Source organism: Lytechinus variegatus, chromosome 16 (genome assembly GCF_018143015.1).
Source record: "Lytechinus variegatus isolate NC3 chromosome 16, Lvar_3.0, whole genome shotgun sequence".
Taxonomy (NCBI): Eukaryota; Metazoa; Echinodermata; class Echinoidea; order Temnopleuroida; family Toxopneustidae; genus Lytechinus; species Lytechinus variegatus.
Genome location: NC_054755.1, coordinates 8,818,199 through 8,890,287, shown reverse-complemented (window position 1 = coordinate 8,890,287; position 72,089 = coordinate 8,818,199). Strand labels below are relative to the sequence as shown.

Genomic DNA, 72,089 nt, shown 5'->3' with positions numbered 1-72,089 from the left:
CTACTACTACTATTACTACTACTGCTACTACTTCTACTACTACTACTACTACTACTACTACTACTACTACTTTGTTCTATTAATACCTATTCTAGTTATAAATAATATATGATAATTTGTAACAATAACAATGATATTGCTCCTGGTATACTATATACTAGATATACTCCTACTATACTATTATATAAGAAGAAGAACCTGAAGAAATTCTGAGATATATTTGGATGTTGTGGCACTCTTTCAAATTCTCACTTATTGCAACAAACCAAACAAATACATCAATGAGAAATGATTACCAGTTTCGTTCACTGTAAATGTATAACGCCATGTGAGAATTGAATAATCTCACTTATTTTAGTAGGATTGAAAACATTCAAAGATTTCTTCTTTAAAGATTTGCGATGGTGCCTTAAAGGATCATACCTTTAAAGGAGATTTATATCCGAGGCTGCATTACTCCTGGAATAGAATTGTTTGTCCTTGCCAGGGAATTGTAAACTCAACGCTGAGGCATACTAAGGATAGAGTCGTGATTGGAGAAGAAAGGATAGATAAGTCTAATCTAGAAGAATTTACTTCGAAGTCTGTGATTACACCACTGAAGAGTTACTAGTTTTTGTTTGTTTCAACAGAGAGTTGAACTTGTTTTCGAAATGAAAGATTGGCATCCAAAGAACATGATGAAATGGGGAATTAAGGATAACATAAACAAACGTAGAAACCATCAAGCAAATCGACAACATGAAAGCAAATTATTCACAATTACATTCAACATTCATTTTCAGTTATGATCAGGGATGCAATAATTTCGTTTATACTTAGAATATCAGCTATTTCTCTTACAAGAAAAAGACCGATGGGATATTCACAAATTTCCAACACGGAATCTCATAATAGCAAGTGAACCTTCAATTTTCAGCCCCAAAGTTTGTAACTTGACAATGTCGTATGTGGCCACCTGCTTATGTATAGGATTACAGTGTAAGTTACCAATAACTTGGATTTATAACATTTCTATATAACGTATTAAAATAAGAGCTGCTGTTTAGAAAGTGAAATTTTCCTCAAAATGGCAAATGTCACACAAACATCAAATACAGAACCCAGCGAGAGTCCTTACTCCATTATTCTTTCTGTCATCGTATAACGGAGATTATCGAAGATAGCATTGCTCTTTATATCTATTTTTGAAGAAAAATGGCACGTCATAAAAAATGATGAAAAAATAAAACAAAGATCGCCCCATAAGATGATAACTTCAATCATCTCCCCTAAAAAAACGGATTTAAAGAGGAGAAAAACAACTGGTAATAAAACAAAGAGGTTCGGGCTCTCCCCCAAAATAATACAAATAAAGAAGTATATTACTCCTTTGGTCATGAAAACATAAATGGACTTTTAAAAAACTTAATTCACATTTTTTGTTTCTTATCTAGAATTATTCCTGTTACTATGTCTGGTATAGGAATATTAATAGAAATTTTTACATGCCAATCAACACAACAGGAAATATAATTATAAAGGATATATTCGAGATAATGTTTACTGAGCTCTGAATTTTTAAAACAAGAAAATATAAAGTGATCAATAATTAAGAGATACATGTGGGCGATAAAGGAGATAAATAAATATTTTTTTCCTTCGAATTTACAGTCAACCACTTCAAAGTATGTTAGAAAAAATAAAAAGCGGATATTTAAAAAAATACTTGATGGTATAAGAGCAACAGAATGATAGTGGATAAATAAAAGACGAATTGCCGATTTGGGCAAAATAAAGGTTTAACAAAATATGCTTAAAATACGCATAAAAGGATAATTAAGAGATGGATCAGAAGAAAGGCGAAGGAGATATATACCGGACAAATAATAAGTGATACATGTCGAATCAAGGATCTAGCAGGATCCATGATCGAAGTAATGAAAAGAATGCAAGAGGGATTTGTAAGGTACTGCATATTTTTTCCACATCAATCCCGTGTGGATATGAGTTCAGCATGTCAGGTTCTGCAACTCTTGGCATGATCTTGGCCATATTTAATCGCTCCTACATTCTTTAACATTTCCCTCGTTTCATGAGCTAGGGGAGAGATGTATTTACCATGCGTGTTGTTGGATGGCGAAACGTCTGCATTTCGATCCCCCAGCTGGCTTGCTCGATCGGTTAAATGTCATCGCGGAATGTGAGAGATGGGGTCCAAAATGATTCCCGCCAAAACGGGAGTGACTTAATCCTTACCGTCAATATTGTTTGGTGGAGTGTCTGGTTTTATGACTTATATTTAATCTGTAACTCAGGCCTAAGAAGTTCTTTTGAGGGTCATCCTTCAATATGAGGGTCCTCATTTCATATATAGGAAAAACACATTGTAGACTGCGATAATATTGTACTAGTACGGGTTGCTAATTGATTATCACATCAGATATGTTTTTGTGATGCAGTTTCCTGGTCAAAATAAATATCATGTAAGCTTTCATCTTCTTTCCATGATATCTAAGAAAAATATTATTGTGAAAAGGTCCGCACAGATGATTGCTTTTAGGTGTCTTATATTCAAGCTATGTCCCAAATAGCATACATGCACTATGATCTTTGAGTTGACATGTGGTGCAACATTTTTAAATTTCTTTGGGAAGGTTTATGACCAATACTGAATGAAACAACTGACGTGACATAACGCACATACCAATTTTCGCGCGCACTCATCCGGAACACGCACATCCACAAAAAACTGACGTCATTACTCCCACACACGTATATCCTCATATGCATGTACACATCACACGCACCTGTCACACACACACCCTCATACACCAAACACACACACACACACGCACATCCTCACAGAAACATCCTCCCATTCAAAGACATAATCATGATACACACAGGCAAGCCTGCACACACAAATGGCTATTTATACATGAACATGATAGACTAATACATTCACATCTACCAGAGATACAACATCTAACACGTTACAATGCTACATGTAACAATAGCAACCTGCATTTGAAGAAATGCACTGTCTGTGACCTCTCCTCTCTAAGAATCATGCACAAGTTCAGCGACGACTCCAGTGTATTTTGTAGGATGCGAAGGCATGAAAAGGCGGCTGTAAAATTACTTGTTATTTTATGAACTGTATAACAGGGATATAAGAGTTAAATGTAAAAAAAAGATGCAATTCCTTTCCCCCCTTTTCTTCAAACATAGTGCTGACAACCAATAGCCCCTTATAGCACACCATGGTTCTCTAAACATTGATCGTCGTAGCAAATAAAGGAGCCACGGTATCTATACTTTGGTTGGTTTTAGGAAGTTTTTAATCAGTACTTTCACATCTAATGTAGATGAACAAGATAAAAGCCAATAGCATTAAATACATATCTTTGGCAAACAACCATCTCTCCAAAAAATGAAATGGGTTGAACGCTTCTTGGAGCGACTTAAGATTTATGCTGAAATGGTTTGAAACTTAATGTTATAGTAATTGTATTTGATTTTGTTTTGCATAATAAGTAATGAATTCGTATGTAAACTAGACTGTAATGATATCGTTTTATTATTTATCTTTTGATGGCTACACTCTAAAAAGAGAAATGTTAACTCAACATTTGAAAGGTTGGAGGAGTGATAACATTTTCTAAATGTTGCATTTACTCTCCAAAAATTTGGAATATTGATAAGCCTACCAGTGATATTTTCGTGTTTTAAACCAAATATTCTAATTATAGACATATAATTTCATACATGATTCACCCCTCATGTCTGGGATTAAAAGTGCGAGGCTACACACGAATGTCGTGGATTTGTAATTATGCATAGCCCCCTCCAAGATATGATGTGTTTACCTTCTCCAATTGTAATGTACAATCCTTGCTCCGTAAGACGCACTGACGTGCGGGAGACACATTGCACTCATCATTAGCCGAGACGCGGGAACGCGGCAGCCCGCATCGAAAAGATTGTCAATTGACGAGGATGCGTCACTCCGTGACACGATACCAAGCGATCAATGTCAAAAACTTGTATGGTCTTTACAGGGATGTATGTTACATGATGACATCATAGATGGTGATACACAAAACAGAATCGTGCATTTCCAAATAACCAGTGGCAATCAATTATGTGAGTTAATTTTGACGGGAGTTAATCAACAGGAATCCGACATTATTTTATTCTAGCCCTTAACGGTAACATGATAATAACACAGACAATGGAGGTAAACCAATAATGTCAAGTCCTACACTAACTAAATTCAATGACGTAAGTGATGAATTAGACGAAGCGTATTCATTTAAAACTGCTTTAAAATACAGGTTTGAAAGGAAACACACACAAAATAGATATTGGTGGTATATCAGGCAATGAACAATATCCGTACATTGAAGTCCAATCTATTATGCTTCATAGTAATTTCAGAAACTTTTTTTTCTTTTGCAATAATCGGATCGTTGTTTCATTTTTATCTGTCAATTCATATATCATTCTTCTGAAGACATATTAATGAAGTATAAAATTCTTTCCACCTTGTTAAAATATTTATTCATTAAAAAACGGTTTGTAGTGGCAAAGACAAATACAGTTAAGAAATCAAGACAATAAAAGTTACCCCAAATGACATATCCTATATCATTGTATAATCTCAGTCAGGCATGTATTCAATATTCTGAAGTTCGAGAATTTTTTTTTATTTCTTTAAGCTTAAAAATAATCATATTTAATAGATAACTGTATGGCAGTCTGGACTTCTATGCCCTGAATCTAAATTCTAAAACTTCCCTTTCCCCATCTCATGTGGTTAAACGTTCCTCTGGACTAATGGCGGAATCAACTATCGAATAGGCAGGTGGTTTTCGGTGTGCAATGAGCAATGCAAAAACCAGATACCATAAAAACGCCAGATGGCCACATAAGCATACATCGGCACGCAAGGGTTATGTAAAGGATACTCCGGGCATACCACCAGGGGGGGGGGGGTGGTTGCGGATCAACTCCGCTGGGTTTATTGCGCGCCTGTACGTTACATACTCTAAAATATATACAAACTGAACGTATTCTACAAACACAGACCTGATTGTGACAATAGTATCTGTTGGGAGAATGTGACGTCACCTTCACCTTCCAGAAGCACGTACTGGCATCGCTAAAGTACAATCAGCAAGGCCTACTATATATAGCATATGGCCTGTTGAGTTCATCGACAATCGTAATAGCTTTATTGATTTTTATTCATTTTAGGCTATAGTAGAATTAAAAGGTCTGTTGTTGGAAACTAGTATGTGGTCATTGCACAGTAATCATCCACAAACCCACTCGCACACCCAGTGGGCACATCAAGCGACGAAATAAAGGTATACCGGTACCGAATCAATTACAAGAATAAGAAATGAAAAAGAATGACTCAATTAAAGGATAATATTTTCTTCAATTTTTCATCTGTTACGATACTGCAACAAATAACAAGTACAGGAAATGATTAAGCATAAACAATCATAAATAAAACATAAATAAATATTGATCTTACGTCTCTTGAAATCAGTTCTGGCAAATTATAGTATCCAGATAAAAGTCCAAGTTCACAATGATGGCATGATGAAACCGATGTTAAAGCGCGATGAATAACAAGAGCCACTGTAATGAGTTAAAATGTCCGTGAAGATGATGTTGATGATGATTAACAGTCAAATTCAGCAATCCATGGGTTGAAAAGCGTTCACCAAACAGGTTTATGATCTCGATGAGAACTGAGAATTCCTCTCTCAAAATAACTGCAAACAGTTCATTGATGGTGTGTAAATAATTCCACAGAAGATAAAAATTCCAGGTAGAAATAAATTCTGCTCTGACATAAAGTCTGGCGTGAAACTCTTAGCTCTGATCTGGGGAGCGTTTCATCAACATTTTTTGTCCGACAAGATGTCAGATCTGACAATTTTCTTAATTTTGATTGGCTGAGAAGCACAGTTCCTATGGTAACTGTCGGATAAAGCAAGACTTGTCGGATAGAACGTCCGACAAGTCCTTTCATGAAACACTCCCCTGATATGTGATCTGGTGTGATATAGGCAGAATTTCCAACCCTATCAATACAATATTCTAACCTAGGAATTGGATACGAGTCAGTCTTATACAGTGCGTCCCAGAAAAAACGAAACCGAGATTTAGCGATCATTTATCATTACTTAATCATAAATAAAATAGACAAATGACCTACCAATTTAAAGCTTAGAATCTCTTCTTTCATCTGATATTACTTAGATTATTTATCATTCACGCATGAGTGAGCAAATGCAATTTGAAGAAAGGATATCAAAAACTCATTTGGCGGGGGGTATCTGGGTTTCAAAAAGAAAACCACATTTTTGAAAAGTTCAATATCTTCTCTTTAATTTGATACCTAAATTACAGAAAATGGTCACGAAATAACAAAGTTCTGATCATTTGAAATAAGGCTTGAATTTCAATAATTTCATAAAAATGAAGAGGTTCTCCAGGATGGCTTTCAAACTCTCTCGACACTCTGTTTTGTTGACGATCAGCCAAGCATTAAATCTTTTGTTCCCCATGCGAAAGCTTCTGTGGGAAACCGGTGAAAACACGTTTATCTCATGAAATTATGGAAATACAAGCCTTATTTCAAATGAACAGAACTTTTTTATTTCTTGACCATTTTTTGTAATTTTGGTACCAAATTAAAGAGCAGATATTGAACTTTTCAGAAATGTGGTTTTCTTTTTGACACCCAGATAACCCCCGCCAAATGAGATTTTGGTATCCTTTCTTCAAATTGTTTGCTCACTCATGCGTGAATAAGAAATAACCTAAGTAATATCAGATGAAAGAAGAGATTCTAAGCTTTAAATTGGTAGGTCATTTGTCTATTCTATTTATGACTAAGTTATGATAAATGATCGCTAAATCTCGGTTTCGTTTATTCTGAGACGCACTGTATATAACACATCCAAAATATTTAGGAAAAACAGAAAATAGATATGTTTGAAAAATGAAGAATATCACAATTAACGATGTCTTCGCCTGATTTACATTAAAAATAGAAGTATTTCGTTTATTGGTTAAAACAGCTGCAAATGGAAGCAAAAGGTGAATTAATCTTTTGAACAGAAGAGAGAATATGCAAATTAAATGGGATGTTACAGCGATATGTCTTTTCAGAATAGCCGTAAAAAATATCACATCTTTCACCAGCTATCCTTGACGCGTCCTTGTTTCCGAAGAAACACCTGATGGCGGTGTAACAGATAAACTCTTTCGTCTGAACTTTCATTTCAGTGATGAGCTTCATGTACTGTGCGTCGTAACGTCTACATTGGTATTTTTCTGAGATTCTTTTTAAAGATAAATAATATCTAACATTTTTCAGACAATATTTTGTGTCAAGACTTAACTCCTTGCAATTTCACCTTTTTTAAAATGGTGATATGGTTTTGCCGATGCATTCGCCAACAAAATAATCCCAAAAGGAAGCTTATCATTGCGGAATTGAATTCAGCATCTCTAACATTTCTAAGTCTTTGCATATTTTCAGTGCAAACCAGGATGGAGGTCAAATGCGTGTAAGTGCATGGAATGTATTAGTTAGGTATTGGAACGTCATACAAGTGCACTCGTCCTACTTTTCATATTTCTGTTCTCTCTTTCTCTCCTTCTCTTGGCCATCTCCGTGTTCACTCTTCTCTGTATTTCACTCTATTTCAACTGCTTCCCTTTATATTCTCTTTTCTGTACTTCTTCCTCTTCTATTCTCTTTCTACTTCTTTTTGTCATTTTTACATTTTACCTTTTTGTGCTGTTCATTTTCTTTGGATCTCTTTTCCAGATCTTGGTACGGTTTTATTGTTTTTTTATCCTTCTTCGGCACTTCTTCCGGCTGGACCTTCTTCGCCTATTCTCCTTCTTCTCCTATTTTTATAGTTCTCACCTTCGCCTTCCCCCTTTTTTTCCAGCGACTCCTTCTATACCATCCTAACCCCTCTCTTCAAATACTTGTCATTGTCTTTCATTCTCTTCCTTGTTGCTCTTCCTCTTCTTATGACCTCTTTCCCTTTATCTCATTCGCCCCTCCATCCTCTGCTCCTCAAACTTAAAATCATTCATTTTCTTGCCATTTTTTTTCTCTAGATGAAACCCAGCGCATGGATCCTTTGGCAGTGATGGTTTACATTCACGGTGACTCTTACGAGGAAGGTACGGCTAGTATGTACGACGGCAGCATCCTGGCTAGCTATGGCGGAGTCATCGTAGTAACAGTAAATTATCGCCTGGGAATTTTAGGTAAGATAAACTTTGCCGCCGAAGCGTGGCACCGGGGCATATCAACGTGGACGTATCAATTTAGAATGTTTAGTTTCAGAGCATCACTGAATGAAGGAAGCCTCTCAGCTCATTGAAAGACAATCTTTCAAAGGAATGTTTGATGGGTTGAAGAGAGAAATATTGAGCTCAAACATGAGAGCGGTGGATGAGAATGGCGCAACCGGGGGAGGGGGTAGTGTCACATGGGCAGGGGTGATTAAACATCGTAAATCAAGGGGATAAAGAAATGAAAAGAGAAAACAAACCAAAAGTGTGGATATGAGAGATAAAGGTACAGCATGAAAACTGGTATAATCTTCCTATTTCACTATCGAAATACTTTATATCAACACCCTCTCTGTTCATAACCCTATTCATACATAAAATAATGAGAGAGCAAAGATGTGATAGTCTTCGGGTTTTAGTGATAAATGCTCCAGTTTCAAACTTAAGTATGTTACTTAGATTAAATTTCACCAAAATCACCTAATTTTGTACTGATAAAACTTTTTTTTTGCTTGTCAAATTTTCCTGATTAAAATCACCTTATTTTTTGGACTTTCAAACTTTTTTTCTTGTCAAAATTTCAAAACAACTTTCATTGATGCATCTTTAGTGACACGTTTCAATAATCGTTTACTTGCGTCTTTACGATTCTCCACCTCCCCCCTTGAACCCAATACCTCAGGTTTTCTCAGCACCGGTGATTCAGCAGCGAGGGGGAACTACGGCCTCATGGACCAAATAGCAGCTCTCAAGTGGATCCATCAAAATGTCGCCATGTTTGGCGGGAATCCCGACCGAATCACCCTATTTGGAGCTGGAAGTGGAGCCGCCAGTTGCGGACTACTCGCCTTTTCAAATTACACCAAAGGTAAATCCCTAGTCACATCGGCAAAAGCGACCCAGACCGATCAACGCTTTTACAATAATTGGCATGATTGCCATCGGTAGGTTTGGATTCAATTTCATTGGTGCGACTGTATCATAATGATTAACATTTCCGTAGAGGGCGTCCCTCGATGTATGTCCACTTAATCCTACAATTTCAAAGGTGCTCTTCCCATTTTCTTGGGTGTGGGTGTGTGTGTTTTTGTAGGAGAGTGTGGGTGTGTCCATCTCCCCTTTTTTTAAAGTCGATCTTTCCTTTTTTTTAATTTCGCCCGCTCGGTCACACCAACGAAACCGACTCAAAACCGATCGATGGTATGTCATTGTTAATGACGTGAATGCTATAGTCAGTCTGCTGGAGTCGAGTTTGACGGGGTAACATAAATAAAGGTTGGTATCATTTTAATAGTGTCTATCTTTGGGTTGAACGAGAAAACTCTTGAATAATCAGGTTTCATGAAATACGCCTGATAGGATATGGGACATTTCACTTGAGAACACAAAAATCAAGCAATAAGTTTTTGTTTGTATCTTTTAGAGAATCTCTGAAATGCAGATCATTAATTCGAGAACGGACATCAGTTCCTTCTTATATGAATTGAGTTGAATTTATTACAGAACGTCACTAGCAATTGCCAACATTTTGTGCAAAACAAGAAAATATATGTATGGGGTCAAAATTTGGGGCCTTCATTCGTTTCATAAAGACGTCTTTTGGCCAAAAATACACAATGGCATCAGCCAATGAGAAGGATTTCAGTAGCTTTTAACTATTATTGTATCTTATTCTATTATAACAAGTTTTATGAAACAGGCCTCAGTTTCGTGCTATCTCGGTCTTACTATTGATGTATACATAGTGACACGTAATGGACCATCATACATCAAACAGCACTGCTTGAATGTTGGTTGACATCACTGAAATCCCATCCCCGTTCCCATGGGAACGTCACATCTTTGGCGCGGTGACTAAATTTACAAACTTCAAATACCCAGAGCATCGTACGGCTGCATTCATTTGCTTTGACGTCAAATTACAACTTACTGATAACACCTTCGATGTTAAAATGGATAATTATATCTTTAACAGTTCTGTTGCTGCAAGGAAGTGGAAGGTAACAAACTATTGGATAGCATCACTGAACGTATAGAGTATAAAACCATTCAATCTTGACTGACACGACTGACCTGCTAATTATATTACATTATTATTTTATATATGTTCCTGAAAGAAAAAAAACATGTCACATATTCCCCAAGTTTGTTTTCATATTAAAATGTAAAACGCTATTAATGGAATCGTATCCGTCGACTGGCTTGCAAAAGGGGTGTTAGGATTTTATGGGTAGGTGAATTTCCGTCCCAGTTTGTTACGAAGAAGGGCGTTAACTCTCTCGCGCGCCGAACATTTCACTGAGTACGTGCTTGACCCAACACCTGCCGCACTCACGCCAGTCAGTTTGTATTGCTTATGCGAGTACATATAGACTAATTTTCGATATCTCTTCGATTAACTTTCTCTATTACATAACGATCACAGGTCTCATAGCTGGCGTCATAGCAGAGAGTGGATCCTCCATCGCTTCTTGGGCGCTATCTCGAGAGCCAGCACGGTTCGCGAACCTGTTAGCTGAAAAGGTCGGCTGCGAGGCAGAAACCAACCTGCAAATGGTCGAATGTCTGCGAGGTCTTCCCTACGACGCCCTGATCAACGTAGACATCCAATCCCCACTCTACATGATCGCTTTTGCTCCGGTGGTCGACGAGGATGTCATCGCAGCCGACCCAACCATCATGTGGGGGCAGCTGATTGCGGGCGAGCGCGACATTGGACGAGATGACTTTTCATACCTGAGTGGGGTAGTGAGGAACGAGGGCTTCATGTATATTGAGCCCTATATAACGGGTGCGTACAAAAAAGACAACTGTTCCTTCAAATTGAATTATCAATGCATTATATTTATATGTATTCTGGAAGAGCATTTCGTCCTGCATCATTAGGTACCATTTTAGTGAGCTCTGTGCTTACGTTTGAATGATCAGGAGGCAATGTTTGTGAGAATGTAAAAATCGGGTTGCGCCAAAAGTACTGCTTATGATGTTATTGGATAGGGCTGAAAGGGGTAGAATACCTGAACAAGAACCAGACTTCAGACAGGATAGTTTTAGAGTCACACAACATTAAAAGGCTTTATTCTATAGATAACTCATAACCAAGACCATAGCTTTAGCAGCTTTCCCAAAAGTCGCACTCCCCTCCCTTACATGTATCAAGCAGTCCTCAGTAATATATATGAAAGCTTCTAGTGCAAACAATACTGTGTATGTCTGTAAACCCTTACACTCCCCCCCACTAAAATAACCCTATGGGTTTTTTTTTTTTTTTAACCACAATGAATCAAATGTAATACATACAATATCATGTCTTGTCATTAGTACATGCAACGATACTCCACTTATAAGTTCAATAAAACATTCATATACGAACTTGACGCTAGCAATTTAACAGACATCTTTACCCTTTGTTTCATCAGCGTAAAATACTCATTTGACTGAATAAACAAAGGACTAAATGCGATACATTAACATTTCTTATCAATAATTCATGTGACAAGATTCCCCCAATAAATCAGATATAACATGCATGTAAATGTACAGTAAGAAACTGCAAATAGCAATTTAACAAGTCTGGAGGTGTCATATCCTTATCCTTTTCACCGTCCAAAAGCTAACAAACATTAATAGGCAATAAAACACCTTAAAACATCCCAGCGCAGCTGAAGGATAAGAACAGCAAAAGCAAAAGAACCAATCAAAATTTATCCAAACTGGAAAATGTTGGCTGATAACAAAATATCAAGAACAAACAGTATCAATATAATTTTGTACATGGTAATATGTAGCTTCGCAGTGACACATTTGCATACTCAATTTTCAAAACTTTAGTATCTAAATTGTAATGAGGCATGCAGTTGGAAATATTTAAAGAGGTTTCAATGAAGTATTTTCGACTTAAAACAAATGATGTTCAGATGCTTACAATCACACTTTAGTTTCAACACATTTCTTTTGGTTGTTTGATGTTTTGATTTGTTGTATACATGTAACTGAGTATTCAAGAACGATATGGTTGGTACATGATGTAATCATACAGTTATATATGCATGCAAGTTTCAGTTAGTAAATTAGATCTAGTTCACATCAGAGTTTGTTGGTTTATATACTGCCTTTGTTACATAACTGAGTTCTCAGGAATTACTCGACCAATAGTTTTCACAATGTTCATAGTCCATTGCCGATGAAATCATGGGCAGAGTTTTAGCTGGTCGACATGGACAATGCGAATTTTTTTCTTGTTCTTTTCATTCACAATCTCAAAGTTTACAGGAGTCAGTTGCTTGGTCACTACATACATTTCCGACCAACGGGGAGCAAGCTTTGCAGTGAAGCACTTCTTTGCATCGGATATCGGGTAGGTCTTGACCCGCACATGATCTCCCTCCTTAATATTGTTCTCTCTTCTCCGTTTGTCATAGTGTTGCTTGGCTTTACCCTTCGCTAGTCCACTACGCTGTACAATGTCCTCCACACTGGGTTGGCTAACACCATCAGAAGGGTTAGTTTCAAGCTTGTTGCTGAGGGGAGTGTTTAGCCTTCTCCCAAACATGAGGAGTGCTGGTTCTGTCCCAAGGGTATCATGAGTAGAAGTGTTCAAAGCGAAGCCAAATTCTGCTAGGTGTACATCCCATGAGCGATGATCCCCTGACACATAGGACTGAACCATGGCCTTCAGGTTTCTGTTGACTCTCTCCACCCAGTTAGTCTGTGGGTGGTAAGGGGTAATGAAGACCTGTTCCACTCCCCACTCCTTACACACTGCTGCTAATGCCCTTGCCCGAAACTGTGGACCATTGTCGGACAGTAGTTTCTTGGGGGGTCCATACCGACAGAACACTTGACGGACCAATGTGCACGATACCACCTGGCTGCTTGAAGACTTTAGGGGGATCACTTCCGTGTACTTGCTGTAGTGATCCACTACAACCAGTATATGTTCATGTCCACCATAGCTCTTGGGAAAGGGTCCCATCAAGTCTACTCCAACAATCTCCCAAGGCATAGATGACGATGTGGAGAGCATCATACCTGCTTTCTTCTGGTAGACAGGTTTGGTCTGCTGACAAACTTTGCAAGCTCGGACGAAACTGCGGACTTTTTGAGACATTCCCCTCCAGCACAAGTTGTTACTTTTTAGTCGAGCGAGAGTTTTCCGCCGTCCCAAGTGCCCGGCGGCAGGTTTCCTGTGGCACTCATTCATCACAGCGCTTTGTAGTTCACTGGGAACTACTAAACGACCGTCCTTCTTCCACAGAAGCCCATTCTTCATTTCATATGAATGGGCAGGTTTGAAGTCAAGGTCACCCCTCTCCAAGTTCAAGATAAGGGGTAGGAGTTGAATGTCGCGCCTCTGGGCCTCGCGGCATAGTGTTGCATCGAGTTCTGGGATCAGAATCGGATTGTCCACATTCTCAGGTCCTGGAGCTTCATCTGGTAGGCACGAAGGGCAAATGTAGAGATCCATCATCTCTGCCTCCTCCCGAGTGATACCAACACAGCTTTGGTGGTACCAACGTCTACATTGATCGCAGAACACCCAGTCTAATACATCATCCTCTGGGTAAATGCAGTTAGGATCAGCACATTTCTCGTCATTATCACTTGAAGAGTTAGCATGGATTTCCTCGACTGCTCCAACTACTGCAGATTCTCCACTACATCTTGAAAGAGCATCTGGGACATGGTGTTGGGATCCCGGGCGATACACCACCTGGAAGTTGTAGTCCTGCAAGCGTAGTACCCATCGAGCAAGTCTACCCCCTTGCTTCCTTTTTCTGAAGAGCCAACACAGGGCTTGATGGTCTGTCACAACTTTACATGGTCTGCCTTCTAGGTAAGGCCTCCATTTTTCTAGGGCCCAGATTATTGCCAGACATTCCTTCTCGGTAGTACTGTAATTCCGTTCCGCACCTGACAAGGTCCGGCTTGCATAAGCTATGGTCTTGGTCAGGGAGTCTTGTTTCTGAATTAGAATAGCCCCTAAACCTACATTACTGGCATCCGTGTGAACAACAAACGGCAAAGACTTGTCGGGGTATCCTAACACTGGTTCCGACATGAGCGCCTCTTTCAACCTGTGAAACACTATGGTGCATTCGTCCGTCCACTCCCACATGGCATTCTTTTTCTTCAAGGCATATAGTGGGGCAGCCTTATCTGCAAACCCAGGGACAAATTTCTGATACCATCCAATCATGCCCAGGAATCTCTCTAGTTCCTTGACAGAGGTAGGCACCAGATAATCTCTGATAGCAGACACCTTATCTGGGTCAGGCTTTAGGCCATCAGCTCCAATGAAATGTCCAAGATACCTCATCTCCCTATGTAAGAACTGACATTTCTCAACATTAGCAGTAAGACCAGCAGCTCTTAATCTGGTCAATACCTCCCTCAGGTCTCTGTAATGTTCCTGTGGGCTACCAGAAAAACATACAATATCATCTAGGTAGACATAGCAACACCTCCCAATGAGATCCCCAAGGACCTTATACATCAATCTCTGAAAGCTAGCTGGCCCATTGACAACCCCAAAGGGCAGGACTTTAAACTGGAACAAACCATTTTCACAAATGAAGGCAGTCTTCTCCCGGTCTTCAGGAGCCATTCCCATTTGCCAATAACCACTTTTCAGGTCTAACGAAGAAAACACCTGAGCTCCATGCAAAGACTGGAGGATGTCATCGACTGACGGCATGGGATACGCATCAATCTTTGTAACAGAGTTCAACTTGCGGTAGTCTACACACATGCGATAAGTGCCTCCCTTCTTCGGCACCATGACAACAGGGGAGGCCCAGGGAGATGATGAGGGCTCTATCTTCCCACATTCTAAGAGTTTCGATATTTCTTCATCTAGGGCTCTTTTCCGCTCAGGACCAATCCGATAAGGATGTGAACGAGAAGGTGTAGCGTCACCCACATCAATGTGATGGCAATCAACATCTGTGAAACCTGGAATGTCACAAAGAACATCCTTGAAATCACCCAGGAGTGACTCAAGCTCTGCCTGCTCAGTAGCTGAAACATCTAACTTGGTTCCACAAGATACAGGGATAGTATCCCTGCCCTCGTCGAGTTCATAATCTGGGTACTCTGGCTCTCCAGACTGCATTCCTAGCATAGGAAACTTTACAGGTTTTTCAACCCCGAAACTGGTTCCAAAGCATCCTTCGCCAAAATCCAATACCAATTTTACTGCATGAGCAAAATCCACTCCCAAAAGAACTGGAGCTGGCAACGTCTTGACTACCTGAAATTTAACCTGCAAGGTACTAACTCCGAACTCTACTTCTGCACTTGTTACCCCATGTGGAGTCACGGTCATTTCTCCGAGAATTTTCAGAGTGGTACCCTCACTGCAAGGGGTCACAGGTAAAGACAACTTGTCACAGAGATCTGATGGCAGGAGCGAAACCGTAGACCCAGAGTCTACTAGCCCATATGTCTTAACATGTGCTTCTGTCTCTCCTCTCAGAACAAGTTCCATCATGGGTAGTCCTTTCTTTGGGACATCTGACAAGTTAGGAGTTATTAACTCTTCTGGAGCTACAAAGTTACAGTTGCCTGTTTCTGAACTATGTTGTATTGTGTTTGGTGCAGGTGTTTGTGTGTTGGGTGTGAAGGTGTATTTGGCAGACCTTACTGGGGGTGGCATGGGGCAATCCACAATCCTATGTCCCAGCTGGCCACAGCGGTAACAATTCTGATTAAATGTCCCTCTGCGGTTAGGATTTGAGTTAGTATGACCTTGGGAATAACTAGCAGTGTTTGGACGACTATCAGTCGTACCACCATGCTTCTTCCTGAAATTTGCCTCATCTCTGCGAGCTACTGAATTAGCTCGCCTATGCAAGAGCAACTCATCTGCTGTGCGGGCTAAGGCAATGAGTGAGCATTCATTGCGCTCTCTAAGTTTCAGCCGTAATGTTTCATCAACCACAGTGCTCAAAAACTGATCAATCATGATCAGATCAAAGCACCGTCTGACTTCAGGGTTGTGAAACGTAGAAGGCGTTACTTCCAGCCACCTGCAGAAGTTGTCCTGGAGACGGTTTGCATATTCCTCAAAGGTTTCTTCACCTTGTTTACTATCGGTTTTGAATTTAACTCTATAGGCTTCTGGGGTTAGCTGATACCTCCGTAGGATAACCTGTACAGCAGCATCATAATTTTCCTTTTCTGAATAGCTCAAGGAGTGAAAAGCCTGTTGGGCCTTCCCTGTCAAGTACGGTTCCAGCAGTTTAGCCCATTCATGTCTAGGCCTCTCTTCCGCTGTTGCCATACGTTCAAAAGTGTTGAGATAACATGATATATCATCATCTCCTGTTAGTCTGTGGAGCCCTGGTAACCTATATTCTACCTTAGCCTGTGGACTTACAGTCATCTTCATCAGAGACTCGCATAGCTGCTTGGTCTCTTGGTAACGAGACACCTCCATCTCCTTCATCAAGCGAGCCAAATCTTCAGCACTCATACCTGTCTGACTGGGCTGAGCACTAGATGGAGTAGTCTCTTCAATCATCTGTGGTAACTGACTTAAGCAATTGATTCTTTCTTCTTTTGTTTTTACTTTAATCACATCAATATGATTCAACTCACACAACCTCCCAATGTATTCTGCAGTAAAGTGATTCAAATATGTACTTCGATCCATGGTAAGAATGTAGCAAAACCCAATATTCAATGTTAAATTGAATATTTTTTATTTTTATTTTTTATTTATTTTTTTTATTTTATTTTGTTGTTGTTGGTTATGTCTCAAATAAATCTTTTACTGTTTATGCATTACTCCATGTGTTTATATTTAAGATTATCTATAAGATCCAGAGTGAAGAGTTTGTTGGTGTGTCTTTATTTACCTGTATTTATTTATTTTTATTTTTTTTTTTTTTTTTTTTTTTTTTTTTTTATTTATTTTTTTTTTTTTATTTGTTTACTTATTCATGTGTTCGATTTGACTGATTAGTCTTATTTATTTAGTTTAATTTATGCGTAAGTCTCAAGTATTAGTAATAAATGTTTATATTTCAAAATCTTTTGTACTAAGAGTCTGTTTCTTTCCTTATTCAATTCTTTTAACCTGTTTATTTTCCCTATCCATTAATTGTGTAATAGATGTTAGATCTGTTACTAGGCCCTATAACCCAGGATTTGCTTGATTTGTATATCCAGAGCAAGTTACACTTGTTATTTACTTTCTTTACTCACTTCAGTTTTCACTCACTGAATTATATTCTAATTAACATAAAACATAACAAATTATTGACCGTCTAACAACAGACCTATCGTTCAGTCACCTAATTTGGCGGCGCAGAAAAACAAAGGGGAAAGAACAAAAGGGAAGAAAGAATAAGAAAAGGTCAAAGGTCTGGAGAACTTTCAACAAGAAGTGAGGAGCTAGAAAAATGAGAGTGAATGATTGAGATTATACTTTGCTAATTTATTTTACTTTATGTAACTAGGTTGGTTGACTTAACTTAAGATCTAGATTCAGATTCTAGAATGACTGGCACAATTTCAAACTTAATTTCACACTCATGAGTCAATTGGAAATAGCACAGCAAAGACTGAAAGAGTAATGATATGATCATTCATAGACAACACTAACCTTGAGTGTGTATGGCTATACACACATGTATGTGCATGAATAGTAGTGATACAGTCACATATATCTGCACACACACTACTGTACTGTGTACTGTCAGTGCAGCACCAGGGACTACACAAATCACAATGCAATGAACCATCAAACAATCAAAAAACAATCCATAAAAATCTTCCTTGTCCAGTAACATCCAATCCTGCTGACAACGCCAAATGAAAGGGGTAGAATACCTGAACAAGAACCAGACTTCAGACAGGATAGTTTTAGAGTCACACAACATTAAAAGGCTTTATTCTATAGATAACTCATAACCAAGACCATAGCTTTAGCAGCTTTCCCAAAAGTCGCACTCCCCTCCCTTACATGTATCAAGCAGTCCTCAGTAATATATATGAAAGCTTCTAGTGCAAACAATACTGTGTATGTCTGTAAACCCTTACAGGACCATTGATTTTGCAGTCTTTGCAGATAAAAATAACGCTTAAAACCATCCCAAACAAAATTTCAACATGACAGATATAAAAAAAAACAACATACAAATAAAAACAGCCTCACACTTAAACCCACACTCACACACATGCACAATCCCACACACACTTAGTAAAATGAAAGACAGTCACACACATTTTTTTTTCACATGTCTACAGACATTATCTCGCAAACACAATGCACACGAAAACAAGCGTATGTGTTTGGTGTTAATTTGGAGTAAAGTAAAAACAAAACGAACAATACTCTGATTAAGATTTGTTGGTCAAACTTGAACTTGAAATGATATCACATTTTTGTTTCTCACCCGGTAGAACCCCTTGTTGATGGAAAACTCTTGCTGGAAGACTTCGAGGACATTCTTGACGGATTCATGCAGAACAATTTCGGAGGCAACATGAAAGCTAGGTATGGTATATTTGTCACGTGATAATTCGAACGTCAAATAGTATTCAGATGTTCCAAAACTAATATATATATGATAGAGCGGTGTAGCATATCATGAGCATACAGCAAAACAAAACAGACCTTGTACAATAACATGTCATAAAGCGTTTTAATAGGTGTACGACATGTTTGGGTTGCTACCGACAGATGACCGGGGTTTCACGTAAAGTTCATTTTCAAAGTGCTTCCCGCGTTTCGAAGATCGAAATTATGTATATAATATGTAGGATGCACGGCATAGCAATACTTCCAAAAAGAAGACGATGATGCAAAAAAGTTTTGAAGAAATAAATATGAAAAAGAAGACGAATAAGAAGAAGGAGAAGAAAATGAAGAAGTTGAAATTACAGAGGCTTACAGACGCATTGGATGGGATTACTTTGACATAAGTGGAGGAGTTCAAGTCACTTTTGACTTATCACGATTGCATTGACCTAACTTATAAATTCTGCTGAATTTTACCCACAAAAGAAGTACCCACTAATTCCTCTATATACATGTTGATTCTAACATCTCCGTGTAAAAACACACCCCACATCGTTCCCTGTTGAAGGTATAATCCAATGTAATTGAACCTGTTTCTTTCCATCGGTCACTAATCCTTCGGGGCCGTTTCAAAAAGCTGTTCGTAAGTTAAGAGCGACTTCAGAACGACTGGTGAACCTTTCTTACGCGCTAAACCATCGCCAATGAACACTTTGGTGTATACCATTTACCACAAGAAAGGATCACCAGTCGTTCTTAAAGTCGCTCTTAACTTACGAACAGCTTTATGAAACACCCACCTGGTATGAAATCGTACTTTTTAAAAACCGATTGCATGAACAAATAGCATGGTTATGGACATTGTGGAACGTGATAAATCACCATCCTTTTCTACGTCTACCGTATACTGTGTAACAAGATGAATGCTAGATGGGTTGGTGGGCACATCCTGGTCTCTGTCACTTAATGTACTCCGCACACGAAGCGTCTTTCCTGATTGCGTCAATTTCAGTCGCGTCATTGCCGATCACTACAGATTGATTAGCGAAACTTAAATTTTTATCAATTAAGTTCGTGCATGCACATCTGAAACGTTTACATGATTCACGTATTCTATATAGCCGAAAATTGCAAAGAAATTCGGTTTCAATTTTTTTCTGGGACACGCTGTATAAGGATTATGAAGCGTCAATTTCGATAGCATCTTTGAAACGAATCAAGTATGGATTTGGTACGCGCATGAAATGTAAGTGGTACTTCCGGTTTTTTTTATGTAATATTTAATTATTGGACGGCGAAGCCTCAAAAGTGGCATGGCATGCTCTTCCCATAACTCGTTCTACCAGTAGCTAACTCGATTCCTCGACTCAGTCGTTCCGAGTTAGTCCATTTAATGTCACCTACAGGGCTCCATAACTTTCCACACACTGGGGATCAAGTCAGGCGCCAACAAGCATGACAAGGTCAACGAAAAAATATGTATACATGCGCCAATAAATCAACATTGTGATCCCTACGTACAAAATTCACCCCCCTTTACCATAACTTCTCATAATCCATAACGGGTTATTGAGACATTATTTAACAGACCAACTTTAATAATGTATGTATATCGCATAAAAATCTATACTAAGCTATATATCACCGTGTAGGACGATGTTGAATGAGGCTTACTTCATTTACATAGGCATGATGAGTGACGTAGGACTGGTAAGCAGCTGATGGAAATGACGCTTGGTGTGCAAAATCTGTTGTCTCACTCTCATGGAAGTTGGAGTATCCCTCGTGCATGGGTAATGGGGTCTTGAGGATCATTGTCTCACAGTCTATTGGTACATTGGTGCATGACCTTCCTAACACCCGTATACTAACAGGCACTTTGTCATCCCTTCTCCATTCCCTTCTTGGATTCTCCACCTCGTCCCCTCGACCATGCCTGCTCTTCTGTCTTTATATCTCTTGGCCTTGTTCTTATTGGCATATCTCTCTTCCTTCTCTTTACCTCTCCAATGTGATCATTCTGTCTATCGTTTCCCTTTCATCATTTCTGTTTTGTCTTCACCGTCATGTGAATCTGTTTCTTTCTTATGCTCTCCTTTCTTTCTGAGTGTCTAAACCACTCTTTCTTTCTTCTTTGTTTACTTATTTCATGTTCGTTCCGGTGATTGTCTATTCTGTCTTCTACCGTTTTCCGACTTCCTGTCTTCCCTTCATTGTCCCTTCTCTCTTCGTCTTGGTCGTTACTGATCTTCAAAACACCTCCCCCGTGTTCGTGCGGCAATAATTGGATTGCATCTTTGCCAGTAGCGTCATTCGCGATGTCATCTACTACGAGTACACGGACTGGGGAGCTGGCGAAGGCAATCCTTTCGAACTCAAGAACAGCCTCCAGGACATCCTGACGGACCATCATTGGGTGGCGCCCTGCATTACCACACTCAAAATGGCGGACGAGGCGGGCTTCGATGCTTGGTTCTACATGTTCCCGCACAGACCCAAGAAGAGTGTTTATCCACGATGGGCAGGTTAGGAATCTTTATTATCGACCCCATTGCATGAACGCCCCACTGCGCAAAGCTATACAGTCACACCAATGAAACCGATTCAGAACCGACCGATGATCTATTATTATTATACTGTTTAAAAAAAACTGATTATACTGTTTAAAAAAACTGATTTTACAGAAAAAAAAACAGATTTTGCAAAAAGCAATAACAGAATCATTCTATGAATTCATAAAACAGGTATTTTTCTACAATTTAACAGAACAGGTCTGTTTAAAAAGGGGAAAATTTGTGTTTTATTTAAGAAAATTTGTAATAAGGTTCCATGCACCAAATTCCAACTTCCTGTAATTTTAAATGTAAGATTACTCAATCTGGTAAGATTAGTGTTCTCGAGACTGCTGCAAGAACTTTTATTTTAAGGATAAATTTTCTAACAGTGTAGTTTGTCGGTCTGGAGTCGCTTTCATGTTTGACTGTAGCATAATTGACTAACATGAATTTTCACTCAGCGACGTCATGAGGATCTTAGATCAAAATATAGTGACAAAGGATGCTTAAGAACGCTTTGTCGAAACTTGATGTATTGGAATGACAATTCTGTCATAGACTCAGAAGTAAGAACATAGACATCTGTCGTTCTCCCTGGCCGGAGCATGTTTCTGACATCTTCGACGAAGATGTCCCTTTCCTTTCGCTTGACAATAAATCACGTCTTAATAAAACACTTTCAAGCAACTCTAAGAATTCAATGAGGTCGAGATAATAGGGTCATGAATTTGAGGTTGATGGCGAATATGGTTCTCTTTGAAATTCTGGCTGTGTTGCAGGTAAATGAAGAAAGAGACCTTTGGAGAACAAAATATTTATCATAAATCACGAAAATGTTATGGGACTTTACACACGTTACACACGCAGTCGTTTCGAGATGTGCAGGAGCGGATGCATTTCCCAACCAGTTTCACACATGCTCCCAATAAGAAAGCTATGAAACAATTGCATGTAAATGCATCAACAAGATATGTCGCTCGTGGCCTTACAAAATAACGGGGTACTCTTCTGCTATCGATAATCATATAAATTTCTAATCCCTTGTTGTAATTCCAGGTGCAGTTCATCTTGAAGAACTCCCATACGTTTTCGGCGCTCCCGTTTCGAATGTTTCAGTTGGGATCTTTCCAGAGAGTTTTTCGTCTGCCGAGGCTGCGCTTTCACTGGCAACAATGAACTACTGGAGTAATTTCGCCAAATCTGGGTACGTATAAAATAGGGTAATAGTGAGGACATTTTGAAACAGGACTCGAATGTTCATGAAAATACATGAAATGAAAACCAATAGAAAATGCAAGCATCAACCGTTACTTGAGATATAGCCTCCATTCACTATATTCCTTAGATTGGAATTGATCGATAAAATCGTGGTCGGGGACCGATCCAAAATTAAATTGAGACTATGAATGGATTCCAAAGCTATTGAATTGGGACTTTCAATCTAATTTTGGTTTGGCTCCTGGTAGCAATCTAAAGAATTTAGAGAGCGCGCTTTGGTCGCGTATTCACGTTCTATTTACAGTACCAGCGCTATTTTGCATGTATGCTGCCACAAAAAAATAATAACGTACGATGTGGCAGACTGAATGTAAAGATCACAGAGACGGAATATTCAATCAGTATAATGACATCTTACATTGTTTTCCTTTACCCGTTAGTTTCGTAAAATCCCGTCTGTTTCCATGGATAATACGTCCTCTCTACGGATTCTCTTGACTCTGGACAACGACATAATTGCAATTGTTCGTCCGGTGCATATTTTCGGATGATCTGCTGTCCCAGTCCACCAACTTTCGACAAAAGCCTCTTAGCTCTCCATTGGGAATTTAATTGCATTTTCAAAGAAATCGATGCGTTGTAGAGAGTTTCCCCGTAGTAAATGCGAAAACTACCTACTGTCAATAATGGAACGATCAGAATTATTGATGACACGTACTTTACGCGAATGATCTTGTCCGGTCTAGTAAGGTTGACCCCGGTTCAATCCTGCGGTATTGCATTGGTATCCCGGTCCAAACTTGCCATGACGGTTTCGCATATGTAATGCATCAAAACGAACCGACATTTACCGACTGAACAGCGAGAACACCTTAAGCATAATATTTTTGGCAGGAATTAAAGCACTGGTCTGCGCTATGAATACATTCACTCTTCACTCTCGGGTAGGTTTAATAAGACCCAGACACATGAATAATAATGGCATAGGCTACTGGCGAAACTGACTTCAGACCAAACAAAGTTATTATTCAATTTTCAATTACATACGATCGGTTGGTTTGAGTCAGTTTCGTTGATAATGAATTTTTCTCAATCAATGGAAGAACCTTGGTTTAGTGGTTCTGACACTCGCCTCGTAATCAGAGGGTCGTGTGTCCGAATCCCACTGCGGCTTAGCGACCTTTTGCCAATGCCTTAATCCACACTTTTCGTCACTCTGCACCCAAGTGCTAAATCGGTGCCCGGAAGGATTTGAAAGTCATTGTGGCCTGTCCAGCATGTATGCGCCTCATTGGCGCCTGGCAGGATACAGGGGGTTGTGGATGTGCATACCTTGTGTGCGAGAATGACTGACTGAATCCAATGACTGGGGTTATAATAAATCTATAAGCGCTTCAATACCAAAAAAGTAATGTCTCAAGCGCATTGTAAAAATTATCATTATTATGATGATTATTATTATAATTACTATTTAAATCCAAAGTGACTAGTCGCACAAACCGCCATCATTATCGCCTGAATCCAAAATGGTCTCAGGGACCGAGTGCTCAATGTATGTCCCGGGGTAAGGCACCAGTCTTCCACATTGCCTTGAACGCAGCCACATCTAGAAAAGGGATCGAAAACAGTCCCGTTACAATCATCCAGGCATCGTCAATGTTTTTTTTTTTGACAAAAGGTGCCGACAAACACAGCAAAGTGTATACCTTTCTCACTCGTCGCATAACTGCAGGTTGCGTGGTTGGATATGCAGGTTTCGTCATTTTAGTCCCCAAGCAGTGATGACAATAACAATGATAATAAAGCCTAGAAACCAGTCAAAATCAGTACACGTAACACTCCAAAAAGGCAAAGCATTATAATCCATTAATGATGTTTAAATTTGACTCCTGCTTTTCTCTCATGCCCACAGAAATCCCAACAATCCAAGACGACAAAGTTCAACTGATCTCCATCGGAACTTCGTCGTCGAGTTCAACTTTGAGATTATGGATGACTGGCCTCGGTACAGAGTCGGCACAGAGGAAATGATCTATCTTGCAGCTAACCCTAAAGTTAGAGATTTCTACCGCGTCCACAAGATTAGCATTTGGGAACATCTTGTTCCTAGACTAGAGCAAAAGTTTGCCTTTGAACCGACAGTCAACAACAATCCTTTCCTTCCAGGACCGCAGATCATTAATCCAGCGGGGCAAGGGACATCTCCCATGATTTCAGCGTTGATGCCAGTCACTTCGGCTGTTTCGCCAATAACCGATCCGATTGTCACGGATATAGATAACCGAGTACCGGGCGCGGATATTACTTCGTCGTGGACTGAATCGAACGCGTTAGAAACGGATAAACAGGAAAAGAAGGGTTTCTTAGTGGAACTTAGTATGGTGATTGCTATTGGCGGTTTTCTTCTCCTCCTTAACCTGATCATTCTCGGGGCCATATATTACTTGCGCGACAAGAGAAAAATTGAAAAGCGGCTGGCCATGAAGTATTTAGCCTCTCAGTCGGAGGAGAAGAAGCGCACCAGTTTGCATCCACAGACCACACCGGATAGCGGTATCGGCATACCAGTCGCACTGAACCTTAATCAACAATCCGGTCATCATGGAAGTAACCATCGTCACGTGCCACCGTCGGTGCCATCTCGTGCTGCTGGCACGAGTGATCATAACCATGGCAACGGTGGGAGTCGGGACTATTCTTCACTTAAATATAATCGTTCCCCGCAACATTTTGGTGCCATCAGGCGGAACTCAGCCGGGGAAGTGGAGTTCGAGGTATAAAATATGTTTTTCTTGACGTTTTTGTCGAATTTCTTTCGTATCAAGGAGATTGTAGAATTGGAAGGTGTCGATATGCAATTGAGTAATGCAGCAGAGATCGAAAGCACTAAGCAGTAGCAGGGCTCGTTCTTTTGTTCCGTTATGGCTCATGATTGTCCGATTTTTTTTTATAAAGGACCAAAGATATCGGATAGCATTGGCTGCAGTTTGGAAAAAAGACGATGTATTAAGCGGACTGACAACTATGTCCTTCATCTGCGTAGATCCGTTGGATATACATTAATGAGGGCGCTGTAGCTCACTGAATCATTCGTGTTTCTGTTTGTAGAGCAGGAGGATAGATTAAGATTTAGGCGGAGTTTGGATAACGAACCCATGAAAAGATATATAAACAGATGTGTGAAAGAGAGAGAAAGAGGGAGAAAGTTGAATTGGGAGAGAGAGGGAGATAATCAGAGTTGAAGATAGAGGCTTGAGGATCATTAAGAGGAACGCTAGACAGGAATATATTGTGTATCGTAAATCCCACATTATTGAGAAATGAATTTAAGAATGGTCAGGCAACTTAGGAAATTCATTGTACATTCTTATATGTTGAACATTTCTATTTTGGAACATATCATGGAGGTTGGAATACAATTGTAGCCATACGAAGTCATACAAGGTGAAGAAAATATTTCATAGATATGCTTTGAAAATGTTGACTAAAAAGAATCAACAAGTACGGTAATAAAGAGAACATGTTTGTTGCGTAAAGTATTTGGCGTAAAACATGTTTTGTTTTAAAAACACGTTTTATAGACATATTCTATCGACTTCACAAAATTTGAATCTTTCGCGCGCGCTTCATCGCATACGGAGACGGATGACCTGGTGAGTATTTCATAAAGCTGCTCGTAAAGTTACGCACAACTTTACGCACAACGACTGGAACATGTTCTCATGTCCTAAATGAATGACATAGGGATGTATTATTTAGCACAAGAAGGGGTCACCAGTCGTGCGTAAAGTCATTCGTATCTTACGAACAGCTTTATGAAACACCCACCAGGGTCGAGTGACACAAAGGTTAGCGATTGACCGCTAATTACAATGGCCTATCAAGAATATGCGCTTTGCTTAGTAGATTGACAAGGATCCAGTCAGAAAATCTCTTTCAAATTAGCGTTTAATCGTTAACATGTGTGTTACGCACGGCGCCCCCAGGTAAAGATGGTTTTGAAAAATAAAGATTTGTACATGTCTCCTGAGCTTCACTTGTTCAGAATCTTCCAAAACATGTTCTACTTATGTGCACTTTCTTCTCGAACATCATTTAACCAAATAAGATTTCATTTCAATTATTGTCGTTCAGTTACGATATTCCTCAGACAGTTGTGCGCAATGTTCTTGGTAACTGCGGACCAAATGGTATCTAGACTAAAACTTTAAATGTTTCAAAGAAAATGGGAGCTCAGAGTCGTTTATCAGAATAATTTTGATTATGTTCTTATGATTACTGTATTTAAGAATTGATTTTTAGTCTATTGCTGAGTGTGTCTCTGAATTGATTGTCATAATTTGCATACATTATCTAACATTTATACTTACATGTGTACTTATAAGTATGAACCCATGGCTAACATGTTTCCCCCTTTTTTTACTGTGTATGTCAATTTTTTTATAATGATTTCCCTGTAGCTAGTTAGATTATTATCATTTGAATATTATTGTCAACGTTGATGCATAAACAGAGTAAACGAGATAAAGGAGATCATAAATCTATTTAATAGTTCATGATGGTGTGAACTGCTTGCTATAACAGCAGGAATTCTTTTGTTTATATATAGATCTATTGTGGACATTCTACCATAGTGCCACATTAGTATATTGTTATATATATGGGGGGGGGGGCGTTGGAATGGTTCTGAAAGTGCGCAGGCGTGGGGGGGGGGGTTAACTATGCAAAAAAAAACATAATCACATGACACTTTTATACACGTTTATTGAAGGGGGGGGGGGGTGAAGCACGTCCCTACCCCCTCGGTTCCGCGGCCTCTGGTAGGCCTATATACATATAATATTTTGATTTAATTATTTCTTGTGCGTCGCAGATTGCTAACTATAACTTTTGTGTGGTCTGATGTAAACATTTGCTTTGACATGCTCATGCCAGATGACTCCAGGCCTCTCACACTTCTTCTGGAACCCTTTTCATAAAGAGTTATAGTAACTTTGCGATTATGGCAGTTACCATGGTAACGGCGTTCAGCAGCCAATCACAATCAAGGATTCTTGGAAGTTACTATCATGGAAAAGTTACAAGATGTAAATCTGTGTGAAACTGGCCCTGGTATGCGTTGTACATTTCTAAAATTGGTGTTGTGGGCTAACATGGGCAAGGGCGCCATCTTTATGATTTGTATACCCAGTATAATTATGTATGAGATAAGATTTGTTTTAGTGTAGTGCATTCAGAAGCATACATGTATATGCTTTCCGAAAATGTAGATAGAATAGTAAATTACTGGGGTATTGATTTCAACACAAATCTAGAGTTATTATTGTAGCGTGCAATATTAATATAATCATGACCAAAACCATAAACCAAAAGGGTGTGTTCATTATCATTATATTCTATGCATGTTTTTCATATCTTTTAATGTTATAAGCTTCTAATCATTTCAGAGATGAACATGTCGGAAATTTGAAAAGAACAGAACAGTAATTTTGTAAGTTTATCTGTTCATGCAAGCCTCATCCACTTCTGGAGGAAAAAAAGAACACACACATTCACGCAATTTGATCATGCATTCTTATTTTTCCAGTTAGATAATTATCTCTGATATAGATGTGTAAACACATTATTTAGCTCGATTCTGCCAATTGTCTGATGCAAGATTTATATATTTATGAAGTAGTTTTCGGCCAAATATTATGTTATCTCTAATTATGATTTCCTTGATTTATTCTGTATTCAAAGAGAAGAGGGAGAGAACTTTGCATATGACTTATCAATCAATCGCAACTTTTTTTTTTTCACCAAAACAGTGACGAGCACTTGAGACTAGAGTTTGATTCTTAATAAATCAACAGAAGCTATCAATCCAACAAACTCAATTTTATGTGTGTCAAAGCATTTTATATATTCGCTCTCCGAAACGTGCGTTCTAAAAAAAAGTGATATAAGATGGAATGCGACGAAACATTGCGGTGTAATGGCAGTAAATTCCCGGATGGCGGGGTTCAGGTATCATGGGTATGCAAATCTCGTACTCTGTAAGTGGAATTATACTCCACTATACACTATACCATTATCAAATTTCCTTATATCATGTAGTATATTATATCAGACGACAATAAATCACTTTATTAATATATTCAAATGTTACGGATTTTAATAAAGTGAGAAACTTGTAATGAGCTATTCCGGACTCGGGGCGGCGGGGAAAAGGAGTACAAGGGGCGTTCCTATGGATTTTCAAGTGATGAACAAAAAGGGGGAAATAACGTTCGTTTAGCTTGTTACAAACTAGGTTTTCTTCGTTGAAGTAGACGTAAGATTTGAATATATTAGTAAAACCCTGCTCATCGTCGGTAAATTGATATTCATTGCAAAGCAATACACGAGTGTTTGTATTTGTATGACGTATTTAAACATGATGTATGCATTGGATTATTAATAAATTATTACAATTGTTCGTAAAACCTTCGTCTTTGTGAATCATGTGAAGACCACAACTCCATCATACATGACAGAAAGAGAGAGAGAGAAAGAAAGGTGGGGGGGGGGTTGTATTGGGAGGAGAGAAGGAGAGTTGAGGTGGCATGGAAATAGAGTTGGTGCGTGTGTGTGTTTTTTTAGGGTGCATGATTATCAGGGTGTGTTTACGTGTGTGGGTGTGTGTGTGTATGGGGGGGCTGTTGGTTTGTGAAAAGGGAGGCACATTAAAACGTAATCATTTTTTATACAAGTAACAGAAGCACAAATACGTCTAACAATACAACAGAGATAACACACATGCACCCACACACACTCACCCACATCGACGTTCACATCTTCTCCTTTCCTGTCCCTGCATACACAATCAACGTTACTTAAGAGACACACACAACCTCACAAACACTGATGAGTCTGAAAAAGAACGATCACTTAATTTTTTTTCATTAATCCTTAAGATTTATGGTGGATTTCAACCCCTTACAATCTGTTATAATTCTTGGGGAACGTTTCATGAAATTTGACCTTTTTTCCGACAAGCCCCATTTTATCGACAGTTACCATAGTAACAGTGCTTCCCAGCCAATTACAATAAAGTTGTCAAGTCTGACAACTTGTCGGAAAATATTGATGAAACGCTGCCAAGGTTGTCAGATCTGACATCTTTTCATGATTTTGATTGGCTGAGAGGCACTGTTCCTATGGTAACTGTCGGATAAAACGGGACTTGTCGGATAAAACGTCCGACAAGTCCTTTCATGAAACGCCCCCAGGTAACTTCACGAAGAAGAGGACCACGGGAATTTTTATTGAACATTTTCAGCGTTCAAGTTGTCAGATTAGACAACTTTCCTTAAATGTGATTGACCGAGATGCACTGTTACTGTCGGTAAGGACTTTTCAGATAAAACGTCTGACAATTCCTTTCACGGAAACGTTCCCCTGGGCCTTTAGACCAAGTGGGATGAGACCAAATGGCGGTGGGGCGAATGTAGACCAAGTTGCAATTTGACATGGAGTGCAGGGAGTGTACGTTAATAACTTCAAAAAATGACATTATTTTGTTTAAGGAAGAAGAGAAGTAAATGTTGGAGATGGAAAGGAAAAACAAAATGAAAAAGGAGAAATGAAAATGAGAGAAGGAAGAAAGACAAAAAGGGATGAATGAGAAGAAGAAACAATTAACCAATGCAAGAAAGGGAAAAAAGAAGGAAAAGTGAGAAAAGGAATACAAGAAAAAAGGTAGAAGAAAGAAAAGGAGGAGAGATTGAAAGTTATGCAGAATGATGGCATAATGAGGAGGCGAGGGGAAAAAGACGCCGGATGAGGTGTTTAATTCGGAGGAGGCCGAGGTCAGCCGAGAAGGCGCATCGAAGCCAAGCCGGGGTCGGCCGGGGTAAACCGGTACCGGGTGAAAATTTGAAGGATGAATAATTACGCGCGCTTCCATAAAAACGCGTAGCAAAGCACGCGCATTTAGTGATCAACGCGCTACAATTTTATTCTCCATTATTTTGAGGTTCTACTGCTGCAGCGTTGAAGTGAAACGGAAATAAAATTTTCCAATTTTTAGATTATTATAAAAAAAAAGAAAAGAAGAAACAGCGTGGCTGTAAATGATAGATCACCTGAATTGGTAAGTTTGAAACTGACTTTTTTTGCTACATTCCGAAGTCAGATTATTTCTATGTATGAGTGATGATGGGGGAGGTGGTTGATGATGTGGGATGAAAAGTGAAATGGGAGATGTTCCATACAGGTTCCATATCTGCCCACTCAAAGAAATTTGACTAACTGAACACATGGTATAGCCTAGAGTAAAGTCTCTGGCCTGTATTCTGAATTTCAGTTTATGGATGGTCAAACTCAAACGTGGCATAAAGAAAAAAAACAGCATCTAACAACTTGCGAGAGAGCGAATTTGAACTTCTAATATGATAAATTTTGACAAAAATACCCAGTTGTTGTGTGTCTGGACAATCGATTTTAAACAACCATTTGAAAAAAAATTAACTAGCAAATTAAGTTGCATCAATTTTTCCAGTCTTGGTGATATTATAGAGAACAAAATTAAAAAGAAAAATTACAACTAGGCCTAGTCTATTGAATCAATTTGTTTTTTGTGCAATCCAAAGACAAAAAAAGAAGGTTTAAAATTTTCAACGTGTCCGGAAACCTGACCACCATCCTACTATTGAACAAACTTATTTCATAATTTTTCTTTTCCTTTCCCTTTCCCCCATTTTTTCTTGGTTGTGAAACCTTCTTCTTTAGATGGTAGGGGGCGGGGGCATTACACCGAAGCCCCCCATCCGCTCTCCAGTGTATGTTTCCCATGTTTACTTTGCTATAAATTTCCCCATACCTTGCAAGCGAAGAAAGCTACGTTCCGTTTGTCATCCTAAACACTTTTTATAACCGTATCTTGAGTTAAAAATTAGCAGAGTGATAGATTAAACCTGTTCATGCTGTTTGGTGTAGCGGTAAAGTATTGTGTTCACTCTTTTAAACCGCAACTTCAGATAGGTGTTCAAATTGAACTCTATTTCACTAAATGCGGGCTATTATATGATATTCCAAGAAAGCTTCATTTTGTTTCAGACATCTCAAAGATTATTTGTGTAAAAAAAACAGTAAAAAATATCATCACACTGACAGAGAATCATCAACATCAACGACAACAACAACAACAACAACTGCAGCAACAAAAGCACTTGACAGATCCTTAGATTTAGCGATCTGCATTAGGCGCTGGATGCGGGTGGTGGCAAAGATGGATTATCACTTGCTGATCCCAGACTTTATGAAAAGCATTGAAAATTCACATCTTGTGCGAAAAAAACCCAGACTTGTTGTAGCACCAACAATAAATTTTTCGGCCAAGCCTGCTTAGCCTCGGGAAACAGGGAAAGTGAGAAAAAGTGCATGACTTTTGTGGCATTACGGTACATGCTGGTTATAAATATCGTTCTACTCTTGGTGATTCACAGCCAAATGGTGTCTAATTCCCCATGAATACATGATAATCTGTTTTCAATTTTTACCAAAACCAACTGACAATTATTCATCATCAATAGCTATAGGGTGCATTTTTTTTCTGAAAATGATGTCAATTGCAGTAAGAAACTAATGGAACAATAACTACACTCAACTTCTTCTAGGTCTAGACTATGCTGTTGTTTTTTTTCTGTTGACCTTAAACACACCATCTAAAGAAACTGCACTCTAACAATTAATTGTTATGCAGGTAGCGGATAAATACTCCACCCTACAAAAAAAATCCGAAGGGCAAACAGTGCAGCCTCTAAGGGTAGAATATAATTGGTCGTTAGCACCGTTTGACGTTCAAACAATGACCGGTAATATACCAAAGTGCGCTTTTTCTATTGCTTCAGTCTCACTTACCAATTCTCTACCACGTCTACACTTAAACTATACCAAACCTTGACTTGACCGATGGTTTGTCACTGAAATAAATGTGATCGATCTGGAGTCAATTTCGCTAGTGTGACATGGCTTGATTCGATAGGTCGATGAGCCCAGATTAGGGTCAATTCTGATTGACCTTAAAATCATTTTCCCCAATCATCCCTTATCATCCGCCAGTGTCTATTCAATAGGCCTATATGTGTCCTTTTATCAGATTTAGGACAGTGGATTAGGTCAGTCGACTTTGCAGGAGCAGCCGACTCAGATCGTCAACTTCTTCATCAGAAATTATTTTGAGAGATGAGCGAAAGACAGTTTCCAAGTATGGTATGTTTTTAATGATGTTCATCATATGCAATTTTTGAATTTCCTGTTTTTTCCAGTCGTTTTTTTTATTTCTTGTAAGATAAAATGCGATTGAGACAATAATCTCGATTTACACGCCGTTTTAATAGCAATAAGTGCCAACAATTGCGAATCTGGATGAGAATAAGTCGCGTTTGAAAAAACAAAATGCATTACCTCGGTGAAACGGTGAGTACATGAATATGCGTTGTTCAAGAACTGATGTTTCTTCCTTCTTTTTTATTTGAAAGTTTAATCACTTATAATAACGGGATTTCATTGATGCACCTTACAATGGAGGTTGACACAACGGGTAATATTCTGTTACACATTAATGCGAAAAATGAAGAATGATATTAGATTTTATGCAAAAATACAAAAGGGAAAGGAAAGCATGGGACGTTTCATCATCAGCTCAATAATAGTTTCGTTTATTTTATTTTGATGATCTTATCTTAGTAGGCCTACTGTATATTGCTTTATACTTCATTTCTCTTCTCTAATATATACATGAATACAGCTTTTGCTGGCCATCCAGCAGAATAAGTGGGTTACATTTACATCCGAAAGCAGGATTTGTTGTGACTATATCTTTTTCCAGAGGCATGAGCGCTGTGGCCGAGTGGTCTCAGGCGCATGGCTGACAATTGAAAGTCTGTAGTTCGATCCCCAGCCACGGCACATTATTTGCCCGTGAGCAATGCATTTAATCGACAGTGCTCTTTTATCCTACATTCAAATCATTTAATACAATGTGCATTCCTGGTAACTAGGTGTGCACTGTCTTGTTTAAAGAAGAATGAGAAATGGACACGATCTCGGACGAAATGCTTTCAATTATTTTTATTTCAATTTGATATTGTCTATTGTAATGCTATAATGTTATAAATTTTTGTATATACTTCAAATGTGATCATATGTTACTATATCAATTGTATCATACTTGTAAATATGAAATTGACATTGAAAGTGGAAAAAACCAATTGAATCTAAAAAAAAAGCTGATTTCGTCATTAAAAGCGAATTCTACTGTCAAAATTGATTTCAAAAGAAGTTGTATTCGAAATGAAGGTTTATGATAGCTAGAGCAAAGATATGGCGCAATGAAAAATTAACTAATCAACAAACATGACCTTAACTTGCTTCGGTCCTCGCAGCAACGTCGAAAACCTTCAATCACCACGGCATATTGATTTTTATTTCTTTGTCAAAAGCGGTGCGGCTTGTCAATGCATGTCGCATTGAGACCCAGTATCGATTTTGATCTTGACTGCGGATATCGATTATTGGTCAGGAGAAATCCTTATGTCTCATTAAGTGTTTCATTCAATTAAACGCATGTTATGCTTGAGTGACATGATATCATTCACACGCATTGTGATAACCATGAGCGATAGATATCATCCATGTTTAGACAAAATAGTCGTCGAAGTGCTCGAGTGATATTACATATCAATTCCATATCGCTATCTCGATTGACTTCGTACTATAGATAAAACATGCTTTTACACATCGACATCGAGAGCTCGTGGATTATTTGCATTGTTGAATATGTCACTTCAGGTGGATCAGTTAAAAATGCTTGAAAACTCAGTGAGCTTATATTCTTATGTGGATCCTGTTTCGTCATTTTCGGTAAGTAACCCCACCGGGATTCCCCATATCGGTGTTGAAAATTCAGACACTCTTTTAGACGCTATACCCAGACGCATTAAGAAGGCAAGAGGTAGTTTCATCGAGGTTTAGTTGTATTCTGTATCTCGAGGATTTTGTCACCTACTGTTCACGTTGGAAAAAAATGTTTCACGTCTGTCCCAGCTAAAATGTCTGCAAAAGTGTGATGGGGGCAAATACCTATGTTAGAATCTTTGCCCTCCATTAGCGCCGTACTTTAAAAATATTGGTGTCGCCACTGCAGTAATGTCCTGGCTCTAGCAATAGCTTGGCATTTTCAGCGAGCAATCAAACACTTCAGTACACCTCAAATGAATGCACAGATCACTCTGTTGTAAAAAAAATGTTTCACTTTTCAATATCGATGGAATATAAATTTCAATATCCTTTTTATTCTTGATATTTTCATACTTTTATTCTTGTTTAGATTGCACCTTCCTATGGATCAACATAAGACCCGGAACGAAAAGGAAAGAACAAGGTTCTGATAAAATGCAAGGGCGATTTGGTTATGTGCTCTCTGACCCCGCCGTCATATTGGGAAAGGGTCGGCACTGCGTCGTCAAACTCGCATCATCAACGCGTTACCAAACCCCGCGAAAAGTCGCCATCAAAATCAACTCGCCGTCGCCTTCATCAGCTCGAGAGGCCGAGATCCTATTCCTACTAAACCACGAGAATGTCGTGGAGATCTTGGACTACTTCGTGTTCCAGGACCATTCCTACATCGTGCTCGCCCTAGCTGAAAACGGAGACCTTCGGACATTCGTCAGACAACGGGGACGCCTCGGTGAGGATTTGGCGCAAAAGATGTGCCAGCAGATTTTCGAAGGCGTGGCCTACCTGCACGACACTGCTTCTGTCGCGCACTGTGATTTGAAATGCGAGAATGTGCTCGTCGATGCGCGGGAAGATGTGAAGATCGCCGATTTTGGACTCGCTGTAGAGATTGGTCCTGATGGCGCATCGAAACCTGGCAGAACACCAAGTTCAACTCACTATTGCAATAACCAAAATGGAGTTTCAGACTCATCTTCGAGCGGTACGAACTGCTTATCATGTACGCCTCAAGGAATCGCGTCGTTAGGCGGATCTCCCGCCTATGCGGCCCCAGAGGTCTTGGACACCCGCGTGACAGACCTACGCGCAGCTGACGTGTGGTCCGCCGGGGTCATCACATTCTTTGTCTTCACCGCCTACCTACCATTCGGGTGCTATGGAAACAAGAACATCCGGGAAGCCATGGACAGAACCCTTCGCTGGCCACGCCCCCTGAAATTAGTCAAGCAATGCAATCGAAATTTCGTGCAATCAGTTTTGGTGTTGGAGCCAAGTGAGAGACCAAGCGCCCAAGTTCTGCTTGACAGATTTCAAGGAATGCAATCTTTAACATCTTAACAACTCACTCTAGAAACAACCAATTCCTCACGTTTTCTGGTAACCTGAATGTCGCCAATGTAGGATTTTCTGTCATGTGAAATATGAATATTTTCTCAATAGTTTGGTGTGGTTTATTTGCGCTGGCCGGATGACCATATCCTAAACGGATTATGCTGTTGGGTATCATGGGTTATTTCAACTTGGGTGATGAAAACCTATTGGTAATGGTGGTGGTAGATCGATTTATAGCCTACATTTTGCGAGTGCTATTGGGAATAATGAAAAGGATGATGACTTGTAAGTAACTGGTTTCAAGACATTTGCTCCGGCGACAATTGCTCCGATGGAGAATCTGCACGTTAAGCCAAACATGAAATCTAACCACACAAAACTAAGTAAACCCTAATCCTTGTATTTACATTGTTCATGGGGCCCGTTGCAGAAAGAGTTGCAATCGATCGCAACTCTGAAAATCATGCGCAACTTGAATTTCAACCAATCAACAACGCGCATTTGGGACTTGCGATTGATTTTTTGACTTGCGTTTAAACGCAACTCTTTCTGCAACGGACCCGAACTTAAAACTCTGTTACAATCCTAACTCTAGCACTATGCCCTCTGCAAATTTAAGTCCGGGGCTCCGTAACACAAAGATTAGCGATCAATCGCTAAATGAATTGACCAATCAAGATCAATGTTACACGCGCATTTGTCGCAAAATACTGACTATTAACCAATGAGAAGTATTCTCGCAAACCTTTGTGTTACGGAGCCCGGATCAAATGTCGGGTCACCGGCTATGACAAGTAATTACAATTTTATTAATGTTTATCATAAAACGGGTTCAAGGATATGGATGTAGCCAATGGTGAGTGCGTATTCAAGTCACGTGTTCATGCTTTAATTATGCGCAACCTTCCAGTCGTGCATTTTTCGTGCAGCACTGTGCATTTTTTTGTGCAGCACTGTGCAATTTTTGTGCAGCATTAGTTCCAATATAGCACGTAAAAACTGATACGCGTTCAGTAAAAGAGGCTATGGCTAGGATTTTGATGCGCTTAGGCGCGCATAGTAGATACGCCTGTGATGTCATAATTGACAGTCTTGTGATCTCTTCGTCTGTGCGATCGTACACAAGTTGGAGGGATTTGAACAAGATTTCCATGAAAAATTCATTTTGCCGACCCGTTTTATAAAACAATTAATGCACATTTTAAGATTCGTGATGTTCGTGACGATGCGAGCAACACTCGGGCATTCACAATATTATGCCAACAACAAACTCAAAATCATCACTGGACTATCATAGGGGAATGTCACGCTGGCCTACCTGCCAATCCTTAACATCCTTCCATGAAATTCTGTAAAAGATGGATTTTATCTGGCAGAATGAAAACGTCTATCACCGTCAAAGACAACCAAGAAGTTTTTAAGAATGGGGTTACAATGAACGGCAAATTAATACCTCGGTCACATTTGCTCTACAGCCGTTTTATTCATTTTTATTCAAATCACCTATATGTAGCTGGTACAAAAATGTTAAAAACGGCTGTTTTCGACTCGCCGTACGGCCACCTTAGAGCAATTTAATGTGACCGAGGTATAAGTCATGCAGCTTCCCATTTCTAAGACGTACGAAATAATATACAGATGACCATAGCGTCTGTGAACTTTGATGGCGACGTGAGATGCCGACAGTTTCATTTGGAAATTGTGATTTTCTTAGAAAATAGATCATTGGAAATATTTCAGTTTTTTAAACTTTATCACAAAACGTCGATATTAAACAATTAATGACGAAATGATTATCCCATTCTCTCCTGGAGAAATGTTGTATGATAGATTCAAAATGTGGAAAAAACAGAATTTGACAACTTTGAAGTTGGCATCTTTAAAAATTTCAAAAAAATAATGTCCAACGTAGGAAAAAATGTTGGTCTCCAATCAGCAAGGCAAATTAAATGAAGCATAAAAATTATGCCAAAGAAATTTTGTCCTTAAAGCATCAACCATGGACTCAAAGGGAAAGAGTTGTATATGCATATTATATGCCAACGTACTAGTAGCTAATATTAAAATGTTCCGATGCTGAACGAAAATGAGGACAGTTATGATAAGAGGTTTAGAATTTGAAGTAACATCCAGTGGCCCGTTGCATGAAACTTTTGTCATCAAAAACTCTGGCAATTTTTTGCAAGAGTTTGTTTTTAATATGGAATTTTCAATGGCATAATTTTGTTTGCCAGAGTTTTTGTTTATTTATTTATTTAGTTTTTTTTATGGCAAAAGTTTTATGCAACAGGTCCCAGGACGTCAACAAATTCTTAAAACCTCAACCATAATGGGACACTTTCTTGATATTTTCACACTCTTCGAAAATGTGGTATGATCATCTATCCTATGCCAGTGTAAGTTAATATACACTAAGTTGGCAAATCTTAGTTCTGTGATTGGACGAATGATGTTTGGTAGAATACATTCAAATTACAATAAGTCATAACTCATCCCTGTTAATTCTCAACAGGCCCCATCGAACGTACATGTGCATTATTAAAATGTCTATTTCTGATTGTTGACTGAAAATGTGTTTTTAGAAAGCTTAATTGAAATATGAAAATTAATATAGTATCTCATAATAAATAGCATGAGTCCAATAAAATGTCTCGTTACTCGTTTTGATTTGTGCTTTTTGCAAATTTTGCACGGTACCTGTAGAATTCATGCAATACCACATCAGATAACCTCAACAAGTTCAACCAGCAAGCATTTAATAGCACTTTTGTAGTGTATGACCCTGTCTATTTCTAGGGAAGGGAAATTTTTTACTACTACTGGTATTTCTATTGGAGGACCTGCCGGGCAGGAAATTCTACTTAAAATATAAACAATCTAAATAAAGAATGTGCGGAGGGCGTACTTGAAAAAAGGTGCATAATTTTAGTCGAGGTGGTGTTCAAATCAGAAACATCATATTACTTGACCCCTAACCCAATTCAATTCATAGTCTTTTGGACCATGCTGAACGCAAGTATTCTAAAAACAATACAGAATCGAAACCGAAGTCATGAATTCTTCTTTCTTGTGTCTCAAAATAAAAACGAACCAGAATTTTGTGGAAAGGCCATTTTCATGCTTTTCTTGCCGATCTGGGGCCGTACCACAAAGCTTAGCAATTATCGTAGAACACTTTTCTACGATCGATTGCATTGACTGCAATGTGAAATCAATCGTAAACCAAGCATACGATTAATTACTAACCTTTGTGTTACTGGCCCCAGTCAGTTATTCAGTAAGTATTATCTTCACCGTTTTCGTCTACTGAAACAGAGCATGCGCGCGTGCCTGGAATTCAGCTTGCACGTGAACGGCAACGTCAAGACACGTTGAACGTTGTCAAGCTATGAAACTCGTAAAAAAGAAGCCAAATTCAAAAGTTGCAAAAGATCATTTACAGTCTACTCAAGAATACATGAAATGCATGTAGCTATATACAAGATTATTGGTATTTCATTATATTTTGTTTAACAACTTTATGTCGTTATAAAGCTTGTTGTATGCCAACAAAATATATATATAAAGAAACTGTATCACTGCAATAAACCTGAATGTATAATTGCAGACATTGTACAATAACGATATGACATTAAATAGATAAATCAAATTTTGAGAAAAATTGAAAATCCTTCGTACTCACTTTGTTCCGGCATGCCATACCGACTCCAATGAAAAATATTATGAATTTCAATCCTTGAAATGATGCACAGCATACCAAAATAAACGAGATTGCGATCTAATATCTAATCTCGTTTGAAATAGCTCCTCCAGAATCGAAATTGCCCAACGCATCGGCGAACTCAGGCATGTAAAACGGATCACAAGTTGATAGGAGGAAAAAGTCAGCACCAGTTCACTCCCATACAAACAGACAAAGAAGACATAATCGAAGGTCCAATTCTAAAAATTGCACCAAGTCGGAAAAAGTCCTGGTTGCGATGAAAAAATCAAGGATGCAAAGTTGGTGGGCTGAGATGGTGGCTATTGTATATTCCTCAGTATTTGTTTCAGTAGAATACTATTCTTGTTAAGTAAAATACTTTGAGGGGAAGAGAATATGCTGCCCCGAGCTGGAAAATCTAGGTAGGCTACTAATGTTCATGAAATAGGTTGCAACAAGGCAATTTGAACGTATATGACCTAATTATCCCGAAAATCTTATCAGGTCATTGTCACTATTTGCAAACGTAAGCCCGAGTTTAAAGTTGAATTATTTGACATTGCAGTGCGTTACATCCCAACAACTGGTGTGTGAAACTGTTTTCCAAGTATGGTAGTTCATTTATTACTGACAGGTGAAAGGAATGCCTTGTTACTCTAAAGTTCATGGGGAAACAAATATGCAAACTTTTCAATCAACTAGTGAACAGAGCTGTTGTAATCAACATCTATAGATGAATGCGACTTCAGGCCAAAACTGGGGGGGGGGGAGGTTCCAAAGTTGAACAAAGACACTATCAATGGGTTATGTAATGGCACATGTGAGTTGCTATGTCAGAGCACAGATTACCTTCTGTTATGCATACTTGAAATTCCATGTCAGAAATTACCATAAAAAATCACCCAAATCCAGATTGTTCTCTAAGCCAGTAATAAAACAGTTCCCTTAGGATTCTCTCTTTACTAAGGTTTGTCAGCCCAATACAGTGTCTTTTTAAGGAGTTAGAGGTGATATTTCCTTGATTAATCACTCCGGGCTAAGGCTAATATCTAAGATCTTTGACAGCTTATTGGGATGCCATACCTTAGTAAAGAGAAAATCCTATGATATGTGAGAATAATTATTATTAGTACCCCAATAACAAATCACCCCATCCTCAAAGGCCTCCACGCTGAAAATTATATGAAATGATCAGATTTCAAAAACTTAAAAATTGATCAAAATTGGACAAGGAAATAACAAAGTTAGGATATATTTAAGATTTGCATTAATTCATTGAAACTGTGCTATGCATGTCATGTATACTCAATAAGCAAATCGATGTCATTTCCCCCACTTAGTTTTTTGTATTTCGTTGTATGAAATTATGTTCATTCAAAGTTTGTCCTTTCCAGCATTTTGCTTGGTGATTTTTGTTCTATTTATTTAGATATAATTCTCTTTTTAGGCCAGGTGTACCCCTTTGATTCTAAGGTCATACCGACATTCTGGGGGCGTTTCATGAAAGGACTTGTCGGACGTTTTATCCGACAAGTCCCATTTTATCCGACAGTTACCATAGGAACAGTGCCTCTCAGCCAATCAGAATCAAGAAAAGATGTCAGATCTGACAACTTGTCGGACAAAAATATTGATGAAACGCTCCCCTGGAATCGATTTCGCCGGGGAGACTGTATAGCATAAAACCGTTTTGTCTCATTGTGCTTTGGTCTAAACTACACTTTACCAAAAGGTGACACATTTGCTCTTGCAACAATAATATTGCTCCGGGCTTAATTTCATCGAAGATGTAGGGTTAGGTTTGCAATAGGGTTTTATGTTAGGTTTAAGTTTATGGCAGTGTATACTGTTAAATTTGATTGGTAAGTGGAATTAAGAGTGGAGCAATTGTCGTGGAAGCAAATGTCATGGAACCGCTCATATACCCATCAGTGTGGTAGTCAAGGCATATACCTCCAAGGCCAAGGCTTTTATACCCAAGGCCAAGGCTTCAATACCCGAGGCCGAGGCATGGAAACCCGAGGCCAAGGCATTTCAAACTTTCGATAGTATAATAGGTGCGAGCGAACTGAGCGAGCAAAAATTTTGACCTTTATACACGAAAAACAAAAATAATTTCATGGCAGATTTAGACATCATATTAAGATAATAATATAGTTACCTGTGTACATATAGTTATTATTATTTTTATCATTAAATTATTATTATAATTCATTCTTTTTTATGCAATTTACATTGCAATAATTATTACCACGGTCATCTGATCCTGGCATGCCCATGCTCAACTTATTTCTTTCTCCACTCCCTAGGACAGGGAGGCAGAACGTATTATCATCATTATTTATTTATTTTTTTTTTTTGGGGGGGTGGGTCAAAGCCAAAAAGGGCACTTACATGTGAAACTTGGCATTTGGTGCAAACAAATATTTTCTAAATGAGATTATCAACTAAGTGAAATAGTTATGTATTTTGTAGAAATTTAGTTGACTAAAGCCTTTTTTAGCGATTTCTCATTGATAAGATATATATTTTGAGTTAGTGGTTTAAAAAAATCAATTCTGAAATTGAAAGACTCGGTGTTTGGTCAATTACAGTGCTAATCACTTTTAAAAGGGCATCCTTGCGAGATGTTGCCAGTGCAAATCATAAGCAAAAAAAATTGACATTGTGATATAAAAATTGAATATTCCGAGCTGTTTTTGTAATCGTGAAAAAGATGTGTATCTATATAACTGAAGAATTAAGCGCGAGCTGAAATTTTTAATATACTGACAGGTCTGCAAAGTAAGCTGATAAAGACTGCATTTAGCATGTTTAGTGACTCATGAATATGATACATAACTCACCGATCAAATAATGCGAGCGCAAAGCGCGAGCTCAAAAATTTGTGATATTCCAACCTGAAAATTGGACATTCTAAAAAAAATATTGTAAACAGGAACAGATTAAGTAACTTACATGTACCTAACAATAATTGATGCAAGTGCAGAACGCGAACCAAAAATTTGTGATATTCTAACCTGAAAATTCTAAACATTTTTGTAACCATGAACAGGATTAATATTGTACTAAACAATAAATGATGCAAGCGCGATCCAAAATTTGGCGATTTTCGAACCTAAAATGTATTATAATTTACTATAAAAAAGGGTATTTCAGTTTAAAAGGGCATATTTCATTTGGAAAAAAGAGCATTTTCGATTTTGGAAAAGGGGCATTTTTTCCCACAAGGATTTTTCGGGGGGGGGGGGAAGGCAAGAGAGCACAAGTTGAAATATTCAAATGACCTGAAAATGAGTCACTTTTAGGACTCGTGTCCATTTTCATGTTTTTTCCTGCTCACAACCCCTTTTAAATTTCAATTCTCATTTCTTCTACATGTATCTTCTACACTTATTTTAGCTAAAAAATCGGAATAAAGAATCCTAACAAAATAAAGTTTTATTCCCACTTTCTCACCTCTTTACAAATATCAGAACCCCCTCCCCCCCAAAAAAAAAAGAGAGAGAAGTTCCACCACCAAGAATAAACTTATAAAAGGAAAAAAGGAAAGGTAAAGGAGTAAGTGTGATATTATTTTCTTTACATATTGTCACAATCTATCACAAAATTAGCTTTTATTATAGTAAGAAAGTGAAAAACTTTGCTCACTCGCTGACTTCAATTGCTTTAAACTTTTTTGGCAGAAATTTTGCTCTATATATATGCCATGCTTGGCCCCTCAAAACTTTTGGTTCATCATGCCATTGACATAGCCCATTTAGATGACAAAATTGAAGATTGTGTTCAAGTTTACCAAATCTTTTCAGAATATCATTAAGACTTAAAACATTCTTCTTGGCCAAAGAAAAGAAAATACAAGGAAAATCCTTGTTATCATTCTTTATGAAAATTGTCAAAATTAGCTGTCAGAATTATTCCTGTTATCAAATCACTCTAATCTTTATCCCGTCTTTATCACAATGATTATTACTGTCATTATTATCATCATTAGTCATGATTACAACACGTTACCAATAAATGTTATTTTTCATCATACTGTTTTCTTTGTCACATAAATGTGATAATTCTTGATGGTGATAATCACAATTTATAGCACTGCTAGTACACTTACTACTGCTGACTGCATGGAAGTAGTGCCATTGAATATACAGAACAATTACTAATTAAATAATAACATTTATAGTTACTTATATGAAAATAAATGAAAGTACAAAAAAAATGCCTTGAAAAAGCCTTGAAATTTCAAGGCTCAAAATCTTCAAGGCCAAGGCCGAGCATCAAGGCACTACAACACGGATACCCATATCCAGTTGGTCTTATTCCAATAACTTCTTATTTATTTTTTTTAATTAGTCAAATGAATCTTTGGTCCTTTATAAACAGGTTCATCTAAGCATATAGACTAGTTGCCCGGGGGGCCACTTACATTGACGAGTGGATACCATGCGCGACCAAAAAAACACGTAAAAAGGATGTCTTTTTCACGATAGGGCACGTTACGTACGTAACGTGATAAGGGTGTCAAAAACACAAAAATAATGAAAAAAGGGTATCTATTTCGCTAGGAAAATTACGTGTTTAGGGTCGAATTTGCGGGGATGATAAAACAAAATTAAAATGTTTTATAAAGGATGTCCTTTTTGCCCCAACACTTCGTGTTTAGAGTCCGATTTGCGCGAGGTGTAGAAGCTGGGGTCTTACTAAACCAAATAAGGTAAAGCCCGCGATCCGAAGGACCCGTAACAATAAAACATCCTGTACTTGTTTAGGGGTTCATTTCAGGAAATATTTGCCAAGAGTATCGTTTTGTTTCCAATACTTGTTAAGGGTAGGTTTCACACGCCAATACTTGTTAAGGGGTGCATTTTCAGAACATGAAAATTACGTGTTTAGGGTGCTTTTCGAGACCCCATGGTCGCGCATGGTATCCACTCGTGAATGGAAGTGGCCCCCCGGGACTAGGTGGTGATAGACCTAGTGGACATTGGACAAATTAATTAATTAATGAGCTAAATGGCAATTATACCATGTGAGATGGGACAAAAGAGAAATTAGACGAAAGAGGTATGCAAGCCAAGTGACCAATTTACATGCTATTGGTCATGGTTACCACAAAGAAAATGACAAAAGAAACAAGTCAATTTTGAGAGTTTTTTCAGATAGTTGATAGAATTTAATTGATAGGTAAATACTTTACAAGAGAAATTACAAAAGCATGAATTCAATTCTTCCCATCTCTACTTTGTACATGAAAAAATGCCACTACAAATTTCTTCGCCATAAAAATAACAGAAATATCCAAGTCCACAATGCTATGCACATGTGACGACCGAACAGTAAATATACATTTTTAAGCAAATTTATTGCCAAAAAGAATAACAAACTGATTTTGTTATGTGTGACTACATATAAAGCTAGGGGTCATTCAATGGATGATTTATTTCTTTTAATATTCATTTGTATGGATGTCTCCAACTAGATCACAAAATGTTTGCAAACACCTTTCATGTTTGAAGCCAACAAATCTTTTTATATTTCACTTTTCCCTGTTCAATAATTTGAACAGTCTACACAGAACATAACTATGTTTTTTATACACTCGCCACTCATACCATTTCTCAATTCATCACTTTACGTTCAGAACAAATGATACATGTTAAACACTGCTCATCATCAGCTGATAATTTCACATCTTCAAAGCTAATGTTTACAAATCGCACTTCGTTCCTCAGAAAGACTCCGTCAGTTCCATATTAATTCTTGCCCAAATAAACTATCAAAAGACAAAAAAATCTGTCACTTTTATCCATGCAATGAACACAGCCTGCATGCTAGTTTGTTATTACATTTTTTTACTGAAATTTGAGTGAACTGAAACATTATTAGAACATTTGAAAAAAATTGTCACATAAAACAACAAAAATTAAGAAATAAATGCATTTTCAGCCACTAAACTAAAGCAAATCATGTCAATATGAAATATCGGTGATTAAATACTGAACATATAAAAAGTGAAACCAAACAAAAACACTAAAATTCTTGATATGCATGATAGACCCCCCTTATGTTAGCCGTTTGTGAAGGCCTCACGCTGTAAATATACAGGATATGAATGGGAAAAGCTTACACTCGTCAAGTGCAGTAAAATGGCCCTTTGCATTTCATTTTTTATCCTCCATCAATAAAGGTAGAAGCCAATCGGGAGCTCTCTTTCATGGGGGCTTGACATTGTGCATAACCATGGGCAATGCAGAGATAAAAGAGCCCATCATAATTTCAAGCCCAGCACAGACTACAGAGTGAGGAATATTCATGAAGTTATCCCATCGATCAGACACAAAATGCTCCAGAAACAGCTTGTAAGTATGTAGACATTGCCTGATGTCTTTCATTATTACCTTGTGATAGTGACAGTAAAAATTCTGTCTGTGTAGCCTTGTTAAAAGGCTATCAGTATGCAAAACCTTCTTCAAATGATTCAAACATAATTCTATTCTGCTTTCGAGATCAAATTGAACAGAGGCCAAGTTCTCAATTTGCCATGAATTCAATAAAAAATGAAATGGCTAAAAATAGAGGAAAAAAATGTGACATTGCTATAAAAGGTTGATTATAATATTGAATTTCCCAAATATTCAACATGACAAATCAGATAACTTTCAAAATTGATACCGTAAATTCCATATATTCTCACAGATAATTCAAGGTAAAGCCAGAAAAACCACCAAAACTAAAAAAATAACTTAGAATACAACACAGACTATTGGCATTAACAACCAATTTCTACTTTCATATCATAGAAATAGTTACATCATGAAGTTTATCTTTATTAGCATGATCATACATGTAATCGCAACCTCCACCAAACAGAAACATGGCAATTTCTTAACCATCTTGAAATAATACTTTTGAGACTTGTACCAGCCGTATCTCATGACACACTCTAACCAATGTTAATAGTATAGGTCCCTATTTCATAAAACAATTAAGATACCATCAGAAAAGTCGGTGGCAATTCTTTTCACATGTTTTAGCTGGAATCCCAAGCTGCTAGATGGCTTTCACAAACGCTTTCCTTGCATTTCCCATCGTTTTGTCAATGATAAGAAATGAGCATAAATACGATTCTTGTGTTTCGTGAAACAGGACCTGACTTTCCAATACTATCTCAGTTCTGCTTTTCTTCCAAAATATACAGACAATATGATATACACGGCTATAACAACGAGAATCTTGGGGAAATAATACACAACTTCCATAAAAGCATACAAAGTTATAATCGCAAATGAAATTTTATGAATTCTAATTTCTTTCACACATAAGCTGCAAATTTACTGCCTGTTGCCATGGAATTTTAACATTAATGGCGAGGTTAAGATCAATAACCACTTTTACTCTAAACTACAAACATTTCCTGTGCCACTTTAGCTGCTATTAAAACAAAAATACAAAGAGCATAACAAATTTCAAATTCAAAACTGAATTTCATGACCCCAAAACAAGAATCTGAATTAGATGTATCACAAATCATATCTACAGGGTTTATACTGTACAAGGTATTAAGAAAATAGATATCCTAAATTTATCATCTTGGAATGACAGTGGTTCTTTCATTGCAAGATGCAAGCCCTTAAAAGAGGGTCTTGTTTTATACAGCTTGCCAAGCTTTACATCATCATGTGTTTTCTATTATGGCTTTGATTTGCTACTTTCTGTTCGCTATGCATAACACTTTTCATGCAAACGGTATATAAACTGTAATCTGATTCATATGGGTGTGTACCGTGGGTTGGAACCTTTTTCATCAATTTTTTTTTTATTAAGCAAACATTAAAAAAAACCATCAAATGGTATAATGGACCTTAAAACACAAGGATTTAAAACTTAATTGTGAATGCAATTGAAATATGTGTAAAAAAATGAAAATAAAATATAAATATTCAAAATATTCCAAAATGTGGAAAAGAATTTGATTTCACAATCTTGGGTGCAAATAGAAGAGAACATCATAATTGAGAAGGGAAGAATATTTCATGGATTTGACAAACTCGTAACATGTCAATTCACTTTGGTGACAATCACACAAGCAAACCTAGGATATTTCACGCATAATGCCACAACTATTAATGAAGCAGCATTCTTGTGTACCAAGTCAACGCAATATGAAGGCTACAGGGTGAACACAAATTTGAAACAAATCACATTTTGCTTATTTTCTAAAACATGAATTTATAGAATTGTTTTATTTGAGGTGTCAAGTAAATGTAAGAAAAATAATGCGAATATCTTTTATGATTGCAAGCCTGAATTTTAGAAAGGCAATATTGGTTCTAAATCATGGCATATCATGATACAATGTCATTAGATATTGAATTTGCTTTCATTCTAATAAGAGTAGCAAAATCACAGAACTTGATATTAATATAAGTCCATGTTCCATGGTTTAATAGTCGCATCATCTGTTATGTTTTATTCCAAATTGGGTTGCAGTCTCGTGACCTTAAGTTACCTTTAAATACCAAGATTCATCTCTGACTTATTGCCTTATGCAAGAGCAACCTATAAATCCATTGCGATTGTCACAAAAGCGAATGTACTTAACCATAGAATAACATAAAAGATTCATTCTGAAAGAGCGTTAGCATTAGTTCCAAATACAATAACAAGCATTCTTTTCTGGTCAGAAATCTTAAACATTTACATGTTACAACATGAACATAATATATGTACATATAATTCAGTGTCTGAATAGCTCAATATACTTGATATAAATAATATAAACATATCTTCTTATTGTTTGCAGTGAATTAGGCAATACACCATCTTTCTCTGTGCAAAAGTTCAGCAAAGCCATGCCGTACAATGACATGGCCAGACAAAGTGTAAACTTGTCAACATTTTTCAGTTCAGCTGATTTGGTTTTTGTGATCATATGAATGCACGCTTCAGATTGGGTGGTATGTGCTAGTTGCGTAAAACGCTGTATGAAATCTTACACACTGAAATACACATTACATGCAGAACATTAAATAAATGTTACTACGGGAAAACAGAGAAGATACACACAAATAAGCATATAAACAATTGCAGCTTTAATGAATGTTTTTTCATTAAATAGGCAAATTAAATCACTGCAACAATTGCAAAAATAGCAAAAGTTTGATCAAGAACCTATATAATATTTACATCATTTTGACAAGAGTTTTGTTAAAGGGGGGGGGGGCAAGTTCCTTTTGACTGAAAACAAAATAGGGCGTAATATCGACCAAAATATGCTTAAGTGGGCGTTCCTTTATTTATAAAAGCTATTTATTAAAATAAACCCTCTACACTTTTTCCTAACGCTTAAAGAAATTCCTTGAATGTGTTTGTAAGAAAAGCCAAAGAATTTTGCTATCAGCATGAGATCAGTTGGTCTTGCTTTACTACAGACTTTGTCTTTGATAAAAAAAATATAATCATCAAAACCTAATAAAAACATCCTAGTTTAAAGAGATATTTCAAATAATGTATGAAACAAATAGTAAAATATTCAAATCCTGAATATATATATATATATATTCACAAGCATTATACCTTTTCTTCTATAACTGTGATAATTGGGGAATTCTCTTGACAGGGGGAAATTTCCTCAATATGGGAAGTTCCCTTTACAGGGGAAAACCCCTCATTAAGGGAAAGTCCCTTCTTATTTGAAAGGCCTACTTTGCTACTTAGTCAATCAACCTTGACTGAGCCATAAATCTTGGTCACAAACCAGAAGCAAGCAAAGAATCCCATGGTACCTGCACAGTGAAAATAGAACAGGAAAAAAAGAAGATGGTAGTATACTATAGTATAATAAACCAAAAAAATACAATATATAACAAAACAATTTGGCGAACTTCAAAACTACATACATGTAGAAACAGCCTTCACATGTGTCATAAAGTCTGTGCAGAATTTCGCAGAGTTTCCATCAGACATTTTTCAACCTTAGGGCTTCAGAAATTCTCTTTTGCAACACTACAAATCGTTTCAAAAGGGTAAACATTGATGATGATCACTACCCAATAGGTAGGGTACTTTGGAAAGGTTGCAGGTGCCCGTAACACAAAGCTTAGCAATGATCGTAAACAGTTTTCTACGATTGACTGCATTGACTACAATGTACAATCAATTGTGAAAATCGCACGTGTGATTATTCACTAACCTTTGTGTTACTGGACCCAGGTTACAAAAAATATGAACGCATCAGAAAAGATAAAGAATTTCTCAAAGGAGTAGGTAGTGAAACCTACAGGCAGAATATGAAAATTACATCGAAAGAGAGCTTGGAATGATTTTAATTCACATTCCCTGCTTCTGATTCACAATGGTCGGGATGTCGGATATTGAAAATAGTTTTGAATGAAGACTTACCACAGAAGAGGAAGAAAAGGATGACCATGATAGAGGTGTAGCCGAAGTAGAGGACTGTGCTCGCCCAGCCGTGAAGGGTCAGTTTTGAGGCAAAGTAGTGAATGCAGTAGATGGCGAAGTAGATGGCGGTGAAACCACTCGTCATGAAAGAGCGCCACCACCAGTGATAGTCCTGGAATAAAAACAAATAAGGACAAATTTAGAGGCAATACGCCACATGAACATTAAATAGCATCAGATTGAGTCCTCAACTACTCATGCAGTTCCATGCCCTTCCCAGAATGCAACATTGCGATCATGTAGTCTTATAAGACATACTTGATAGAAAGATAGAACAGTTGTCAACATCATCCTTTTAAAGCCAGTACAAACAATGGCCTTGAATAGCATCATCTCACAAAGATGTTGCTTAAAAAGTCATCAGGAACAAAGGGCCTCATCTTGTCTCAAAATATCTTCAATTTCTTCCAAGGATCAAATGACTGTCATAACTTATTACCAAACTTCACAATACAATTCATCCAGAGTACAATGGAAAGGTATAAAGACTAGTTTATAGCACATGTGTCTATTAGGGGATCTCTACTATGCAATTGACTTACTTGGAGGAGAGTTGACCTTTAAAATTGGACAGTAAATTTCATTTCTACAGACGGACATATCTTTGAAAAAGAGATATAGAGTAAGAGCAAAAGACACTTGGAAGTAACAATTAAAGAAGACGGTCAGCCAAACTGCCCAAAATGTCGAGCAACCTCTCTTCACTTCATCCTGCAACTACTCAAACCATCGCTACTCAAGCCATATTCAGCTCATCTCATATGGTTTACAGTCTTTTTCAGGATTTCACTCACTTTCAAGAAAAGAATACTTCCAATTTCCTCTTTTCATCCTATCTCGTCTTTCCATTTCAATCTTTCAGCCTGTATTTCCTTCCCTTGTTCATATTACACATGGTGAACCATAAACCTTCTCCACGTTAAGAATGAAATACCCAAAAAAAAATATATAGAAGATACCATATGTAGAAATGAGAACGAATGACCTCCTTACCTCGGCACATAAATGGAAATAGCAGAGGAGAATAGTTGCTTCAGAGCAGGTGATGACCAAGATGATAGCCACCAAAAAGAGGAAACCAAACATGTAATAGAACTGGTGAGACCTGGTGAGAGAAAATATCAATAATATGCATAAAGTCATCATCATCATCATCCGTTAAAGTACAGTCCACCAGGTTGGTGTAAATCATAACAGTTCAATGTTCAGTAGTTTTCTTCGAACAATGTTCTTAAATGTAGAAGTATTATGGCTCAGTGGATAAGTCTCTCGACTTTGAACCACAAGGTAAAGGGTTCGAATCCCACCATGGCGCTGGAATCCTTTGGCGAGACATTTATCTATTTTTGCTACTCTCCACCCAGGTGTAGTGGATGTGTAACTGGGAGAAAGGAATTCTTTGAATTGTAATAAAGCAATAAAAATGTTTCATGTCATTATTATCATTAACTTTCTAAGAACAAAGAACTATGCAAGTTTTTTATACACAAATACCTACATAGCACTTCGGGGCCTTAGAAAAGTTTATGGTATTGGCAGTGCATTGGAGCTGATGTATAAGGCCACTCTTATTACTACTAATAATAAACATTGGTAACATATACATTATGAAACACACAAATTGACTTGACCTTTAAAAGGAAGCTAGGTAACATGAAAATAATACACAATGTATAGATTTATCATCTCATTTGGAAAGACTTGTTTGATCCACGTTGCCATGGTAATGGATAACTCACCAGATGCTGTTGAGGATGAAGAAGAGCTGGATGAAGATGCATCCAAAGGGGAGAATACCCCCCATGATGATACCGGGGAAGGGGCGTGTGTAGAAAGACTGATCTGGGATCTGACGAGGGATCTGATTGGTGCGGACAGGGAACTCAATAGGCTGTCAAAGAAAAAATGCGTATATTCATATTTAATGACTGATGTGATTATACAGAGAACTCAATGGACTGTTAAGGAAATAATGCATATAGTCAAATATAAAGACTGTTCTGAGATCTGACAAGGGAACTGATTGGTGCGAACAGGGAACTCAATGGGCTGTCAAAGAAAAAATAATACATAAAGTGACTTTTAGAATGGCATAAGTGGATATACTATTCATCCTCTAGCAATGCGCTTAGTATCTATCTTTCTGTCTCCATCTGTCAAATCCATTAGGCCTTATACCTTTTCCTTCCTCTTTCACTCTCTTATTTCCTCTTTCTTTACTTTCCCTCCTTACTCGGTCTCTCAAATATCAGATCTAAGTTAAAGTGAGAACTGATGAAGACCAAAGGGTTGAGACAAAGAACCAGAGGGCCAGGACGGCCACCAGGGTGCTGAAAGGGATGGCTGCAGAGCTGTGCTCATCCCCCTACCCTCCCCCCTCCCACAATCACTTACCCTCTTCTTGAAGCCAAAGTAGGAACCGATGAAGACCAAGGGGGTTGAGACAAAGAACCAGAGGGCCAGGACGGCCACCAGGGTGCTGAAAGGGATGGCTGCAGAGCTGTGCTCATCCCCCTACCCTCCCTCAATCACTTACCCTCTTCTTGAAGCCAAAGTAGGAACCGATGAAGACCAAGGGGGTTGAGACAAAGAACCAGAGGGCCAGGACGGCAACCAGGGTGCTGAAAGGGATGGCTGCAGAGCTGTGCTCATACCACAGAAGGAGATTCAGGATGAAGAAGATGCAGAAGATGATTCCTGGGATCAGGAAGCTGGTGGAGAGGACGTTGGATTTCCAGCGCTCACCGCCGAATGCTGCCAAATGAGAGGTTAGATAGTGATTAGATGGAGGGCAATTACATGAAGTATGACTATTTCTAACCTTAAACATAAGATCTAGCTGAAATTATTTCTTTTCATTTTTTAGTTCATTCATTTGTATACATCTATACAGTGCATCCAACAAAAAAGGGAACCTGTTTTCAGAGATAGATTTCACAATTATTAAACATGTTTTTATCATAAATTTGATACTTATGGTAAAAAGTGGAATCTCATAAATTTGAGACCAACAGCTTTAGCAAATCATTCACTCATGGCAGATTACAAACAATATTGAGGCCTGTCAGAAACGATTTGCACAAAAAACTCACGTGTTAATCTGAATTCACTCTCATTTCAGGGATCAATGAGAAAAACTTAAATACAAAAGAAATGCTAATGGGCCAATCGTCACATAAGAATGGTTGTCATATCTTGTCCAAATTTTTTGCGAAACCTGATTTTGAGTTTTTTGACATAAAAAATTTCAAACTCGTCTTGCTCATTAATGCGTGAAATGTTTGCACATGTAATTAGGTATCAAAATGTAGAGAAATAATTGAATTGTATGATGATGTAAATGAAATATCATAATCAATTTGCCTTTGGAGAAAAAAAATGTGGGAATCCTGGATTCTTTTTTTCTGGGATGCACTGTATTTAGTAAATTTGTTCTTGTTGAGACTCTCATCTGACTGTCCGAGGACAAACAGCTACATGAATCACCAAGTGAACAGAGGGAAGGAGGCACTTACTTTTGTACATTCTTGAGGAGACGTATCCAGCGGCGAATCCCAAAAGGACATAGAGAACCATGACGCAGGTCATCAGGGAACCGCGGTTGGCAGGTGATAAGAAACCAAGACAAGCGAAACCTAGAGACCATATTAAAAATGAAATGAACAAGAAGATGAACCAAGATCATATTGTCATGAAAGTTCACCTGCATTGGAAGAAGAACTTTGAGAAATTCAATTTATTTTTCTTAATCTTTACACACTGGATAGCCCAAAATTTTGAGGTACATGTACATTTAAGTTGGATTTCTGAATAAATTATGATGATATTCTGTCAAAGAAAAGATGGGACTTCTTAAAGAACAGCTTGCATTTGCATATGGTAGCTCCTTGCAAGAAACTTATAACTACTAGTATTGTAACTTCCATGAAATTGAAGATTTTGATTGGCTGCTGAGCCCTATTACCATGGTAGTTGCCATGATGGCAAAGTTACAACAGTTGTAATACTTTATGAAATGGGCCCCAAGGTTTAAGTTGGATTGGTAAGTGGATCACCGTGGCTCTGACTCACCAAGTGTAATGAAGGTCATGATGACGATCTGGGTGCCGGTTCCCAAGAAGATGGACAGAAGCATTCCGCTTCTTGGTGGCCTGAAGACGTCACCGTGGACAAGCTTCCAACCAAACTCTTCCTGGGCTTCCTCCTACACGAGAACAATATTCAATCATGACTTGTACAAGGCTTTATGTGATACATACACTGTATCATCCTTTTGAAAAAAAGGTAGCTACTTACATACCAACCAGATTCAAGCACTTGAAATGCAGAGCTACTAACCTTTGAAAGAGTAAATTCAAGGATTGCATCTCCAAACTTTTAGTGCTGGTAGTGGAACCAAATATATACATGAATATAAATGGGTTTTTTTTATAGAAAAATCATACTTTATGTACATGTACGCTTAAAAAGTTGTATGAATTACAGAAAAAAAATCACACTGGTTGGCAGGTCTGGTTATATTGGTCAGTATACCTAGTGCGTTTTTTAGGTCAGTGTCAGGAATGGAAAATCGTCTGGCTAAGAGATACATGAGGCAAGACCATCATTAGCTGGCCTCTTTACATGTCATGTTGGTTGATTGGTTTCTTGTGAAAACTTTGAATATTTATCTTGGACCTATCGATCTGTTATTACTCATCTCAACAATTTTGTTTTGACAACCCTGGAATACATTTGGAATGTAACATTACATATGCAAGTCAGACTTATTGTTACAATGGTATTACTATTTGCAGATTTCAGACCAGCTTTCCCCAAATCTCAATCTTTTGTCCTGGAAAAAAGGGGTTAGAATATAGATTGGTGAAAAAAACACTCATTAGGTCCCTGAGATTATGGTGAAGTCTCACAAAGAAAGTAATTGTTCATTATATTTTTTTGTTTTTCACATGAATGTTGTTTGGAATATCCATAAGATGAGAATGATCAAGGACCTGCAACACTGAACCTTGTGATTGATCCTATAAATGAGTTTTTACAATAGATTACACTGTATAATCAATGATGTAATTAATCTTAATCATGAGAGTAGCACTGATCAGGAACTAAAATAGCATTACCAGGCTTCAGTAGGTAGAACAGTTACAGAAAATAGACACTGCTCTTTTATTAATTAATACTTCTTAGAAATGTCACCTGGGTAATGCAGTGCACAAGCATGTTAATGTTCAACAGGGATCTAGCTTACCAAGTCTTGCTGGTTGTATCTAGAGATGTCTTTATGGAGTGTCCTCAGCATGATCATGGCGACCATACCGGACAGGAACAGAACAATCACAAGAGAGTTCATGATGCTGTAAGGTAGAAGAAATGGAAAGGTTTTGAGAAGTGAAACATTGGTAATGCCTTTGGTGAGTCTTTCTTTAGCATGATCATGGCAATCATACCAGACAGGAACAGAACAATCACAAGAGAGTTCATAAATACTGTAAGGTAGAGGAAAGGTTTTGAGAAGTGAAGCATTGGTAATGCCTTTGGTGAGTGTCCTCAGCATGATCATGGCAATCATACCGGACAGCAACAGAACAATCACAAGAGAGTTCATAATACTGTAAGGTAGAGGAAAGGTTTTGAGAAGTGAAACATTGGTAATGCCTTTGGTGAGTGTCCTCAGCATGATCATGGCAACCATACCGGACAGGAACAGGACAATCACAAGAGAGTCCATGATACTGTAAAGTAGAAGAAATGGAAAGGGTTTGAGAAGTGAAATATTGGTAATGCCTTTGGTGAGTGTCCCCAACATGATCATGGCAACTATACCAGACAGGAACAGAACAAACACAAAGAGAGTTCATGATGTTGTATTAAGGGAAAGGAAGGAGTCCCCCCCCCCAAAAAAAAAAAAAGTTTGGAGAATTGACCTTTATAGATTATTAATATTATCTGCCTCAGTGGGAATCTGTTTTTGTGGTTACAATATTGAGCAGGTTGCTGCTATAGACAGGTTCTTACATAGTGGTCACTATAGACAGGTGACTGCTAAAGACAGGCTATTATATAAATCATGTGCCTCAGTGGAAATCTGTTTTAGCGGTCAACATAGACAGGAGGCTGCTACAGACAGGTTCTAATTCACATTATTTGCCTCAGTGGGAATCAGTTAAATAGCAATAATTTTAGACAGGTTTTAATTCAGATGATTTGCCTGAGTGGGAATCTGTTTTAGTGGTTACAATAAGCAGGTGGCTGCAATAGAAAAGTAGCTGTTACATGTTAACAAAGCTCTGACTGTGCTTTAAAATGAAAAAAAAACCCAGCACATTCCTCACATGTATGCTAATTCTGTACATGTCCGATACAAGACAGATGCAGCAAGAAAGGGAATTGAACATACCGAACGAACCCAAACCCCAATCTCTTACCTGAACCATTGGATGTTGGTGTGTGGCATGGATTCAAGGATGTAATCCCAACGAGAAGCCCAACGAACATGGGTGTTTGGCTGCAACAAAAACAACAACAAAAATCATTGTAAAATATTTAAAAGCTACAACCAATCTATCAAAACCTTCAAAGTGTACCAATAACCAATATTTTGTCTACGCCTTGGAGCAAAACACTTGATGCATTCGACCAGTTTACCAACAACCGGCAACCAAATACTACTTTTTACACTAATCGAACGTTCACAAAATGTTGAGTTCTGATTTGAGACATTTGATGGCTATAATATTCGATGTTTGACAACAAAGATAACAAATGAAAGTTATTTTAAAATTCAAGAAATTCAAAACATTGCAACTCTTTCAAGATAACAATGCCGGTGACCGTGCATCATTCAGCTGTTTTGATTTGTACGCCATAGGCACTTTACTGGGACATTTTAAGGAGTCAGCTTGTGCTAATTATGTGTGGCCACTGGTAGGTCATGTAAATTACAGGTAATGAACTGGGGTCCTGCTGCATAAAAGCTACAATTTTTGTAACTTTGCCATCCAATGGTAACTTGCATGGAATCGTTGATTCTGATTGGCTGTTGATCAGCGTTACCATGGTAGTTACCCCTGGATGGCAAAGTTACCATAATAGTAAATTTCTATGCAGTGGGGCCATGTAAGTGATGGTGCGTTACCCAGCTTGGAGTTTGTTTCCATGCAAGTACCTGAAGGTTACTCTTTACTCCATCAACATATTACTAGACCAATGACCCAGAAATCAGGCCTGAGTCAAGTCGGTAGACGCTCTAAGGTACCTTGTCACAAGTCATAAGTCGCGGGAATCCCGCAAGCTTCATCAAAGACATAGTGATGAGGCATGTACATGTAGGAAAGCTGCTATGAAAAGATGCTTAGTGCCTTGATAGCGGGATTCCTCCTTTATCACAACAAATTGTTGTTTATTTTTTATTCATAGAAGTTATATTTGTCAATATCCATTTATCGTTAATTAAATAAGATGAAGAGAAAATTATATAAAGCATGCTGTTCTTTTATATATTGTTCATATGCTTTTTTGTTTACACTCACTCTTTTGTCTGCTTTTGCTTTATGTAAGCACCCACTGGATAGTGTCAAATGGTTGACTCCAGTAATTCAGATAACTTAAGTTGGCCCTGGCATCTATACTCTGTTATGTTCATTATGTATCGTATTACATTGTACCAATTTGATACACTTTTCATTGCCGAAATAAAATAATAATAATAAAAGACTTTGACTAGGTACCTAACCTCTTTTAAATCCAACAAACCACTTACCACAAAGTTTACTGAGTAAGAATAAGTGATCTCCCAGTCTTTGGCTAATTCAGCTTTCTGAAGTGACATTGGCTCATATTCAATACTGGTAGGGAAGATGCACTCATCTGGTTTCTTGTGCTTCATACTGGTCAAATAAAAAAAAATGAAGAGAAAGAAAAGCTACATCACAATCCAACAAACAATTAAGGGTAGCAATATGGGGGTGTTTCATAAAAGCTGTTTGCAGAGATGTGAATAACTGTATGTCCAACTGGAACATGTTCTTACATTATGTTATACATGTATGTAGGTTAGCTGTATACTGTAGCACAAGAAAGGGTCATCAGTTGTACGAAAAGTCAATCGTAACTTACGAAACACCAACCCGGGCCCTGTCTTATAAAAATTCATGATTGATCCGATCAACCTCAACTGTATGGAAATCCATCAATGTTGTAATTTTTTCTACAGGAAATTTCCGCAATGTCCTTTGTAAACAAAGAGAAGCACTTAGAATTTAAAAAAAAATGGATGTGTGAATATACATATCTAGAAAATATTTTTCAGATGTTGGCATTGCTGGCTTTCCATAATTGCGGTTAAATGGATCAATTGCAACTCTGTGTAAGACGGCCCTGGTGGCTGTTTTATAAAGCTGTTCTGAATGTTGCAAATGACTGAAATGTGAGGAGCTTGGAGCGTTTCTTACTCTGTTTAAAATATACATTTGAATTCACATCAATTATGTATATAAGACAACTAAATGGATCCTAATTAAATGGGCAGGTGGCGTAAACTAGGGACCAAACATTTATTTGTCTAATGAGTAAACTTACCTTTATGCCTATTTGGTTCTGCAGACTATATTCGGCTCCAACTTTTACTGCCTTTTAACACAAACCGCTGAAAATCTACATTTTTCGGGGTCAATCCTTTCAAGTCATGCTGTTGTGTTAGATCAAGGGTTTCAAAATAGACCAAATTTTTCCTAGATTTAGCTTTACTAGTGTGCATGTTCAATGGTGACACTCAGAATAAAGAAGGGCATGTGTCTTTTGTGCCTCCCGCTTGGATCTGCCACCCGTGTTTACATGCAACTTACCAAATATAAGCTATAGGCATTTACACAGCATAAACCCCGCCTTTCAGCACCATACTTGAAATCACCCATATGTTTCTTAATAATAGCAAATTTTGGGCTAGTCTGTAAGCTCAGACTCAAATTTGACACCTTAACAAATCAAAACATGTGTAGGGTGAAGACTAGACTCCAATCTTTCTGCCTGTGCCAAGTGAGAGCAACCACAGTACATGAGTAAATCTAGTCTCCTCGTGCAGACCCTGCATCATGCGCGTGCGAAAATGATGGAAACCTATCGGCAGACTGAGGTCGGGCTTACCTTAGCGGTTCAAGCTTAGCAGAAACGAGACGATTAATGCCTTCTTGATCAGTGGTAGGATGGTAGGCGATGGTGATGTTGATATGGTTGAAGATGTAGTGGTGCGAGGCTTGCTCGTAGTGGGCCTGGTGTAAAAAATAACAGTGAAAAGACATGACTCTCGTCATAATTTTCAAAAACAGATTTTTGAAATGTACAAGTGTAAAAATATTTTGGAATAACATATGTTGTTAACATTGAATAAAAGCATTATGAGATGTAAAGGAAAAAAAGGTATTGCCATTTTCACAAACTACACACTTTTTTAATGTGCTAGTTTTTAATCAATCACTCAAGTACACATATTCATTAATAATTTGAGTATAGATTATTCATCTATTCAATCATTGATTTTAATCTATACAGGATAGAGAAACAAGATCAGCAGCAATTTTTTTTCACCACAGTCCTGTTACAGACTCAAAAATTTATTCAATTATTTTAGACTGAAGAATGTTGTGTACTTTATACATTCATTCTTTGTCTCTGTACATGTACATGAAAATTAAACTGGATAATTCCCAAACAAGCAATATACTTTCTGTAACATCAAGATTTTTCAATAACAAGTTACAAGTAGGTTATAAATACAGTCTATCAAAAAATAATGGGTTATATACTCGGAAATAAAAGTAGGAGACTTACATCAATGACACATGCATCCTTGCGGTTGCCCTCTTTATCCACGTAACATCCAATAGGGAAACCAGGAGAACAATATTTTGAGCCACCCTGTACCTCATAACACCATGTGACTGGCATATTGTCAATGATCCTGTAGAGTTCAATGAAAAAAAAGGAAACTGTAACTCTTTGTATCTCAATGTTAAACGCTTGCAGCGTACTTAGTAACTTTTTCCTAAATAGGTACATGTAGCAAACTTGCCGCTTATACATGTATCTTGGTCACAATTGCTCTAAAGCAGCCGTACAGCCAGTCAAAAACAGCCGTTTATCAATTTTAAATCAAACCACCTATATGTAGTTGGACAAAAAATGTTAAAACTGCTGTTTTCACCTCGCTGTATGGCCGCCGAAGAGCAAATGTGACCGAGGTATAACAAGCACTCAACACTCAGTCAACATAAAAGAAAACTCACCAGTGGTGCTGGTAATTCAGCTCGATGCCTCGGAGCAAGAAGTTCAGCGTCTTCTTCGTCTCCGTCTTTGCCTTCTCGTCGCCATCAGCCTTGTAGCTCTTCGTACAGACCTTCTGGCACGGGTTGTTATGGCCAAAGGTGAAGTTGTACGGTGACGAGTGGATGCGCTCACCAAAGACTACCTGCCCGAGGTTCTCAGACGGGGAATACTCCTGCTTGGTCTGGCAGAAGTCGTACCTAAGGATGGGAAAAACGAACATGACCCTTTTTTTAAAAATCACAATTACAATAGCAGATGAACGCAAGGGGTGGGATACTGATAAGGTGGTTTCAGACCGCCTCGAAGTTCGCCAGTTCCAGGTATTCTCTGATCGGGAAATTTACCCCGATCAGAAAATACCAGGTATTTTGGTAATGTGAAAGCAAACTACGCGTAATTTCCCCGAAAGAAAATACCCGCTAAATAGTAGGTACTTGGCGAAATTACGAGAACTTTCGTGGGGATTTTTCCAAGGTCGCAGGTATATTGGCGATGTGAAAGCAAATTACGGGAACTTTTATCCCAGCGTGTCGTTGGGCACGGCGGCGTGGGTGGCTGCTGGGTAAGTGATTTTGAATCTCCCGCCTTGCCTGCTTATCAGACCACACTGCGCATGCTCTTAACTTCGGGAACTTATCCCAAAAGATGTGTTTCGGGGCGGTGTGAATGCAGGAATAATTAACGGGTATTTTTTAGCCTTAAAAGGTTCTCGTAATTTAACGGGGATTCTTGTGATCGAGGCGGTTTGAAACCGCCTATTGCCATGGTTCAATAAACCTGAAACCACAATTTTATGGAGTGCCAGTTGTCACTTCATTCACCAATCGAAGATTTTTTTTATCATAAATGTAGCTCAAAAAAAGGTCAAAAAAGTTAAATGAGTTGTGAAATGGGAAGAAAAGTAAAATACAAAAATATCATAAATGTTAAAGGGGAATGAAACCTTTGGAACAAGTAGGCGTGTGTTGAAACAGAAAAATCGAAGAATAAGAACAAAGAAAGTTTGAGAAACATCAGACAAATAATGTGAAAGTTATGAGCATTTGAATATTGCTATCACTAATGTTATGGAGATCCTCCTATTGGCAATGTGACAAGGATGTAAGATGTCACATGTGAACAATTTCCCTTTGATGGACTATAAAATACCCTCAAAATGTATCTTTTTGCTTTTTCCTATTGTGATGCAAACTCTTCATCCATGATCCTTTAAATATCTGTATTACATGCCCTCCTCTAGAAACAACACATGATCTACTGATAGATGTGATAAAATAGGCAATTTTAGTGAAATGTATACTAAAGTAATGGGGAGAGTTGCTCACAAGTGACATCACACATTTTTGTCGCATTGTCAATTTGAGGATCTCCATAGCATTTAGTGATCGGAATACCGGTATTCAAATGGTCATAACTTTCTCATTATTTGTCCGATTTTTCTCAAACTTTTGTTGATCTGTTTCTTTGATTTTTCTGTTTTCCCACAAGCTACATGTATCTTGTTCCAAAGGTTTCATTCTCCTTTCATGAAATAATTGATACATCGTAATTCCCACGAATATGGAAGAGCTGTTATGAAGCCTACATTCCGTAGAAGTGTGGTTTGAAATTCTTTAAACTGCGATTTAAACAGGGTACATGTAAACCTACAATGTACATGTTCATGTACATGTATTTAGATTTCAATATCATACCACCCAAGTACATGTATATGTAGTTTCAGAAGAATAATTTAATGAGCAATATTTTAAAGTAATGCTAATTGTAGAATAACATTATTGTAGATTGACATCTGTTAAATTTACTATAAAATGATATAAATTCATTAAAAAAAATTCATTAATACCACTAACCTGTCATATTCATAAGGGATGACATTTTCTACAGAGTCTAACCTGTTGACGAACAGAAGGACGTCACTCTGAAAAAAAAAGAAGAAAAAAAAATTCATAGGTATTTACTTCAATATATACATTACATATTTAGCCAACAAAATGTACAATGTACCTTTTCCTGTGCATGTATACACATACTTGTGTCAGTGGGCTGCACAGTGTACAGTACAGAACATGTACATAATATGCAAAACAAAATATTTAATACAACGCTGCACTTAACATCAATAAACATTTTGGCTTCATGGTAATTGGCACTTCACATATTAAAAAGAAAATTGAGGTTTTAATTTTTGGAGTTACAGAAAAGATGTCTTCCCATCCTGTACATGTACAGTTGTGCTCAAAAGTTTAATTGTGCGCCCTACAGAACAACAGAATATCAAAATACGCATCATCATGCATTATGCAGCCCCTCTACATGTACATGTACAGTATGATTCTATTGAATACTGTACATAATGTACATGTACATGTGTATGTTGGCCTACTGTATGTACATGTTTTGTAGCAACATACATCCATGTACAATACAATCTTGAACTAACTTTGTGTAACAATGGGAATGATTTTTAAAGGAAAGTGCTAATCCATGTGATGCAGTACATGTACAAAGCAGGGAAGCGAAAGTGACTCTTGGCAAAATGCCTAATAATTTCTCAAAATATACAATAACATCAGGTACATGTACATGTATCTCAGTAGAGAGCACGTTCATTGGCGATACGAGAAGTCAACCATGCAAAATCGCGTTTTATAAACATTTGATTTAAAATCATTAGGTTGATGAAAATTACAATTACATACATGTATATCATTGAAAAGTTCTGAATTCACTCTTTCGTGTCAAGTACTTTTTATTTAAATCCATATACATGTATCACTTACGATACAGTATTAAACTACTAATTCATCCCCATTGCTGTGCCCTATCATTTTGTATCGTCATACTCCCTTGTTGTTGTAATTTGTGTATGACATGTTGTAGCCCCAGACCGACGGTTTGATGTTGTATATCAGTCTTATCAGAGAATTTTAAAAATAGACTGATCACAAAGAATACATTTTGTACTTTATTTTGATATGAATTAAGACTTTTTTAGAGGTACACGTAGCTTAATGTTTTGGCAAGGTCATCTAAAATCTGAGTCAATAATTAGAATTTTTTTCATGCAAAAAAAAAATATAAAAGAGATACAAGAACTCAAGAAGGAAGATAATTTTCTAGAGATTTAGATGAAATAAACGGTCTCATGTTGACATCAGTCCGCACTTTGCTGGAGCTTTCAACAGCATTTGGGTAGGCTGAGATTTTTTCTAGTGTTAATCATTTGTATCCCGATAAGTATAATCAGAAACAAATCAATGTTGAATGTGGGAAAACAAAACAAATGCATGCAAAACTTAACAAGAACAACAATAGGTCAAATGAAGATAGAAAATATCTTGATGAAGAAACTATGTTTGAAACAGAACTAATTGAGAAGCCAAGTATATTACAGTAAACAAGAGAGCAAGGAACTTTCCCAGAGCTGTATGCTTTCATTAGGAAGACTGAAAAACAAAAATATAAAAATAGTGACAAATGAATTGGAATCCAAAGTGAAAAACACACAGGAACAACTTTCATGCAAGTTTGACAAAGAAGACATTATCATACAAGATAGCAAAGAGAAGTCACAAAAAAATCTTGACTTTGGAACGTACATGTATGTGAATAATAGAGAAAGTATAAAAATCTCTTTCAGATAGAATTTCAAAATTTGAAAAAGTTTAACATGAACTCAAAGAAACAAAAGCAGCTCTCATCGTAAAAATGGAAGGGGTTAGACAATTAAAAAACCGGGCTTCGTACAAGTTAGCAAAACTATAGGAAAAGTACTTGAAATTAAAAAAAAAAACTTGGAAGAAAAAATGCAGAACTTTGAACAATATGCAGCAGGCCACAGAAAGCTAGGAAATCAAGTCGGGGGTTCAAGAAGGAATGTTCGTAAGCAAAAAAGCAAAATGAGTTCTGCAACAAGAAGGAAAAAGATATGAAGCAAAGACAAGCAGAAAAAAAACGTCAAGTGCACTTGAGTCAGGTCTTCTGGATAGGGATTCTGATGAGAAAGGACTTCCATACAAAGCCTCAGTTGAAAAATGTGTGATGGAGTTATGCAGGGAAAATGATGTTTCAACAACAAAGGCTGGGAATGTGATAGACTGTTGAAAGTACATGTAAATGGTTACTTTAAAAGTGATAAAGATAGTTTACCATCTCCATCTGCTCAAATAATATGATGGACAGGGCTCACGTTCTCAGCAAGCTGCAAATAAGCGAGGCTATTACTGAATCTTCTAAGTGGACATTACATGGTGATGGAATGTCAAGGGATGGGAAGAAAATAATTGGGCAACAGGTTACCCTAGATACATGCACAGTGAGGAAACTTTTTCGGGGGGGGGGGGGGTAGTGTACATGTAGCAGTGGAAGTTAATGCCACACTTCTGGATAGTGTGAAATTAATGCTAGAAGAGTTGGACGAAAACAGTTCAGAGGAAAAACAAAATGTCTGATCATTCTACACTGTAGTGTAGACAAATCACTGAACACAAAACTTAAAGATAAATTCCAGTTTTGGTAACGATCTCAAAATGACTTTTTACAGAATCTAATATAATGACCACCCAAGTGTCTGTTTGTATGAATAAAAAATATGTGCCAAAGGATTCTGGGAGAAATTGTGTAATTGCTGAGAAATAAGCAAAATAAGCGCGGATTCGGTCACTTCCGTCGGGTCTTTATTCCAGCAATAATAATACACTGTCCCACGTGTGCCTATCTGTGTTGGTGATCTTCAGTGTGAACGTTTTTCAGCGTAGATTTCAAGATTTCACAAAGTTCAGTTTATGTAACTGTACCAGATCTAGATCCTCGATGATATTCTGACAATTAGGCCTGGTTTTACAGACTTTCTCATGAAATCAGCGTTTACTGCAACTACTGGAATTTCTCTTTAATGATTATAGGGAATCATTGCTTGAAGGGGATTCAGTAGACCAACAGTTCCTCTAACTGCAATGCAACCAGTTTCAGAATAAGTTTAATTAAATAATAACCTTTTTTCAGCAGGTCAATTTTCACATCATGATCAATCATACTTATCAAGCAGTTCTTCACAGATTACAAAGATTGTAGATTTTTTTATATTAAAATTCATTTCATTCATTCATTCTCTAATCGTCGTTTCATATTTGAGATTTCTGATTAAAAAAAAATTGTAATGTTATAATTTGTCCTATTAGATGATGCAGTTTTACATTTTTCAGTGAAGTTAATGATGATGATAAATACTTTAAGTAATAGAACAGTGACTGGACCACAAAGAGAAATACAACCTTCAACAGTTTATAAGTTAATCAGTGTTTCATTCAGGTGTGGATCCTGGGAGGGCACAGGGGGTACATGTATGTGCCACACTTTGGCTAACTGTTCTGCATATTCTACTCCCCTGTGACAAAAAAAAAATCCCTTGTTGTGTCACCCTAGAAATGAGGATGGAGTTGATGTAATGTGTATCGGTATGTTGATTTTTTTTAATAAGGACTTTTCTCACACCTGCCCAGAAAATCCCATTTCATTTTTTTTTTAAATAATTATTAGTATCATTTTTTTGTATTTCAAAATATCAAAACATATCAAATTTTAATTCTGTCTATCATATACAATTCATATATTTAATAATCCTAACAATTTATATATTTACAAGAAATCATAACACATTTTTGTTATAGAATACATGTACATTGTACATGTAGAGAGCAGTATGTAAAATGTATTAACAGGTTTAATTGATTATGTTGTATTTAGAAGTTTATTATTAGGTGTAAGAAGACTAATATGTGTTGCATAAATATAATAGGCCTATGCATGGTCTGAATTTTTGAACACTTATGTTAACCATGATGATTTTAATTTAATTCATCTCTCTTTTCTTAAAAATCTTTTTCAATCTGCAGAACTAGTGTACCAGATTTTGTCATTCAAATACTCCAAAAATTCAAGATTGAAAAGTCTGACTTACAAAGTGACGAAGATGGAAAGGGTCTTTACATTTTTCTAAAAAGTCCTTTCTTTAAAAACAAAATTATCACAACCCCCAAATTCCTGATGTATGAAATTTCTTGTTAATTAAACTCTACATGTACATACAGTACGAGTGTCGAAGGAAATTTCTTAAACTATTTTTTATTTTATTACCAGAGAATACTTTCATGTCTTGTTTTCATTTGTATTGAAAATGATAGTACTGTACCGACAGAGCTATTAAAATGAAAGGGATTTGGAAAGAATATTTAGTTGCTGTTTATGGACCCCCCCCCATAACAAAATTAAAAATGAGATGGATAAAGTAGGAAAGAGTGAGATGGGGATTGAAAATAGATGAGAAAGAAACAAAGGGGCAAATACGAAGAGATAATTTAGAAAGGGAAGGGGGTAAATAGCTAGAATGGTGGCAAGTACGAACAAAGGGGTGAAAGAGAAATAGGACAAGATTTATGGAAAGTGGAAACAGATATCAAGTGGGAAAAGATAAAAGAACTTGAGTGGAAAATTAAATACATGGAAAAACAGAGTAAGAAAATAATGCTTGAAAATGAAGGGAAAGAAAACCTTGTGTTACACATGATACATGTAAACTGGGGCCCGTTTCATTAAGAGTTACAAATATGGTAACTTCCATGCTAATTGCTAACTAGGGCTCATCAACCAATTATAATCAAGGTTACCACGGTAGTGATTTTAAAATAGCTGTAATTTTTTATGAAACGGACGCCAAATGAAGAAAGCAAGAACAGGGATCTATTAAGGAGTAGACCCCTAACGTCATACCTTGACCATTTTTTTCCCTTTTTTTTCTTCCTTTTTTTCTGTTTCTTGAGGGTTTTTGTAACAGGCCATGTTCTTGAACTCGCCCCATTTGTGTTACGTCGCTGAAATCCAATGATCGTGCACCCATCAGCACAAAAATGGTCAAAAATATGTACTGTCGTCAAATTTATCAATTCACAAGACATGTACATGTATACTTTTTCAGATTTTCAAAGGAATTTAATGGGAATTCCAAAAATTGCATTAAAAATATTTTATTATTTTATATTTTATTATATTATTTCATAATGGGTATATGCGAATTTATGTAAACTTTTAATTAATATATAAAATTTCAATTTGTTTTAGTTTTTGCTGAGGTCTAAATTTCAAAGAAATCATAATTAAAGGGGAATCCAGCCTTGGCCATAAAATGTTATGTTGGGAAGAAGAAAAATAAATTAAACAGAATGGTGAAAGTTTGAAAGAAATCGGACAAGCAATAAGAAAGTTATAGCTGCTTTAAAATTGAGATCACTAATACTATGTAGATTTCAAATTGGCAACAGGGTAAGTAAATTATGACAAGGGGCAAGGACAAATTTCCCATAGGCCATGTACTTTATTATCAGGGATTTGTGGTTTTCTTCTAAGTACCAATTTCCCTGGGACAGTAATCTAAATATAATCCAGGTAGTATATTGTTTTATGTCCTTATGAAAGAAAAATATAATTTGAAATAAAACTTTTGGGAAAAATGACATTTTAGCCATAATATGTATTGGAGTACATGGAAGAGTAGTCCTTGCCTTACATCACTGTGCCATCCCATATGCGGCCAATTTGAAGTCTCCATGAATATAGTGATTACCAATATTTACAACTTTTAAAAATTCATAACTTTCTTGTTGTTTGTCCAATATTGTTCAAACTTTCACCTATCAACTTGTCTGATTTTTCTTTTTCTTATAAAAACAAGTTTTTATTTGGGTTGGATTCCCCTTTAATGATTCTATGAAATGAAGGTTTTCGGTTTGACCTGTTGTACAATGTACATGCATGTACCCTGCACTGTATGGCACTCTTAAAACATCAGACATATCGGCCGATTGAATTGGAAATGCATGCTGTAGTATTAACGCTCGTTTTCAGAACAATGTCACGCATGTCTGATGTTTAGAGCCGAAAGAGGTCTGTTTGGTAAGCACATGTAACTATTTATTAGGCCCTTCTGATTTCTGTACCAAAATTGATAGTCAGGGATAGTGATAAGTGATAATCAAAATCATCACTTGCGCAGGCGCAGCTGATATTATTTCCTCAACAATCAAGCAATTATTTTGGAATTTATAGCGCATGATTTCAATTGCCGAAATTGATCTCAGTGCACAACTTTACGTGCCCGATACTTGGAAACAGCGTCCGATATTTGGCATAATCAAGCTGCTGGTAGTACTTAAACTAGATCTACATGTTGACTCTGAATAATTTCCGTTTAGGAGAACGAACACGACAGAGGTCTACACATGTAACTTTTCCTTATTTTGAGGGTTTGTGCCTCGATGTCAAGACTGTGTCCCGATAGACCTTCATCTGTTCATCCATATAATCGAGGTATACCCAGTTGTTGTGTGTCCGGACAATCAATTTGAGAATGTCATTTGGAAAAATTTACCAGCGAAGATTCATCAATTTTTAGTACAAAATGTTAGGAAATATTATAAAGAACAAAATAGAAAATGATTACAAGTAATGGATTCATATTTTTAGTGTAATCCACAGACAAAAAAGAAGGCTTCAAAAAAGATAAAGTGTCCGGACACCCGACCCCCCATCCTACATAGTACATGTACATTTTAAGTAATGCTGTAACCGATTTTTATTCGAATTCCCGATCCGATCCGATTTTCCCCTTTTTTCTACATTTTTCCGAACTCTGATTTTTGACCAGTGGGGAAAAAATCGGATCGGAAAAACCAAAACATAACAAGACAAAAAAAAAAACATGTGGCGACATGTTTGCCGTCAAAATGTGCTGGTGATTTGTTTAGATCTCAGACAAAAGCGGTGGAAGGAAAAGAAGATAAAGGGGAAGAAAATTATGATTTGTTTTTATCTCCGATATTAGAGGAAAGGCAGGTGGAGAAGAAGATTATGATTTGTTTTGATCTCCGACATAATCGGGGACGAACAAAACGATGATGATGATAATTGGTGATATGTTTTGATCTCCGACAAAAATGGAGGAAGAAAAACAACGAAAAGACGCTATGTTTTGATCTTAAGCGGAGGCAAATAAGATTTAGTTGAACACGCTGACATGCGCGGTAATATTTACGACTATCTGACTATACGTCCTCTAAGAGTTTACGATTACCTCCGCTATCACTACGATGTTGTAGAGAAGGTAAATATGATGGTGAACAACTCTGGATAATAATGCATCTTTTTCGGGAGGTCATGCGACCTTTATGAGATTACAATTACCTCACGATGTTGTAGAGAAGGTGAATATCATGGTATACAACTCTGGATAATAATGCGTCTTTTTCGGGAGGTCATGCGACTTTTATGAGATTACAATTACCTCCGCCATCACTACGATGTTGTAGAGAAGGTGAATAACTGAATATCATGGTAAACAACTCTGGATAATAATGCGTCTTTTTCGGGAGGTCATGCGACCTTTAAAGTTTACGATTACCTCACGATGTTGTAGAGAAGGTGAATATCATGGTATACAACTCTGGATAATAATACGTCTTTTTCGGGAGGTCATGCGACTTTTATGAGATTACAATTACCTCCGCCATCACCACGATGTTGTAGAGAAGAGGCCTATCGTTGATCGGCAGTAGTGTCGCGCGCTGGAACGTCATTATCTTATTTTCCTTCCTCCGATTATGTCGGAGATCAAAACAACTCATCATCTTCTTCCTCCGCTTTTGTCGGAGATCAAAACAAATTCTGCCATCAGTGTAGCGTGCCGCATTTGTCCACGTGCCGCATTTGTCCACGCGCCGGCCACATACAAATTTTAATGATTTTTTTTGTTTTTGAATATCTTCCGATCCGATATCCGATTTTAGGAGCAAAACTTCCGAACCGAACTCCGATCCCGTAATTGCTCTAACTTACAACATTAATTTTAAGTGCATACATGTAATATATTTTCCCCCCTTTCATTTGGAGTGCTATTGCGACCCCATTTTGGATAGCACATGTCTGTATATGCCAAAGGCAGAGGCACTCATTAACCCAGGGAGCGCGAGCTCAGCCTCAGGTCAGGACTCGTCTGTTGAATAATTTTATTCCACGGACGAGTCCTGAGCTCCCTGGGTTAGGTTGTATCACAACCTTGTTCATAGAATGAGTGCCTCTGGCATGTTAATACTTTATTTAGGACCTAGTCAGAAAGTGACAGTTGACGAGGGAGCGTCGTACAAAAAATTCATAAGCTTTCAAGTTTCATTAACAAGGTCGAGGGCTTATTTTACTTCATGTAGGCCTACTTTGGCTTCAAAGACTCCGTAGTGCCTAATGACAGTAGAGGCGCACGGCCAATATTGGAGACTGTCTCCAATGTGGGAAATTATCTCCAATATCAGAGACTTTTGTAAAGAATTTGGGTATCCAATTTCAGAGACAGTCTCCAGTTTTGGAGACTAATTTACTTTGTTTACATTTGCGGCAAAAGGATTACCTTGGCGGCAAATAAAAATGTGATAAGCAGATTCCTCATGACAAATTACCCCTTTTCACCGTCTACTTTAAAAATTCACCATCTACTTTTGTTTTGATAAGGATTTTTGTTGTCAATCACACACAAAACAAATGGGCTTCTGACCTCAGTGAGACAAAATTTTGGGTGGAAAAAATCATGCTTTTGTTGGTGTTGTTTCTTTTGCCCTTTTGCAAAGCAAGTCTCCAATGTGGGAGATTGTCTCCCCTATTGGAGAGAGTCTCCCATATTGGCCGTGCGCCTCTACTGAATGAAAATGGGAGTAACTTTACAATCCAATGACAAAATCGATTATGAGAGTAGTATGACTGAGGATACACACTGTAGTGACAGTATGTTAGAGCGGTAGCTTCGCCTTCGGGGGCCGGGCCTGGCTACATGTATCAATGGTTACCTTGCAATATGAAGGGTCTTCTGCGTGAGCTTTCTGAATGTCCGGGGTGCAAAAGGAAACCGGAGCAAGTCCTGGCAAGTAAAATGCTTCAACACGTACAGCAAAAAGTGAACAACAGGCCAGCAAGATTGATAATATTTTTCTCGTCATGGTGATTGTTTCAAAGTTCTTAAAGACGAGTCTAAAATCTACTAGGTTGCGTTAAAAATCCACGAAGCCACGTAGGCAATAACAGGCAGTTCGGAAGCAACAATTCGGTACGGTACAATGATCATTCACGATCACTCAAACGTAAATCTTGTGCAAACACAATTCATATCATATGTACGGTACGGTACGATACGGTACACCAATTAACATACAGCAAGTTACTGGGACAAATCGTCCTATAAAATTACGCTCAAACACTAATCGGATAGGCCGGCTTTTCTTTCGGCGGAAATATTATTTCTCGATCCTACATTTCTTGTTCATGTTTATTATCTCTTTCTGATTTCAATTTTTGACTCGTTAAATCCTAATATTTATAATCATCCTTACTAATATTCTTTTATCAAGGGATCTTGCACCATTAGGGATTAGGCAATAGGGCTAAGGGCTCACCATAAATGGCATAGGCCTGTCACAGTATATACGCCTATCAGCATCATCATCATCATGGCATCATCATAATCACAATAATAATAATAATAGTCATCATCATCAGTCATCATGATCATCATGATCACCATCATGATCACCATCATAATCATCATCATCACCATCATCATTGT

The 72,089-nt window shown here is 37.6% G+C and overlaps 3 protein-coding genes across 6 annotated transcripts; 2 read left to right on the top strand and 1 right to left on the bottom strand.

Moving 5' to 3' along the window:
- The first annotated feature begins 8,000 nt into the window (after positions 1-8,000).
- Positions 8,001-25,563, top strand: LOC121429486 (neuroligin-4, X-linked-like). Of its 2 annotated transcripts, none has more exons than XM_041626530.1 (7): positions 8,001-8,295; positions 9,005-9,190; positions 10,748-11,113; positions 18,733-18,826; positions 21,155-21,375; positions 22,462-22,609; positions 24,536-25,563. In XM_041626530.1, the coding sequence occupies exons 1-7, from the start codon at positions 8,157-8,159 to the stop codon at positions 25,401-25,403; spliced, it is 2,022 nt and encodes a 673-aa protein (XP_041482464.1). In that variant the 5' UTR covers positions 8,001-8,156; the 3' UTR covers positions 25,404-25,563. The 2 variants fall into 2 exon arrangements, with proteins under 2 accessions (XP_041482464.1, XP_041482465.1); XM_041626531.1 differs by having other exon boundaries at positions 8,002-8,295; positions 21,158-21,375.
- Positions 25,564-32,777: 7,214 nt separating this feature from the next.
- On the top strand, positions 32,778-36,395 carry LOC121429936 (testis-specific serine/threonine-protein kinase 2-like). Its single transcript, XM_041627196.1, has 2 exons — positions 32,778-32,859; positions 34,979-36,395. Exon 2 carries the CDS (start codon positions 35,044-35,046, stop codon positions 35,947-35,949), a length of 906 nt encoding a protein of 301 aa, XP_041483130.1. The 5' UTR covers positions 32,778-32,859; positions 34,979-35,043; the 3' UTR covers positions 35,950-36,395.
- Positions 36,396-47,153: 10,758 nt separating this feature from the next.
- Positions 47,154-71,618, bottom strand: LOC121430000 (transmembrane 9 superfamily member 2-like). 3 transcript variants are annotated; one of them, XM_041627269.1, is made up of 16 exons: positions 71,317-71,618; positions 62,284-62,351; positions 60,391-60,627; positions 59,936-60,065; positions 59,252-59,376; positions 57,870-57,996; positions 56,536-56,615; positions 55,359-55,464; positions 54,182-54,314; positions 53,626-53,745; positions 52,705-52,864; positions 52,505-52,562; positions 51,850-52,001; positions 51,104-51,215; positions 50,051-50,222; positions 47,154-49,434 (listed from the first exon to the last, which is right to left on the bottom strand). In XM_041627269.1, the coding sequence occupies exons 1-16, from the start codon at positions 71,464-71,466 to the stop codon at positions 49,367-49,369; spliced, it is 1,998 nt and encodes a 665-aa protein (XP_041483203.1). In that variant the 5' UTR covers positions 71,467-71,618; the 3' UTR covers positions 47,154-49,366. The 3 variants fall into 3 exon arrangements, with proteins under 3 accessions (XP_041483203.1, XP_041483202.1, XP_041483201.1); XM_041627268.1 differs by having other exon boundaries at positions 52,505-52,582; positions 52,725-52,864; XM_041627267.1 differs by lacking the exon at positions 52,505-52,562 and having other exon boundaries at positions 52,647-52,864.
- Positions 71,619-72,089: the final 471 nt, after the last annotated feature.

Coding starts and splice junctions, on each gene's coding strand:
- LOC121430000 (XM_041627267.1), bottom strand. CDS start 71,466: ATGACGAGAAAAATATTATCAATCTTGCTGGCCTGTTGTTCACTTTTT. Junction 60,066..60,390: donor CTGAATTACCAGCACCACTG/GTGAGTTTTCTT, acceptor TGAACTCTACAG/GATCATTGACAATATGCCAG. Junction 55,465..56,535: donor ACCAACATCCAATGGTTCAG/GTAAGAGATTGG, acceptor TCTACCTTACAG/CATCATGAACTCTCTTGTGA.
- LOC121429936 (XM_041627196.1), top strand. CDS start 35,044: ATGCAAGGGCGATTTGGTTATGTGCTCTCTGACCCCGCCGTCATATTG.
- LOC121429486 (XM_041626530.1), top strand. CDS start 8,157: ATGGATCCTTTGGCAGTGATGGTTTACATTCACGGTGACTCTTACGAG. Junction 9,191..10,747: donor CTTTTCAAATTACACCAAAG/GTAAATCCCTAG, acceptor TAACGATCACAG/GTCTCATAGCTGGCGTCATA. Junction 21,376..22,461: donor TGTTTATCCACGATGGGCAG/GTTAGGAATCTT, acceptor TTGTAATTCCAG/GTGCAGTTCATCTTGAAGAA.